Source organism: Gossypium hirsutum, chromosome A10 (genome assembly GCF_007990345.1).
Source record: "Gossypium hirsutum isolate 1008001.06 chromosome A10, Gossypium_hirsutum_v2.1, whole genome shotgun sequence".
In the NCBI taxonomy this organism is placed as follows: domain Eukaryota; kingdom Viridiplantae; phylum Streptophyta; class Magnoliopsida; order Malvales; family Malvaceae; genus Gossypium; species Gossypium hirsutum.
Window position 1 is genome coordinate 69,134,631 of NC_053433.1, and position 72,089 is coordinate 69,206,719.

General features: G+C 34.6%; 5 protein-coding genes and 2 long non-coding RNA genes across 10 annotated transcripts in view; 2 read left to right on the forward strand and 5 right to left on the reverse strand.

Annotated features, from left to right (window-relative positions):
• LOC107943193 (uncharacterized) overlaps positions 1–3,175 on the forward strand; it is a 4,217-nt gene extending 1,042 nt beyond the window's left edge. The window contains exons 3-8 of the mRNA XM_016876938.2: positions 1–134; positions 302–370; positions 940–1,074; positions 1,297–1,482; positions 1,627–2,093; positions 2,170–3,175. The exon at positions 1–134 is cut by the window's left edge and continues 31 nt beyond it. Coding sequence (XP_016732427.2) covers positions 1–134; positions 302–370; positions 940–1,074; positions 1,297–1,482; positions 1,627–2,093; positions 2,170–2,787 — 1,609 coding nt within the window. The 3' untranslated portion in view covers positions 2,788–3,175. The remainder of the gene's footprint in view (positions 135–301; positions 371–939; positions 1,075–1,296; positions 1,483–1,626; positions 2,094–2,169) is intronic.
• On the reverse strand, positions 2,918–5,312 carry LOC107943194 (cytochrome P450 CYP749A22). The gene is made up of 5 exons (XM_016876939.2): positions 4,774–5,312; positions 4,450–4,673; positions 4,176–4,377; positions 3,680–4,058; positions 2,918–3,598 (listed from the first exon to the last, which is right to left on the reverse strand). The coding sequence occupies exons 3-5, from the start codon at positions 4,310–4,312 to the stop codon at positions 3,158–3,160; spliced, it is 957 nt and encodes a 318-aa protein (XP_016732428.1). The 5' UTR covers positions 4,313–4,377; positions 4,450–4,673; positions 4,774–5,312; the 3' UTR covers positions 2,918–3,157.
• A 10,147-nt stretch (positions 5,313–15,459) lies between these two features.
• On the reverse strand, positions 15,460–20,202 carry LOC107943190 (prostatic spermine-binding protein-like). The gene is made up of 3 exons (XM_016876934.1): positions 20,018–20,202; positions 16,440–16,587; positions 15,460–15,714 (listed from the first exon to the last, which is right to left on the reverse strand). Exons 1-3 carry the CDS (start codon positions 20,200–20,202, stop codon positions 15,460–15,462), a joined length of 588 nt encoding a protein of 195 aa, XP_016732423.1.
• Positions 20,203–26,549: 6,347 nt separating this feature from the next.
• On the reverse strand, positions 26,550–27,152 carry LOC107943191 (uncharacterized). The gene has a single exon (XM_016876936.1). The coding sequence runs from the start codon at positions 27,150–27,152 to the stop codon at positions 26,550–26,552; it is 603 nt and encodes a 200-aa protein (XP_016732425.1).
• A 2,101-nt stretch (positions 27,153–29,253) lies between these two features.
• On the reverse strand, positions 29,254–32,547 carry LOC107943188 (uncharacterized). 4 transcript variants are annotated; one of them, XR_005903642.1, is made up of 4 exons: positions 32,330–32,547; positions 31,787–31,888; positions 31,259–31,517; positions 29,254–31,028 (listed from the first exon to the last, which is right to left on the reverse strand). It is a non-coding gene; the product is annotated as an uncharacterized lncRNA (long non-coding RNA). The 4 variants fall into 4 exon arrangements; XR_005903641.1 differs by having other exon boundaries at positions 29,254–30,670; positions 30,768–31,028; positions 31,259–31,888; positions 32,330–32,544; XR_005903639.1 differs by having other exon boundaries at positions 31,259–31,888; positions 32,330–32,546.
• Positions 32,548–33,197: 650 nt separating this feature from the next.
• Positions 33,198–35,858, forward strand: LOC121208531 (uncharacterized). The gene is made up of 3 exons (XR_005903643.1): positions 33,198–33,259; positions 34,385–34,462; positions 35,432–35,858. It is a non-coding gene; the product is annotated as an uncharacterized lncRNA (long non-coding RNA).
• A 2,810-nt stretch (positions 35,859–38,668) lies between these two features.
• Positions 38,669–44,749, reverse strand: LOC107944444 (cytochrome P450 CYP749A22). Its single transcript, XM_041079403.1, has 5 exons — positions 44,381–44,749; positions 40,218–40,440; positions 39,913–40,145; positions 39,438–39,816; positions 38,669–39,360 (listed from the first exon to the last, which is right to left on the reverse strand). The coding sequence occupies exons 3-5, from the start codon at positions 40,140–40,142 to the stop codon at positions 38,920–38,922; spliced, it is 1,050 nt and encodes a 349-aa protein (XP_040935337.1). The 5' UTR covers positions 40,143–40,145; positions 40,218–40,440; positions 44,381–44,749; the 3' UTR covers positions 38,669–38,919.
• Positions 44,750–72,089: the final 27,340 nt, after the last annotated feature.

Genomic DNA, 72,089 nt, shown 5'->3' on the forward strand with positions numbered 1-72,089 from the left:
AAACGACCCCGAGGCTTACTTGAAAAGGTTTGATGGAAGCAAAGAGCCTTGGTATCCTGAAAATTATGGAACCTGTGCTCATTTCTTTCACATGCTATTTGGTGTTGTCTTTTATGGATTGCCTTCATTGCAAAGTATGTTTCTTCACATTTATATTTTTCACAAAATGAATATTACTAATACTTTTCACCAGAAAAAATATTCAACCCAAGTTTAAGAAAAATTTATTTGCAAAAATTTTATCACAATTTTATAAATATAATTTTAATATTAGTATATATGAATTTATTTGAGTTTGCAGACATTAGGTCTACGAAAGTGATCAGTGGCTTCCAAGCTGATGAAGAGAAGGGTAGAAACAACAATCATGGTAAGCATCATTGTAATTTGGGAAAGGTTTAACCATCATCGTTTTCTAAAAAGAAGAAAGTGAAACACAAGGCAAATAATGTTAATTATTTTTATTTTTAATAATTTTATATGATTTTTTATTAAATTCCATTAAAATTATGTTGAACATTTTATTTCCTTGAAAAATATTGTCAACAACTTCTTGATCTAATTAAATTTTATGTGATATAATTTAAATTGGAAAATTTAAAGAAGAGTAAAATATTGCCACATATAAAATTGAAAAAAGAGGGTGTGCACAATAAAGTTTCAATAAAAGTTTCAAAAAAATATTTTTACAATATTTATTTTTCTTTAAAATTTTCATTTTAAATCATATTACATAAGATCTGATGTGTAATTTAACAGTTAAAATAATTATTTTAATAATAAAAGGACCTAAATCATATAACCTCAATAATTTAGGAAAATTGTAATTAGAGAGTTTGAAGATTAACTCTAGAGAGGGGTATGAGTTTGATTAACCTTTGTGTATGACCATAAAATTGTCTTTTAATGCTTCCTTTGTCTTAATGTTGTAATCTTTAGAAGATAAAGGTGAATCAAAAGACGAGGAAGAGGAAAAATACAATCTCAAGCAACGCTATGTTCCACCCAATTATGCCTCAATTATCCTCTCTCTTGAGTTTTTCCTGAATTTGCTGCTAATAGTTTTGGGACATGGTTAGTACCCTTTTTTTCCCCTTAATTGTTCTTATATTTCTTTTAAAACTACTTTACACATTTGATTGAGTTTTAGATATGAGTATATTTAAATTTTTAAGAAATTTCATGGTGAAGGGTAGGCAAGTCCTTGACCCAAATCGAATATTGAATTTAAGGCTTTTGTTAAGAAAAATTTTAGAATTCATGTAGGCTACACATATTGAATTTGAGATGATGCAGGGTTTCACAGAATAAAGAAAATCATAATAAAGAAAGAGAGACACACAGTTGCACTGCAAGTCATGAATGAATTAGTGAAGACAGCTTGTCCATACAAATTTAGTGAAAGAGAGACTGACATTCATTTTGACCCTCGCATTACGGGGGAGGCTCAAGGTGAGGAGGCTGAGACCGATAAGAGGAAAGGTACGTGTCTCCAACAACACCAACATGCAAACCTTGGCCAAAAATCCCTATCAGCTGGAACCCAACACAATGAGGGTTGGATTTGATGTAGTTAAGTGTATTGGCTCTTTGTCCATGCATATTGATGTTGTAAACCCATAACAGGTTGCTCCATCAAGGAAGGGACAGTCACAGTAGCACCAATGGAGAGCTTTCTTAAAGAATACAGGATAATAGGGTCGGTGGATTCTAAGAGCTCAAAGTACTCGGTGAAAATGGCATTTGAAAAGAACGTAATTCATAAACAAAAAGAGACAGAGACGCCTTTCTTGATAGCAGCAAAGATGGGAATCACAGAAATGGTGGAAAGTATTTTAGAAAAGTTCCCTGTTTCTATTCAGGACTTGGATGCTGATGGCCAAAACGTGTTGCTTTTAGCAGTGGAGAATAGGCAAACGCATACTTTTCAGTTCCTAATCAACAGAGAAACCCCGTTGCATGAAAGCATTTTCCGAAAGTGGGATCATCAAGGGAACAATGCATTGCACCTTGCTGCCAAATATGGAGAATATCGTCCTTGGCTCATTCCAGGATCTGCTTTACAAATGCAATGGGAGCTCAAGTGGTATAAGGTATATGTCGTAGAGCTCTATTTTTGAATTGTCTTTTGCTTTCCTTTTTTTAATCTTAGTTCCATCGGTATTGCAGTTTGTCAAGCGATCCATTTCAAAGCATTTGCCTATTCATTACAAGTACAACAAGAAGAATCAAACCCCAAAGCAAATCTTCACGGAGACACACAAATTGCTTGTCAAAGACGGCAGCGCATGGCTCACGAAAACCTCCGAATCTTGCTCACTTGTAGCGGCATTGATAGCCACAGTAGCATTTGCAACATCAGCAACTATCCCAGGTGGAGTTAAGGAAACCTCTGGCACACCAGTTCTCGCGGATGAGCCCGCATTCTCCGTGTTTTGCATTGCATCCTTAATAGCCCTTTGCTTCTCCGTGACAGCCCTGGTATTTTTCCTAGCAATCCTGACTTCCCGATTCGAAGAGAAAGATTTTGCTTGTAAATTGCCTTGGAGACTCATTATCGGCCTAACAGCATTGTTCACTTCAATAACTGCAATACTAGTCTCATTTTGTGCAGGCCATTTCTTCGAACTTAAAGATAGGCTAAAGTTTGCAGCTTTACCGATTTACATAGTAACATGTTTGCCTGTTTCCTTCTTTGCACTTGCACAGTTGCCCCTCTACTTCGATCTTTTACGAGCAATCATCAAGGATATCCCACAGCGTAGTTATAAGGAGTTTACTCAATAACTAAATTGCTTAGCATTTTTCATGTTTATCATCAACTTCATTGGGTGTTTCTTAAGAGATATAGTATAATAAATTTTGATATGTATGCTACTGCTTTCTTGTAATGTTACCAAATTGAATTCAATACGAATAAACCGAACTTTTTGAAGTTTCCTAATATATTTAGAAATGTTTTCATATCAGATCTCCGGATCTAATAGAAGCATTTACAGATATTTTAGAGAAAATAAAGAACTCGAATAATTCTAGAACCTGACAACATTCACAGACACACAAACATGGGGAATTGGCAAACTGCATGGCACATTACTAAAATCTGACACTAGAGTTTACTTACTGATTACGGCGTTGCAGATCAACAGCGCATAGTTTAAGCATCATTAGACAGTGAATTGAGTATAACTTGAATCCCATGCTGTGGTTGAACTGTGATACGAGGTGTGGGTGAGTGAACATAGGCAGGGGAGAGAGAAATGGTGTATCTTTGTAGAATCATGGAAAGAGCAGTCTTTGTTTCATTGATTGCAAAGGTCATCCCGACACAAGCTCGAGGTCCCATTCCGAAAGGAATAAATGCAGCCGCATTGTACTTGGTAGCTTTCGCGATCCCTTCCTTGAACCTCTCCGGTTTGAAAACATGGGCATCATCTCCCCATAACTGAGGGTCATGGTGAAGTGCCATGTTTGGGATCCAAACATCTACTTTGGCAGGCAGGACTAGCTTTCCCACTTGAACTTGTCTTCTAGCTCTTCTTACCAACCCATTTATGGGAGCATACAATCGTAGAGTTTCATTAATGATCATACTCATCTGTTTGCAAAAGTTATATTTTAGTTACATTTAAATGAGAAACAATAATACAAGAACAATTAAGCTATCAGATTTGCTAACGATTTTGAGTTTGGCAAGGCCTTCGGAGTGTGGATTTTGGCTACCAAATATCTCCATCACCTCTCTTCTTGCTTTGTCTTGCCAATCACTATGGATAGCTAAAACCAGCACTGCCCAAGCAAGCAAGGCATTAACAGTTTCTTGTCCAGCAAAATAAAATGTTTTGCACTCATCAACTAAATCTTCCATTGAAATCTTGTTTTTTTTATCCGGATTATTAAACGCTTTTACTAATAATCCCAGAAAATCACTGCCGAAGCTCTCTGCTTCTCCACTCGCAACTTTGTTTTCTCTTTTCTTCACAATCTCTATCACCAAATCTTTTATTTCTCTAGCAAGTTTCTCTGACCCTACGTCATCGTCAGTTTTCCAAAACTTGCTGCAAAATCAAATCGATGTCAACAAACAGTAACTATTATGTTTATTCACGAGGCTCAAACTCGAGAACTTACATGTACTAATCTCTTTAACACTCAACCAACATAAACAAACATACCTGAGGATTGGAATCCTAGACTTGTTTGAATTGCGGCTCACAATATCTGCGAGCTTCTTCAACATGTAAAAAATCTTCTCTCCTTCCAAGTAACTGCTACCAAAAGCTGTTCTTGATATGACTTCTGAAGTCAACATTCTAAATTCTTGGAACACTTGTCTAGCATTGTTTCAACGCTGGCAATTACTGCTGGAGTCATGTTCTGCCGAAACCATCCTCCAATGTGTTAAATGTAACCAAGAATTAATAACTCAAATCACCCACAAGATTTTACCTTTAAGCTCTCCCCATGGAAAACATAGTTGGCCAACTTCCTCTGCTTCGCCCATTTTTCTCCTTCAGTTGTAACAAGCCCATCCCCCACTAGCCTGCTAATATAGATCGGGGGTTCCCTTTTCGGAAAAGTTTGTTCACTATTTTTAAGAACCTCTTTTATTAGTTCTGGGTCAGTAGTCACCACCTGAGCTTGAACACCGTCCCAAGAAAGATAGTTCTTCCCTAATCAACTCAATTTAAAAAAAAAACCAATTATTTCTGGAAACTAGAAGTTAGAATCATAGTGAAAAAAAATGCATTCAATTTGTTGTTTGTCACTCACCGTATAAGTTGATCCAGGAGTAAACATGAGGGAAAACTCTGGGAAGTATGTCATGTGTCAGCCCCATAGGTTTGCTTAATGCTTCACTTCTCATTTTGTTAATTTGTTTGTTGCATCCATGGATAAACTTGTAAGGAGGCCCTTGAAGTCCCTGTGAATTCAAGAAGTGTTCTATACGGAGAGGCACCCACCAGTAGTCATACAGAACTTTGAGTAAAACTATGAGTGAGTAAATCAGGAATGAGCTTGCCAAAAGGATTAAAAGCTTCACCCTCACATCCATCATTTCCTTTTGATCTTGAAAATGAATTCAGATCGAGTCTTCTATAAATAGAGGATTGGGTTAAGTTGTTTTCACAACCCAGCTCTAATTTGTAAGGATATTCAGGTGTATATGAACGATGGATCACTGACGTATCTTGCCTGTCTTTTTGTGAATCACGAAAACTACTGAGAAATCATAGAAAAAAATTTATACTTATTTTGTGGATATCTCGTGTTATTGAAAAAGAACACACCTCATACAACGTAATGATGTTGTCTTTTACACGCAATGATTTTCATATTTTAAAATAGCTCTTTTACCGGTAAATTACTAATAAAAGCCTCGTTTTTTTTAAATTTATCGAAATGGGCCAGGTCAGAAATTATTAATCGGAATAGGCCAGTTTACAAAACGCGTCCACGTCAGCGCATTGTCAGGGGAAAAAGCAAGAAAACGCTTCCTCAAGGAAGCGCTTTGCCTACGTGGACAGAAAACGCTTCCTTGAGGGCGCTCTTTCTGTCCACGTAGGCAAAGCGCTTCCTTGAGGAAGCGTTTTCCCCGTGTTTTTATTAGGGTTTTTTGCAATTAGGGTTAAGGTTTTGAGAATTTTAGGTTATTAAATTTTAGGGTTTTAAGGAAAAAAATTAAATAAATTAAGGTTTAGTGTTTGTTAATTAAATTAATTACTAATTTTAAAAAAAATAGATTATGGTTTAGTGTTTATGGTTTTTAAGGAAAAAATCAAATAAATTAGGATTTAGGATTACTTGAGTAAATTAATTATAAATTTTTAAAAAAATTAGATTAGGATTTTAGGGTTTAGGGTTTAGGGTATTTAAGAAGAAAAACTCAAAATTCTCAAAACCCTAACCTTAATTGCAGAAAACCCTAATAAAAACACAGGGAAAACGCTTCCTCAAGGAAGCGCTTTGCCTACGTGGACAGAAAGCGCGCCCTCAAGGAAGCGTTTTCTATCCACATAGGCAAAGCGCTTCCTTGAGGAAGCGTTTTCCTGCATTTTCCCCTGACAACGCGCTGACGTGGACGCGTTTCGTAAAAATTGGGCCATTCCGGTTAATAATTTCTGACCTGACCCATTTCGGTAAATTTAAAAAAAATGGGGCTTTTATTGGTAATTTGCCCCTCTTTTACTTGTATATTAAAAATAATAATAAATTACCAAAATGGTATCCCAAAATAGTATGGTGTGAATGGCACCAACTTTATTTTTTTACTCCAATCAACAGGGGTGAGCGTTCGATCGAATCAAATGAAAAAATTTCGAGTTAATCGAGTTTACGAATCATATTTTATCATCCTAATTTGATTTGAAATTTTTTAGAATCGAGTCAAGTGAGATGGAAATCGAATTGAATCGAATATATTTATTTGAGTTAAATTTTAAAAAATAATTTTGGGTCCTTATAACCACTTTCACCTATTGTAATAAAATTTATCCACCTTAATCAAATTTTTTATTCACTTTCATCACCTCATAATTAATTTATTTATTAAACTTTTATATACGGGTTAACTTATTTGCTTGCTTAGTAGTTTCAATTATCTTCAGATTCTTGTCCTTATGTATTTTAAAATTAAAAAATATATTAAATGTAAAAATGTAATTCTTTTAATAAAAGTTATTTTAAAGATAAAATGTGAAATTGTTACCAATATAAAATTTTAACACGAATATTTTATGGCATAATTAATAATTCAATTTTAATATAAATATTCAATATGACTAAATAATATAAATAATATAAAATGTGAAATTTAATTTAATAATATAAATAGTAGATATAAATAAAATTATTACTATTTATGTTTAGTAATTTTTTTTGGATAATTTTGATTTTTTATTTGAGAGTAGGGTGAGAAGTAAAAGTTTAGAGAGAAATTAAAAAGTTTTGGGGAATAAAAGTTTGAGGGAAAGTATATAGGAAGAGTAAAATTTTGGAGGGAAAATATTAAAAAAAATTGGAGGGGGGAGGGTTTGGGGTAGATGGGAAGTGGAATGGGAAGGGAGTAAAAGTTTTAGGGAGAAAATGGGAGGGAGTAAAAATTTTGGGGGAAAATAAAAAGTTTTGAGGTTTTTGGAAGTAAAATTTTGAGAAAAAGTAAATGAGAGAGTAAAATATTGGTGGGAAATAGATTTTGGGTAGATTGGGGGGTTGGGATGGGAGGGGAGTAAAATTTTTGGGGAGAAAGTGAGGAGCAGTAAAAGTTTTGAGAGAAAAGTAAAAAGGTTTGAGAATTGGGGGTAAAAATGTAAAATATTATAGTTTGATATTCGAATTATTCAAATTATTCGAGTTATTCGAGTTATTCAAATTCGAAAACTCAACTCGATTCGAACTCGAAATTCGAAAAAAATTCGAGTTGACTCAAATAACTCGATTAACTCGAATAACTCGATTCGTTTAACTCTAAATTCGAATTTTTTTTATTTTTTCGAGTCGAATTGAGTTTTGCTCACCCCTACCAATCAATAGTCCGTTATGCAAAAAAAATTTTAAGGGCGGAGGGAACCTGACAGGCGGCACCGGTGTAGGCACCCTAATAAGTGGTATCACTTTGCACCGAAGACTACACAGTCACGAGGTTTTACGGCCTGAACTGGCCAATTCAGGCCTTACGGGTGTTAAAAATGTTTTCTTTATAAGAGAGCCATGGTCCCCTCAACAAGAAAAAAGAAAAAAATAGAAGTAGCAGCTAAGGAAAAGAAAGGGAAGAGGCAGCAAAAAAGAGAAGAGAATAAGGGTTTTGAAAAGTTAACTGTTATTTTTGTAATTTTATTTTGGTTAGGTTAGGGTTTTAAAAGGAGGAGGCAACATATTTTAATACCTGTTGAGAGGACCATGGCTCTCTTATAAAGAAAACATTTGAATACCCGTGAGGATTTAATTGGCCAGTTCAAGCCTTCAAACCGTGTGACTATATGGTCTTTGACGCAAAGTGGTGCCACCTGTCAGGGTGTCTCTACCGGTGTCGCCTGTTAGGTTCCCTCCCCCCTTAATTTTTTTTCCATAACAGACTAATAATTTGAGTCAAAAAATCAAGGGTGGTGCCGTCTTTCCACCACCCACACCATATCATTCTCGTAAATAATGGGAGTGGGATACCATTTTAGCAATTTTTTTATTTTTGTATTATACAAGTAAAAAGGCCAATATTATTAATAATTATATACATTATTAAAATAAAAAATATAAACTAAATTATTTTTCATGGTGTTGTCATCACTTTTGAGTTTATGTCAAATTAATTTATGACACCAACTTAATTAAATACATTATTGATATATACAACTGATGAAAGTAAAAGACATGCATAATAAAATTAGAATGTACAAAAATATTAAAATAAAACTTTAATTAAGTGGTAAATTGAAGGTTTTTCCAATGTAATTGGAGTAGATTCAAATATCACTATATGCATATTTTTATTGATTTTTTAAAGTGAAAAGACAAAAATACCTTCAAATAATATTACTTATTTTAATCATGGAAGAACATTTATGTAATTTCTTAATTGAGTTGGTGTTTGATTTAACACAAATTCAGTTAGAAATTTAAATAATATTTATATACAACTTATGAAAATAATAAAGTATGCTTTTATTTTAGAATATTTTAATTTTAATTTCTTAATTGAGTTGGTGTTCGATTTAACACAAACTCAGTAAGACCCTGTCTGGGACAGTGCCATTGATATATGATTACATGTAAGACCACGTCTGGGACGCTGACATTGTACGATATATGTGATTATCAGAGTGTCCTATCTAATTCCGAATGGTTCATCGAACAATGATAAGTTGTGATCGAATGTGTAAAACGAGCTAAAATGACCAGGTATGAGTTTGCTTATTAGCTACTTGAAATAAGGTAAGTAAGTTACTTATTATTTGTTACAAAACATGTATGATGTAAATGGAGAATGTATGTGAATATGGAAAGTGTATTCGGCCTTTATAATATGAAATGTGAATGTTTTTGAAATGATTCTTGAATATGTGTATATAAGATTAGGTAATGTGAAATTTTATATGCAAGTATATGTTATATATGTAATTATGATCTTGAAAATAAATGTGAATATGATAGCATAAATTAGTTTGGTTAAGTTGAGTTGATGTTAACATTGAGTTATTTATTTGCTTATGACTTACTAAGCTATGATAACTTATTGTATGTGTTTGTTTGCATTGTTTATTAGATTTTGGAGTCAAGTTACAAGCTCAGGAGTCATTGTCAAAGTCTATCACACTATCAACTGCCTTCAGTATTTTTTAAGTTGAATTTTCAAACTTATGGCATGTATAGGCTAAATTATAGTTTGAAATGTTGGATTTTGGTTTTGTATAATTTAAGCCATGCGAAAATGGCTTAACTTCTATGCTTGAATTTGGTTTTGATTGATTATGGTTTAAGTTCATTTTAGTTATCATGCTATATGCCATGGATGAATGATATTTGTGATATGTGTTTTTGTGCATTGAAGTTGGTTGGTGATTTTTGGATGTGTGCATTTGGTTGATTTGGATGTGATATATGGATAGATAAATATGTATGTGAATTCGGTTGATATGCTTAATTAAGGTTTTATTATGTGATTTGGTATTAAGGAATATTTGGTTATATCCAAACATGGTTGGAGTTCATTTTGATATGCATGTTATATGGTATGATTCATCTTTATGAATGGTTTATATTATTACCAAATTGTTAAGAAGCAAGTTGGTTTTGAGTTGTATTTTGGTAAATGTATAATATAAGTATTTAACAGGATTTGGTGTATATATATACATACGAATATGATGTAATAAGTTTGATATGACATAAAACTTAGTAAAATGTATACTTAAATACTTAGTCAAATATATGGTCTTTGAATTAATTAAAAATGTAATCTTTGTTATAGTGCTTAATAGGTAATATTCACATGTTTATATTCAGTTATGGTATGTTAAAATGTTAGACAAGGTATGTTTTATATATATGTGTGTGTGTGTGTGTGTGTTAATTTAGATATTTGAAATGTATAGACTTGTAAAGTAATTGAATAAAGTTGAAAGTGAATAATTGTTAAACATATTTGTAATCGACTAAATGCATTGAAAAATAACCAAATGAATAGTGACTTGTGCATTAGTAAATCATGAAAATTATATGAGTTTTAATTTGATGTATAAATGTTCTACTTGATAGTAGACGAATGTCGAGTAGTGTATAGGTTAGTCCTTAAATTGTGAATATAAATTGATTGAATATGTAGTAAGGTACAAGTGCCGAATATGATATGGTCCAATTGATATGATTATATGTACATGGTTTTGTGAGTTTTATTTATGTTTGATTTTTAGTATGCGATTGAAGTGTATTGTAGTTTGTACGTTTTGCACATTCTATAAGTTGCATTAAAGTTATATTCAGCTATATGGTAATAATGATTAAATCAGTTACTTATGGTAATAGTTGATTGGTTTAAAAGTTTGTGCAAGTGCATGCATATGATTGTTCGAAATTTGTGTCTTGCCTGGTAATACCTCGTAACCCCATTTCAGCGACGGATATGGGTTAGGGGTGTTACATTATGTGATTAACTTGCTTAATTAAGTGTTTGTGTTTAGGTAACCTCATCCAAAATTTATGGAAAGTATGACTATGTATGCTTGTTTTGATAAATATAAATGGTAAGTTTATTTTTCATTATACGAACTTACTAAGCATAAAATGCTTACTCTATTTAATTTTCCCTGTTTTATAGTGCTCAAAGCTCCTGAAGGTTGGAAGTTGGTCGGAGCAGTCATCATACTATCTACTATCTCATTTTGGTATAAATAGAAATCTCATTTTGGTATAATGGCATGAATAAGCTTATTTGGCCAATGATGGCTTGTAATTGTTGTTTTGTAGTCTAGCCATTGGAGTGGCTAGTGGTAGTCTAAGTTGGCTATTTTTGAAGTAACATTTTGGTAATCACATAAGTGTTTATTATGTGTTAGTTGTTGGAATTATGTTAGCATATAAGTTTATGTTAAAAGTAAGTTTATATCCATTGATGCATGATATAATACCACATGATTGATGGCAAATTTTATGTGGATATAATGTTGGATTAGGGGACATATGCTTGGGAGTTTTGGTGCAGGAAAATGGTAAGTTTTGGGTGACAAATGAGGCTAGGAAATGGCCTTATTTTGTCCACACGTGCTTGTGTCTTGGCCGTGTGTGACACATAGCCTGTCCCATGGGCATGCGGTCCGACCGTGAGTTCCCTGCATCTTAAAAGTGAGAAATAGAATGCTCAGAATTGGGCACACGGCAGAGACACGGGCGTGTGTCTCAACCGTGTGGTTGACACGGCCTTGGACACAGTCGTGTGAAAACTGCACCTAAATTTCGAAAATAAAATTAGACACTACCTAGCACACGGGCGTGTGACTTGGTTGTGTGACTTCAATTTCCTCATGCTTTAAATTCAGAAAGTTACACGGGTTAGGGACACGGGCATGTGTAGTACACGGCCTGACCACACGGGCATGTCCCTAGACCACACGGGCGTGTGAGCCTTGCAACTTTGGAAAATTTTTGAAATGTCATGAAAAATTTTATGAGTTTCTGTTTAAGTCCCGACTTGATTCTAATGCTCGTATTAGACCTCGAGTGTCAAATTAAAGGACATTTTGAATGATCTCAGTAAATTAATAGTAATTTATAAGAATTATCTGTAAAATGTTTTGAAAGTTCCGATAATGCTCTGAAACCTTATTCCGACGACAGATACGGGTTAGGGTGTTACAACCTTGACCATCAATGAAAAACACCATGACCGAAAGCTTCTCACCCCTTTCTTATAGCTATTCGGTTTTGGAAAGTTAATTTAAGAAGATGACCACTTTTGGTTAGTTTATTTTAGTTTTAATTATTAACTTACCATTTTAACCTTTTAGATTCACATAATTTACAATAAAAGCTATCCATGCATATCCACTAATTTTAAATGTGGTATATTTACCATATAAATCCAGTAATTTTCCTTGCTAAAGCTATTTAATCCACTTAACTAATAGAACTCAACTTTTGTACCTTTATCAATTTCGTCCTTTTTACCTAATAACCATTTAAACTTCAAAATTTCTTAACAAAAATTTAATACTACCTTAAATTAACCCTATAGAAATTAAATAATTAATTAAATAATAAATCACTCGTTAGAGTCGTGGTCTTAAAACTACTACTTTCGACACCACTAAAAATGAACTGTTATAAAAAACATGAACTGACTAGTAAAGCGTCCAATAGAGAACGAATTAGGGTTTCTTGGATGGAAAGAAACTATCCTTGGACCATAAGAAAATGCCCCAACCAGATCTGGAAAAGCAAAACACAAAACAAATTTGTTAGAAGTGATTTTAAAGACAAAAGCAAACTGTTTTGTGCAAGAATGTTTGAAACAACAAGAAAAGATTAAAACTCCTAATTTTGATATGTTTCCTAATGAAACAAGATAGAAGAACGTCTCTCTTGAAGTAATTTTAACCTAGAACCAAAGTCAATAAAATCAGTAAGTGAAAACAGTAAGAATTAAATTAAAATAAACAATAAATGATAAATTAATGCTAAAAAAAAGAATATAACATCCTAAGAAGCCTTAGAAACATTAAGAATCCACAACTCCTTTCAATGGCTCTGGTTCCTCCTCCAAGAAAGAGATCTTGGTAAGAAAAAGCTTGGAGATAATCCTCACAACCTAAAAGATTGTTAAAACAACTTTTAAAAGAAACTCAATGACAATTTTTGAAGAAAGACTCAAAAATAATTCCTATTAACTTAAAAAAACGAAAATTAATTGTTCATCTATAAGGGTGGGCATCCATGCTACCTATAGGCCCCAAAATAAGTTTTCCTAACCCTAAAAGAATAATTAACATGACAATTCATCAAATAAAAAAAACAAAATAATTTTAAGTGTGGACTTTTAATGGGAATTCAACCAAAGGAATTAAACGAGTTCATTAGGCTGAATTCTTATATGATGATCTACCTATTAAAATTAAATTAGGCCTATAGTTTAAATAGTTTACAATTTGGGCCACTTTGATAATTTGGCCTGATATTCAATTAAATTACTTTCCAAACTTCAGGATAGACTTATAGACATCTTAATAGCCCATTTTTTCAAGAACTTGATCTTGTGATCCGTTTGCTCTCGAAATTGGCTTATTCAAGCTCGTACATGAAATCCAATACGCCTTGGTTACAAGATTCGATTTCTTGGACCAAGATTTGAAATCTTGATTTTCTTGGTTCTTGAAATTATCTAAAATACCAAAATTAGACTAAGATTTCGGTTTCTTGATTTTCTTTAAAACAAGAAATTGAATCTTGATTTTCTTTTTTGGTCGTGTGTGCATCTAGTGCCTTGATAATGAAGTCTTGGATGGTCTTATTCAATCTTGCTTGGATTTGTTTAGCCTTCGACCTTGTTATTAGGCCTTGAGGAAATTTGAGCCCATAATGTTCATGAGCCTATTTTTGGATTGAGACTCACATCATATTCCCTCTCGCTGGCTTATTTTCCTATTAAAGGAACATAATTTGCATAACTTAGACACACAGTAAATTAATATAAAAAATCAAATTGTTAAGTTGTAGGAGTCGTGTGTATTTCTTTCAACAATCCTCTACTTATTTTTTGGGTATTGTTAATCCAATTCCTGACTGATATTGAAATGAGTCGATGAGTGAAATTTGTTATTTATTATGATGGTCAAATCTATAGTACAAAGGTTGGGTGATATCTGTAGGAGCACAGTCCATGGAATTGGTGTTCAATCATACCATTCAATTGCGTGAGCTATGGCCAAAAATTAGGAGGAAAGTCGGAGGATCAACCTGGAGAAGAATTTTGAGGTTGCAATGTTAGATATCTTGCTTCCATTGACCTATTATAAGTATGACCTATTTGATTTGAATGACGAGGTCCAGCTTGAGACGGTTATATCATCGTTCATTTCAAGGGAAAATGCTATAATGGACTTATACGTCGAGTTTGCCAAGGTTGATGCATCTGGCCCATCTTCGGCCACCATTGCATTTAGTGTTGGAACTGGAGCTGAAGCAGAAAGTCCTACTACACCATTGTACGGTGGGTTCACTAGCGTGTTACAAAGCTACTACTACGATGTCCTCGAAACATCTATTGGTAGACACTTGTCGGTTTTTGGCACAAATCTAAACTTCGACAGCCATACCAGTCGTAGTATGAGCATAATCCTAATCTCAATATTCGGGTTCGACTTTCAATCAGTACATTCAATTTCAACTTCTGTGCTACTCAATTTCATGAGCTGGAAGCACTTATACCAGGGGTTCATCAACGTATACATGACTTACTCCAAAATGATGCAGATTTTAGCCGGCACATGGGTTATAAAAGAACCAATGACTTACTCCTTTCGACAGGGATTGACAAGGGTACATTGAACCTCTTTGCTTGAAAGGGACAATAAAAGTGCAGGTGAAGAAGAAGATATGGCCATGGAAGAAGATGTAGATAAGGAAGAAGATACAAGTGAGGAACAAGGGACAACGAATGCAGTTAATGAGGAGGAATCAACATTAGTTGTTAATTGTCATTGTTCAGGATGGTAATTAGAGGATTCTATCGGTTGTGTCTACAATAACTTCTAGAGAAACGACAGACGACTGAGATTTCTTCTTGAGCTAATTACGCTGTCGCATTTGCCCGTAGCCTGACATATATGTCATATCTGATAGGGGAACCGAAACCCTGTCAACAATTGAGTGGCATGGTAGCTTTTGGATCACGCCCATCATAGGTACTGCTTACAACATGTCGGATCCAACTACCACACAAAATAGCTATCGAAAAGTCAGTGAGATGCGGTCATTGACATGGGTATGTAATTGACACAACCTGCACCTTTCACTTGTTGTTTGCATTCATGGGTATGTTTTTCTCGAAATAATATAAGCTTGTCCAACATCGATTCCATAAAATGTTGAACAACTTGGGCGCCATCAATAGCTACGATGTTGTATACCTCGCCAACATACGCTTTGAATAGTGGATCTAATCATATGACAGAGATTTACAGTATAAGCACATGACGTCCAACTTAGTCAAGTGTATCAATTCCGTACTAAAAGGGATGCATTACTTGTCGATAACCTCTGTTGTGAAAGAAACATACTTCCACCTGGTTGCGTTGTTTCCAAATAGGGCGGTGACATACGTTGGACAGATAATAGGCGACCATAATTGGCGTGAAGATGTAATGAAAGAAATCAGACGAAATATGGTGAAAATGAACACTGTATATGGTCAATTTATGGTTTCTTTATTTATGTCATATATGTTTACATCGTAATAGTAATAAAAAGAATACATCAATTGTGCCGTAGGGAAGAATGTGTACCACAAGACAGTGGATGACGCTCGCGAGGAGGATTTTTGTGCACAATCGGAGATGCGGGCTTAAAAACTTTATCGTTGTCGTTGTCCTTATCATCATCACTTTCACCTCCATCCTCTTGCTCATTTTCGTCTCCATTATCATCATTGTGTTCGTCTTGGTCTTGGTTTTGTTCTTCTTGTTTGTCTTCATATTCATCTTCGTCTTCGCCTTTGTCTCTATCGTCTTCCTACATGCTCAAGTGTGGTGTCGTCCTAGTCTCCCTTCGTGTATTCTCTACTCCACTGGTAGACGATTGCGCCAATGACCCACCTCGATAAAATAATGATGTGGACGGTGTTTGTGTTACTATTGATATGTAACCATAAGGTGCCATAAAACCCGGATATGTCGACATTGACCCGGGCATCAACATTGACATTGACATTTGTATAGGTGTTATCATCGATGACGATGCATGCATCGGTATCTGGCCCGACATTAGGGTCGACATCGACGTTGGCATCGGGGTGTAAAATACAGGGGACATTGGTACCCCGAAATATGTACCTACAAAAATAAAAGAATCGGGCATGTGCGACAATGTTGCGTAGTACAGTGAATGTGGCGTTAGTGAAATGAACAGGAATAAGTAGAGAGAATTGATCGGGATATTATGTAGACATAGGCAACACTTCTTTAGGCAGAGCCAATAACGAACTCACTATGCAATCGCGTCTGGCCCTACGCTATTGCTGGGGTGGTCTTCGTTGCCTTTTCTGACAATTTTGCTTACTCCTCACCTACACCGGTAGCAGGTACGGCTTGCCGGCAACTTTGAACAACAACAAGTACTCCAAACAAGCTGCCGTGTCCCTTGAGAAAAATGGTTCGCGAATAGGTAAAAATTTTATCTTACGATCCTAAGCCTCAATGTAGTCCTTGTGCATCTCTCGCCAATCCTCGTCATTTTACCCTCGCATGTCCATCTTGTGCAGCTCCTTCAACTCTCGCAATGCCGGTGGAATTTATTGTCGATACCCAAACTGCCGTATCTCCCAATTCAATTTGTGTATTTCCACTATCGCTTACACTGTCAATGGCACCTTCACGTACCACATCTCTTGATTAACCATGTAATACCCCATACCCGTAACCCACGCTAGAGCGGAATACGAGGCATTACTTAACTTGATCTCATGCACACAAACGTTCCCCAAGTCATCAAGACTTGGTCCAATTTAGAACTTTTTCAATTTCTACTTTAAACTTCTTATTATGGGCTTACGAACCCCAAATCAACCATTGAGAACTATTCGGGATCAACCCAGGTCCTTAAACCATCTATAGAAATTTTGACTTTGAAATAGGGCACACGCCCATGCAGAAGGGCAACATGCCTGTGGAGCCATTTCAACATGGTCGTGTTGATGGTCTATGTGGCTCACACGGCCTAAGCAATACAGGGACACACCCGTTCCCTCCACCTATGTGGAATTAATTCTAAATGCACACCCACAGGGGTTTTCACACGGCCTGGCATACACCCTTGTCCCTGGTCTGTGTCCCTTACACGGCCATGACACGCCCGTGTCCTAGCCCGTGTGCAAAAACATGGACATTCTGTCAGCATTCCCAAAATGTCACACGGTCAAGGTACACGCCTGTGTGCTAGGCCGTGTCTATCACACGACTGAGACACTCTGCCTGTGTGTTTACTACCATGCATACTAACTTGAAAATTTTATGTGCAGGGGACACACGGCCAGACCACACGCCTATAGGGCAGACCGTATGTCACACACGGCCTAGACACACGGGCGTGTGTCTACCCGTGTGGACAATATAAGGCTATTTACCAAGCCTCTTTACCACCCTTACTTACATAACCTACACATTAGCAACCAAATCAGCCATAATAAACCACATTCCATCTATGCATTTTACTCATCTATGAAAATAACATCTTTGTATATAAATCAAAATGAATGTTAGCCATCATTCAAGGCTTAATACAAAAATGAGGACTTATCCCAAGCCAACACATTTGGCCAAATTAATAATAACACAAAACACAAGTCTAGTTCCCTATACATGCTATATTCAAAAATATAAATCAAACTATACCGAATGCTTTGATTGATAGTGTGATCGATATCTCTGATTCCCGTTGATCCTTGAGCTAGATAGGCGGCACTATAAGAAAATGGAAAAGGAGAGAGAGTAAGAATAAAGCTTAGTAAGTTGCACATAAATAAATATACAACATAACTTTACCATTCATCAACAAGTATCGTAAATACACAAGTGGCATAAGCAAAACTTAATCATCTTCAAAACACCTCATATAACATATATTGAGCTTACAATTCATACATACCTTATAAGTACCTGTGCCACTCACAACACGGTTATACTTTCCTTGTTAACTTGGAATCATACTTTCATCGTTGAACCATTTGGAACACTATCAAATATTCATTAAACCTCAAACATGGGGTAAAGTGCCGATGCCATGTCCCAGACATGGTCATACACTGACACATCTCATAGCCGATGCATGTCCCAGACATGTCTTACACTAACACTCATCTCAATGCCGATGCCATGTCCCAAACATGGTTTTACACTAGCTCTTATAATGTGGCAGATGCATGCCCCAGACATGTCTTACACTAGCTCACAATGACCCATATATTATGGCATGAATATCCGATTTATTTCCTAGGTTCAAACGGGAACTCTATTATCTCTATTACCATTATGCCTTTCAATTCCACAATCAAGAAATTCATGCTATATTAAATTCAGGTACAATTTAATACATACATTAACATTGTAGTTGTATTATTTACATACAACTTACCTCGGATTACAAAATGTGACGACTAGTCGATTTAGTCGATTTGCTTAGCTTTCTCCCGGTCTAGGTTCAGATTCGGTATTTCTTGATCTATAATAGCAAAATGTACTTATTTAGTCACTAATTAAAACTAGGCAATCGAAAATTTATATCTTTGGTAAAATGACCATTTTGCCCCTAGACTTTGACAAAATAACCATTTTGCCCCTAGGCTCGAAAATTGATTTTTATCAAATTTATTCATATATTAAGCCTAGAAAAACCTTTTTACTCTTACAGGAACTTCAAATTCCCACTATTTCACATACTTAACATCTATTTTCAACTTATGCAATATAGTCCTTTTAAGTGTTTTCATGCTAACACATTTCACAAAAGTTGTTTATAAGACACCCAAGACGCATTTTCTTCCATAAAAACTCAGCAAAAATTACAAATACTTTCATAACAAAACCCTACACTCTTAATCATTTTGCAAAATAATACCCTCATTTGAAAGCTCATGCTTTAAGGGTCTCAAAAATGCAAAAATCATCAACAAGGGGTAGGAAAATTACTTACTTGTGAGTCAACTAAGTAGCTGAAATTTCAAGCTTCAAAAATCTTCTCTTTGCTGATATTTTCGGTTGAGAAGGAAGAATAGGTGAAAAAGATGAAGACTAGGCACTTAGGGTATTATTTTATCACATAATATGACATCACTTACCTAACATTTTGACCATTCACTCTTCTTTGTCTCATGGCCAGCCAAGCTCTTTTAAAAGGGTCTAATTTCCCTTTAAATACCCCTAAATTTTATTCTCTAGCTATTTGACACCTTTAGCTATCAAATTAGGACTTTTGCATTTTATGCGATTTAGTCCTTTTTCGCAATTAGGCTCACAAACGTTAAAATTACTCCACCAAATTTTTCATGCACTCTTAAAAACTTTCTATACATCTAAATAATTATAAAAAAGTTTATTCGACTTCGTATTTGTGGTCCTGAGACTACTATTCCAACTAGCCCATCCGAGCCATTACAGACCAACACTTTTGGCGGGATGCAAGATATGATATCAGTGTCGGCGCATGACATCTATTCAAATTGAAACGCACAGTAGTAAATTTTGTTAGTATGAAATTTTATTTTACAAATCATTGTGTATTTAATATAGGTTTGAAATAATAAGTAACTAACATTGGCTTCCGAGCGTTGATCTAACAGCAACCTAATATCTTCCAGCTCCTCGAATAGTCCTACGTAACTCGGTCCATAGTTCCACGTATAAAAGCGATATGTTAGTTCAAACATATAATGAATAAAAAAATTTACTGTAGAAACTACGTATTTATTAATAAATGGTTTTTACCTTGTCACTAATGGAAACATGTATGGGTTGTTCACTTGGGGACGTAGAAATGGTAGCCGCCACCAGGCCTAAGACTGCAGCAAGAGTAGGCAACCACCGATTGACATCTTATCCGATTTCGTGGCCCAACACAACTTCTGATATAATGTGGCCAACACGGCTGATCCTCAACTCAGTTGTCCACATTCTTTAAAGTCTACTAGTTGTAGTAGCCACCTTATGTGTACCAAATTTTGAGATTTATTGAGCATTAGAATGCTCCCGATTGACTGAAGGATGAATGCTTTGGTATATTGTATTTTGTCGACCTCGGTCGCATTTGCAGGAAGCTTATTTACATTTTTGCCATCAAATTCACCGATATCCAGCCACCATCAAACTTGTTCGGGACTTTCCCTAATAATGTCGTGCAGAGATCCTCTTTACCAGAAACGATCGCTGCTCTCCCGTGATGACTAACCCATCCACCAGCAGACCGAGTTGTAACACCATGTCCTCCAGTATGATTGTACACTTGCCGCATGGAAAATGGTTGTTTATATTAATATTAATTATTAAAATATTAAAAATAATTTATTAATAAAATTTTAATATATTAATATTTTAAATTGTCAATAATTTCAAAATTATCTGTTTTAGTCACTGAACCATTAAAGTGACTAACAAAAGATGACTCGTCACTTTTTTTAATTAATATAATAATAATTTTAATTTTAAAATTTTGATTAAATTAACCTTGTTTTTATATAAAAATTATAATTTTTTAAAAAAAATTAAGAATATATAAATACATAAAAATTAATATATATAATTTAATTTATACATAAAAATAAATAAATAATTTTCGAAATATTCTTAAAAAATTGCTTCGAAGCTTAATTATTTATTATTCAAATTTTATTTTTGAAAATTATAAAAAATGATAATTTATTTTTGAAAATTACAAAAAAATTTAAATGATAAGTACGTGAAACTTGAATAATTAAAAGTCATAATTTTTTTAAAAAAATATGTTTGTTTAGAATTTTAAGTATTTATAAACTTTTATGAATTTTTAAAAAGATTTTATGGTATTTTCTTTTGAATTTCTTTTTTCTTTTTATGAAATTTTTTATATTTTTAAGAGATTTATGTTATTTCCAAGAAAATATCATAAATTTCATAAAATCTAAAATTTTGTGAGAACAAAACACATTTTTAATTTTTTTCTGTTTGAACATTTTTATTTTTATTTTTTTAGAAAAAAAACCCTTTTAAGCAAATGAAACAAGTGACTTCAACCCTGCAGGGCTGGGACATTTACAAACTCTCCTTTATGACTTCAACCGCTTCTCCCTACTTTGTCTTTTTATAAAAATGTGTTTGTTTGGGCTGGGACATCTACAAACTCTCCTTTATTACTTCAACTGCTTCTCCCCTCTATTATTGATTACTTTGTCTTTTTATAAAAATGTGTTTGCTTGAAATTCTAGGTTTTTATAAAAAGAAAAAAATTCATAAAATTTTATAAAAACTTAAAAATCTAAATAAACATATTTTTTTTAAAAAATTATGATTTTTTAATTATTCAAGTTTCACATCTATATCATTTAATTTTTTTATAATTTTCAAAATAAATAATTGTTTTTTATAATTTTGCAAGTTTTAGTTTTTCGGGATTTTTAATGATTTTGTTTTTGTCTTTTTATTAGGTGCCGTCAAGAGGTTCGCTTTTCAAGGTAAGTACGCCTACAAATTACAATAAGCCAAAATATCAACTATTAAAAATTTGATTACGTAGAAGCACGTTTTCAAAAATAATTAAAAATTTGCTGTGAAAGTGTTATTATTATTTTTTTATTCTTTGGCTACATAGTCATTAACATATTGAGTATTAAAATATTAAAAAATAATTTATTATTAAAATTTAATATATTAATATTTCGAATAAAAACATTTTAAACTACAAATAGTTAGTAAATTTATTCATGGACTCGTTATCCTGAAATTAGGCTCGTTTAAAATATAAACTCGTGCTTGAACATTTAAGGCCCGAGCTTAACCTATTTTTTAAGTTTATAATGTTTTATATTATATTATTATTGTATATTATATAATTCATAACACATGAAAATTAAATTTATAGTAGTAATGTAAACATTAAAAAAATGTTAAAATAACTATACATAAAAATTTTAATAAATAAAAAATAAAAATATTAAATATTAAATTAATTTTTTTTTATTTTTTTCAAATTATATAAATAAGACTAAAATTGTTGTGAAATAATAAAGAAAGAATAAACTAAAATGTGATAGAAGAAAGAATGTAGAGAGAATATAGAAGAGAGAGTGTATCTTCTTTTTATATATATTATTTTTCATGAGTACATGAGCCCCATATATATAGGGGTTAAAAGTAACTTTCTAATTATTATAGGGCATGTAAATGGTCATGACCTTTTATCTCCCATATTAATGGGGTATAGGAAAAGTTTCATAATTTATGGGGTATATGAAGAGTTTTATAACTTATGGGGTTGATAATGACATCTACATAAATATTTCATAACACTCCCCATTGGATGTTCATTATCTAATTATGCCTCGTTAAAACCTTACTAAAAAAAACCCAGTAGGACAAAAACTTAGTGAAGGAAAAAAGAGTACATAATTATACGTTTGATATGCTACCTCATTAAAAACCTTACCTGGAAAACCCAGTGGGATAAAACCAAGGTTAAGGGAAAAAGAGTACAGCGCGTATTAACTCCCCCTAATGGCTACATCACTTGAGATCTCGAAGATGACGCATTCCAATGTAGTAAACAAGCTTCTGAAACACTGATGTAGGAAGCACCTTAGTGAATAAATCTGCTAAATTCTCACTTGAACTGATCTGCTTAACTTTTATCTCTTTAATCTTCTGGAGGTCATTAGTGAAGAAGAATTTTGGTGCAATGTGTTTTGTTCTGTCACCTTTGATGTATCCACTATCGAGCTGATCAGTGCATGCTGTGTTGTCTTCAAACAAGACAGTTGTAGCTTCCTTTCCAGATGATAAACCACAATTATTCCTTATATGCTGGATCATAGATCCTAGCCATACACATTCACGACTTGCTTCATGGATTGCTAAGATTTCTGCATGATTAGACGAGGTAGCTGCAATTGTTTGCTTCATTGAGCGCCAAGAGATTGTAGTACCTCCATATGTAAAAACATATCCAGTTTGTGATTTTCCATTCTGAGGATCTGGCATAAATCCTGCATCTGCAAAACCAATCAACTCTGTCTTTAATTTATTAGGGAAAAATAGACCCATATTCTTTGTGCCTTAGAGATAACGAAATATCTGTTTTACTCCAGTCCAATGTCTCCGAGTTGGGCATGAGCTAAATCTTGTTAGCAAATTTACAGAAAAAGATATATCAGGTCGGGTATCGCTAGCAAGATACATTAATGCCCCAATTGCACTGAGGTATGACATTTCAGGACCAAGAAAATCTTCCCTATCTTCCCGAGGATGGAAAGGGTCTTTACTTGGATCAAGTGATCTTACAACCATCGGGGTAGTTATTGGATGTACCTTATCCATATAAAATCTCTTTAGCACCTTTTCAATATACGTTGATTGATGCACAAGGATTCCTTCTTTTAGGTGTTCAATTTGTAACCCCAAACAAAATTTCGTTATTCCAAGGTCTTTCATTTCAAATTCTTTCTTCAAGCACTCAACAGTCTTTTGAATCTCTTCAAGAGTTCCAATGATATTCAAATCATCAACATATATTGCAATAATTACATATCCAGATCCAAACTTCTTAATAAAAATGCATAGGCAAATTGGATCATTCTTGTATCCTTCTTTCAACAAATACTCGCTTAGGCGATTATACCACATGCGTCCGAATTGTTTCAATCCATAAAGGGATTTGTGCAATTTGATCGAATAATGTTCTCTAGAACCTGAACTCACTGCTTTAGGCAGTTTAAATCCTTCAAGGAGTTTCATATAAATGTTAGTATCCAGTGGCCATACAAATAAGCTGTTACTACATCCATTAGGCATAAATCAAGCCCTTCTCTTATAGCCAGACTTATCAAAAATCTAAATGTAGTTGCATCCACCACAGGAGAATATGTCTCCTCATAATCAATTCCAGGTCTTTGTGAGAATCCTTGTGCAACCAAACGTGCTTTATACCTTACAATTTCACTCTTTTCATTTCTTTTACGCACAAAAACCCATTTATATCCTACTGGTTTCACACCTGTAGGTATACGGACTACAGGTCCAAACACTTCTCTTTTCGCTAGCGATTTCAATTCATTTTCAATTGCTTCTTTCCATTTTTTCCAATCATCTCTTTGTTTACATTCCTCAATCGATTTTGGTTCATAATCCTCTTTATTATTTATAACATCTAGTGCTACATTACATGCAAAAATATCATCGACGTCGATTTGATTTCGGTTCCATTTTATACCGGACATGACATAATCAATAAAGATCTCTTCATTGTCAGGTACCTGATTTTCTTCTGAAACTATTCTTCCAGTTATGTCTATAGTCTCTTCAGGAGATCCCGGTATAATCATTTTTTCTTTGATTTCACCATCATTAATCTTTGCTCCTTTCTTTTTTCGAGGATTCTTATCTTTGGAACCAACTTCAGGCGTGTATTAGACTCAGTAGCAACTAGATTTTGTCTTTCTGGGACATCAAGTTTTATTGGAGCATTCACAGCTGGTATATGTGACTTAGTCACTTTCTTTGGGTCAGAAAATGCGTCTAGCAATTCATTAGCTAAACTTTGTAAATGAATAATCTTTTGAACTTCTAAATCACATTGCTTAGTTCAAGGATCAAGATGAGCTAATGACAACTCTTTCCAACTAATTTTCTTATCCAGCTGTTTGATTTCTCCCCCTAATATTGGAAAAATTGACTCTTCAAAATGACAATCTGAAAAACGAGCCGTAAATAGATTCCCTGTAGATGGTTCTAGATATTTAATTATGGATAGGGATTCAAATCCAACATATATACCGAACCTTATTTGAGGTCCCATCTTAGTTCTATGTGGTGGAGCAATTGGAACATATACGGCACATCCAAATGTTCTTAGATGGGAAATATTTGGTTCCTGACCATGAACTATTTGTAAGGGGGAGACTTTATGATAACTTATTGGCCTGATGCGAATTAATGCAGCTGCATGTAAAATTGCATGCCTCCAAGCAGTGATTGGGAGTTTTGACTTCATAAGTAATGGCCTTGCTATCAATTGAAGTCGTTTTATTAAAGAATCTGCTAGACCATTTTGTGTGTAAGTATGAGCTACGGGATGTTCAACACTTATTCCAATGGACATGCAATAGTTATTAAAAGACTGAGAAGTAAATTCACCAGCATTATCAAGACGGATGGTCTTAATAGGAAAATCTGGGAAATGGGCTCGTAATCGAATCAATTGAGCAAGCAATCTCGCAAATGCCAGGTTGCGAGTTGATAACAAAGATACATGAGACCATCTACTCGATGCATTGATTAAAACCATAAAGTACCTAAATGGTCCACATGGGGGATGTATAGACCCACATATATCCCCTTGAATTCGCTTAAGAAAAGTAAGTGGTTCGTTATTTATCTTAGCTGGTGATGGTTGGATTATTAATTTCCCAGTGAACATGCAGCACATGTAATGTTTTGAAGAATCTGTTGGCTCTTCAATGAATGTCCACATGAATTTTCAATTATTTTTCACATCATTATTGAACCGGGATGGCCTAACCAGTCATGCCAAAGAACAAAGTCATTAGTAAACTTCTGGTTTACTATAGCATGTGTTTCTACAGAACTGATCTTTGTGTAGTACAAACCAGTAAAGAATGCAGGCAATTTCTCAACAATTTGTTTATTGCCTTGAGCAATACTCGTAATTTGAAGGAATTCACAATTTCCTTCGTTTAAAGTCTAAATATGATATCCATTTTGGTGAATATCTTTAAAACTCAATAAATTTCTTTGAGACTTAGGAGAGTATAATGCATTAATAATTTCAATTTTTATTCCCCTTGGTAATAAAATAATTGCTCTTCCAGAGCCTTCTATAATAGTTGTACTACCAGATATAGTGCTCACACTTTCTTCTTTCATTATTAAATGAGAAAAATATCTCTTGTCTTTCAATATGGTGTGAGTAGTTGCACTGTCTGCTAGACATATATTTTCACCATTCATAGCTGATTACCTTTGCGAGATAATGTTCTTTAAAGAAACAAAATAACCACAAAATGTCACACATAATGGTGAAAACAGGTATTCAAAGTTCAAATTACTAAAAGGTCTATAAAACAAAATTATCACATAAAACATAGCACTAGTAAAGGTCATAACATCATTATTAAAGTTGCTAAATGAAACATAGAATAGTAGAGGTTTATTTTACTATTTATCAAAATTTGTGGCCTTAATAATTTCCTTCAGGGGTAGAAAGAAAATCAGCCACTTCTAAGTGGGTTGCATTGCCATCATCAAAATCACCTTTGCCATCTTTATACATAAGATTGGTTTCTACTTTCTTTCCCTTCTATTTTATGGACTGCTGATAAAGATCAACTAGATGCTTTTGTGTGCGACACACATGAGACCAATGTCCTTTTTCTCCACAACGATAGCATACATTAGTTACATTTTCACCTTTTTCTTTCTCTTCCCTGTTACCATTTTTTCGATCCCACTTCTGGTAGGAATGTGAATTTTTAAAACGACCACCTCGACCATATCCATATCTATGTCCGCGGCCACGCCCTCGGCCACGACCACGGCCACGCACACTACTATTTGTATGGTGTGTTTCTTTTAATTCTTGCCCATTGTGTAAACTCACATTGCTTCAGGAAATGGAGCAGAGCCAGTTGGGCATAATTCATGGTTTTTCATTAGCAGCTCATTGTTTTGCTCCGCCACTAGGAGACAAGAAATTAATTCATAGTATTTATGGAAGCCTTTTTCACGATATTGTGTCTGCAGGACAACATTATTTGCATGGAAAGTTGAGTATGTTTTTTCTAACATTTCTGCATCAACAATCTTCTCTCCACATAAATTCAATTGTGAAGTGATTCTGAACATGGCCGAGTTATAATCACTAACAGACTTAAAGTCTTGCAATCTTAAATTCAGCCACTCATAACGAGCTTTAGGCAAAATCACAGTTTTCTGGTGGTCATATCTTTCCTTTAGATTGGCCCAAAGAATTTGAGGGTCCTTAACAGTCAAATATTCGGTCTTTAGACCTTCATGAAGGTGATGGCGAAGGAAAATCATGGCCTTGGCCTTATCTTGTGTACTTTCTTTATTTCCCTCCTTAATAGTCTCACCAAGACCCTTTGCATCTAAGTGAATTTCAACATCTAGTACCCATGATAAATAGTTATTTCCAGTGATGTCCAGAGCCACAAATTTGAGTTTTGTAAGATTTGACATTATAAAACTATAAGACAAAATATACAAGTCAATAATGTAAAATAAAGCATGTTAATATGCAAATGAAATAACACATATGCAAATGAAATAGATCAACTTGTTACCCTTACTTCACCTAAGCGTCCTTCGACAATCTTTAAGGAAAAATTTGTTGGCTTTGATTTCTTGTATTAGAGACCCATGCTGATAACGTGTTGTGAAATAATAAAGAAAGAATAAACTAAAATGTGATAGAAGAAAGAATGTAGAGAGAATATAGAAGAGAGAGTGTATCTTCTTTTTATATATATTATTTTTCATGAGTACATGAGCCCCATATATATAGGGGTTAAAAGTAACTCTCTAATTATTATAGGGCATGTAAAGGGTCATGACCTTTTATCTCCCATATTAATGGGGTATAGGAAAAGTCTCATAATTTATGGGGTATAGGAAAAGTTTTATAACTTATGGGGTTGATAATGACATCCACATAAATATTTCATAACAAAAATGAGTTTGAGTTAATTATTTACAAAATATAAATGTATTTAAGTAAAATTTTAAGTACTTATTTCAAGTAAAGCCAAATTTGAGCAAACACAAAAAGTGTTAATATATACCTAGGTCAGACTTAAATTGCATTGGTATTTTTCCTAGCAATCCAGAGTTCCCGATTGGAAGAGAAAGATTTTGCTTGTAAATTGCCCTAGAGACTCATTATCGACCTAACAGCATTGTTCACTTCAATAACTGCAAGACTAGTCTCATTTTGTGCAGGCCATTTCTTCGGACTTAGAGATAGACTAAAGTTTGCAGCTTTATCGATTTACATAGTAACATGTTTGCCTGTTTCCTTCTTTGCACTTGCACTGTTGCCCCTCAACTTCGATCTTTTATGGGCTATCATCGAGGATATCCCACAATGTAGTTGTTATAGCCCAATTTAGCCTGGGGCCCGTTGACTAAAAAACAAACAAAACTCAAACCCAATACAAACCCCAAACCAATCTAAAACCCTAAGCCCAATCCTATGGCTCAAAAACCTTAACACTTTCAGCCAAAAAAACCCTAGCCTTGCCTTTGTGCCGCAGCCAATAACCTCGGATCCTCCAACGCCGCACGCCCGTCCCACGTTGTCGCCCCGCAACGTGCGCCTTCTACCACGCCACGTCAGTGGTATGCCTACACATGCACCTACAAACATGAAGAAAATAGGTTGTAAAAAAGGCTATAAAAGCCTTTGAAAATCAATTGTAAAGGGACTTTTTTTACGATTTGAATACAAAAGATACACAAAAACAAACACAAACAGAGATCAAAAGCAACAGTTTTTGTTAAAGGTGATTTTCACTTGGTTTTCCTTCCTTCATTTTTCTTTCAGTTTTGTTATTTTTTTTCATTTTGATATACGAAATAAAAAAGGGAAAGAAAGGAACGTTTACCTGGCCCTTCTCGTTCATGGTCGGAGTTCTCCTCCTTTGGCGAAATCGGCCATTGTTTGCGCGCTGTCGGCCACCATATGGTGGTGGTTTGGTGGCTGCACATTTTTGGGTTGGAACCCTAGCAGAGAGGGTTAAAAACTTATATACGTTTGGTTGGCTGTAATGGAATAGGGTTGTAATTGAATAGAGCTATAATGGAATAGAGCTGTAATAAGTAATTCAACTGTTTGGTTGAATGGAATGGAATAGAACTGTAATAGTATTCTTGTGTTTGGTTGAATGGAATGATGTTATAATAGCATAAGAAAAAAAACTAAAATGACCAGAATACCCTTAGTAGAATTTTTTGTTAAGGTAGATGATTATTGTTATTGTTATTTAATTTTAATAACATTACTGTTAAATATATTTTATTAAAAAAATAATTTAACCATATTTTAACATAATAATTATTAAATATAATTTAATAAAATAAAATATAATTTAATAACATTCTTAATATAATTATTATTATATGAATTAAAAAATCATAATATATAATACTGTAAAAATAATATATAATTTACTTTATTATTTTTAAACTGCAGTACATATTTAATGTGCTAAAATATCATTATTGAAACAAATAATTTAATTATAAACAAAATATCAAAAGAATAAATAACTTGAGAATTATATTTCACATCCAAACATAATATTCATATATTAACAAAAAGTTACATGATTTCATTAGTTTATATGTCATAATTCGTATGTTATAAAATTTTACAACATCAAAAAGTTACAACATTGTAATCACATTCTATCATATCATTATACCATCAAAAAGCTACATAAGTATGCATATTGTGTTATTATTCAGAAAATCAGTGTTAATTCCTTGAGAGCGACCACCTCTTGTTCAACTTCTTGAGTTTCTAATCTGCTACACTAAAACCGTACGTTGATTGATTTGATTTTCTATGTTCTGAAAATGGTTCTCCATGTTTGCCTGCAAACGTTGAGCTGTATTAGCGAAAGGCTCAACTAAATCTTCAAGAGATTTACCTGGCTTAGAAGAAGATGGTTGTGAGGAAGCATGCAAGCTCAGTTCATAGCCAATGTCAGGAAAATTTAATAAATTCAACCTCAAAATTTACACAAATGTCGCAAGATAAATTTATTAAATTAGGACCCAATTGATAGAATGTATAAACAATAAGGGCTAAATTTGTTATTAGACCAATCAAAATCATGTATAATCCATGAAAACATTAACTCCGTGATTAATTGTCCTTAATTTCTAACCTTCGAAATTGATAAGAAATAAATTGCTTTGATTTTCTTAGAAGGACCAATTTGCTCAATTCGAAATTGAGAGGAATTGAAGAGTTCTTTTTACCATATATTTTTAATGTCTATCTAGTTATAATAGTTATCAGGTAAAGGCAACTCAAATAGATTTAAGCATATATTTGACCCCATAATCTCTTAAAACAATTAACAGATAGATAAATGCGAAGTAGATTTAGACAAAAGACAATTTAAAAGCATAACAGCCTAGAGATAAACAATCTTTTAGGGGCAAAACCTGTTTTAGAAATTATAAAAACTCATCAATCCAAAACATGTGGATCATCTGACCACTTTCATTACTAGACCTTATTGTTGTTAAACTACTTGGCAGTTACATAAAGATGTATATATAAACTTCTATATATGATCAACTTTTCTGGGGGTTAATCATCCAATAAAAGCAAACATGGTCACCTTGCAGACTATACATATCTACCTACCACGTCTTTGTTTCCAATTAATACCAGCATTGTACTATTCATTAAAGGGACTATCTCTCACCTTCTAGTTATATATTCATCAAATTTTCATTGCTTTATATCCAAAAGAGTTTCAAGCCTAAGGCTTCATTTGGATGGGCGATTGACTGGAGTGCGGTGCATTTAACTTACTTTTTGTCTCACGCTACAGTATTGCTACAGTACTTAATCTTACCGCCACCGCTGTTTTTACACTAACCGCAGCTAAACGCACCGCCAATCTAAACTCACCTTAAATCTTCCCTCTTTTTCCTTTCATCTCAGAGTTCTTTCCTATTAACTTTAGAGCAAAGAAAGATGGTCAGCGCTAAGAAGCCTATCAAGTTAGTAAGAAAATGGAAAAAAAATGGCTGCAATCAGGAGAAAGAGGATCACACCATCAAGTGCCACCTCAGACACTGGCGCAAACAGTTGCAACACGTTGACAACAGTTGAGCAGGGCGATTTTGTTGTATACAGTGTGGATCAAAAACACTTTGTGCTTCCATTGGAATATCTCAAGAATGAAATAGTCATGGAACTATTTAACTTGGCTGAAGAAAAGCCTGGTCTATCAAGCAATAAAGCTTTCATCTGCATGTATTTATAAGAAACTCGATGCCTTTGGAAGGATTCCTGTTAAATAATGAGCCACCTTTCTGCATGTAACCCAATAAAGTTGGTCAGTAAAACTAAGCTTGTAAAAGAAAAGGAGAGCTACACATAAAATTACGCTACATAAAATTACATGACTGAAGAGAAGTCAATAGTAATATGGCAAATTATAATGATATATTTAGGCAGCCCTCTGTGACAGTTTCAGTACTAGATAAGTAACTGCTACTTGAAGAACCACTCATACTTATCCCAACATAAAAAAATTACTGACTTGGAGTTCAATCTTGTAAGCCCGGCGTTGCTCAAGCGTAGCAGTATCTGACAATTCAAAATTCATTTCTAGATGCAACTCACAATCAGGGACAACTCCATTTTCTACAATCGAGGTTGAAAGTCTCTCCGATGAAGTGTCACTCTCAAAGCTTCTAGACAAGTCAGAATTACTACTTCAGCTCTTGATCCATCCAAGCTCCCATTGACTTAATGATGCCAACTAAGCACTGCACTGATTAATGCCGGAGAAAAATATCCTAGGAAAGAGTATTCCAATTTCAGCTTTCAACCCTGACCTAAATTTTGTTAACAAGTTCATAAAAACAGAACACTGAAGCTAGAAAACTGACATTACTGACTTGTAGATCCAACTAAAGTACTAGAATTTATAGTACAATAATAGAAAATCGAAGGCATCTTGTACTTGGAAGAGGATGCAGATACATATATATCTATTTCCAACTCCATTTATACTTGAAGGAGCTATCTATACTGCCCGCTAGCAGAATTTCTAGTTCCATTTGACCTTTTAGTGTCTGGACTTCAATTTGTGTCTGCTCCAAAGCACTATAATGTATATTTCTTAATAAATTTTCGTTTGTTGCACCATATCTCCAAATCTGAAATACTGTAAAATAAAATAATGAAAATTAAGTTATTATCAGTAAGAAATTTGGGAATAAAACTCTGATTTAAAGAATGACAAATATTGCAAAAGGGATATGCGTGGGTATTACAGACAATATAAATTCATCAAAATTTGAGTTATCTCCTCCATTAATTAGTTTATTTTTGTCGTCTCCAGCAGCAAAATCGAAATAATAAAACAAGGATTAAAAAGAAGATGATTACAATTGACTCCCTGCAATTCAATTCTAGTCCGTAGGTTTCCTATAAGAGAAAACGAAACATCATCTCCCCCCGAAGACAGAGATTTGGGAGTTGAGTTGTAGCTTATTTTTTTAGAAATTTTAAAGAAAACCCATCACCAAAACCCTTCTAAAACAAAATTTGATTATTGAAGAACAGAAACCAAACGAAATTAAACTTAAAAGAAAAATCTGCTAACCTGAAAGTGTATTGTTGTAATAAAAGACGCAATTTTGAACGCATTTGCAGAGAAAGTCTGAAGGAGATTTTGGGAAGAATTTTCTTCATTTCTATTCAGCGATGGTTGGAATAGTCATTCCAAGCTTTCAGCGCTGAATCCCTATTACGCGTTTGAGGGAATAGAAACGCTTTAAGTAATGCGGCCGAATGAAGAAACGGTGAACCAAACAAAAGCATTACTAGTCATCAAAAAATAAGGAGGGAATGGAATAGCCATTCCCTCCAACCAAACATTTACACCATGTTTGGTTGGGAGTAATGGCTAATCCATTACACCCCGATTCGGTGGCCCCACCTAATACGCCGTTTGGTTCACCGTTTACCGAATCGGAGGTTTTGCTATTCCTTACCTATTCCCTCAGCAGCTGTAATAGGGATTCCTGGGTTTTAGTTTGTAATGGATTCATCGTTTTCTTCTTTAATTTTGAGACCAAAATAGCCTGCCTTCTTCTCCCAAAAAATTTCCCATCGATTTCATATCCTCAAATCAAGCCAAATCGATTCACCTTCACGTTTTCACATCTTCTTCCAGCCAAATCGATTCGCCTTCATCTTCTTCCGGCCAAAGGTATGCTGACAGCCAAAGGGCTTCACCATTCTTCCAGTTCTTGCAGCGACTGAGAAACAGTAGCGGGAAGGGAGGTAATCTTTTTTTGCCCTCATCAAGCTTCATCCTCTCCGACGTTTCCCTTCCATTGATTGCAGAGGTAATCTTTTTACTTCTCTTCTTCATTGATTTTTCCCTCTTACGTTTGGGAACTTAAAATCGATTTTTGCCCTCAGCTCCATCTTCTCATACGTTTTTGCTCTTCATTTTATCAGGACCTAAAAATTTCATCACTTTCACATATTTGACCTTCCAGCACCGCCGCCTGCGCCTCTACTACCAGTGAGAATACCTTGTCTCCTTTCCTTTAATTTCTACGCTTCAGATGTTTATCTATGTTTCCCGATTATCCTAAATTTTTGTGTTTTTAATTTATTTAGTTTAAAATTTCGATTTAGTGCATTCCATTGTTTGAAATTGAGTTAGAATTGTCTTCTAAAGGCTGAGACTGATCTAATTAGCTTTTCATCACCTGATCAAAAGAGCAAAATTCTCTGAGGGACAAGGTTTTAGTAACATAAAAGGAGAAAGAATGTTAAAAGTCCTGGCATGCATAGTCATATATCATTTAAGTTTCATCTTAGGCCCTAAAGAATGTTAGGTCCTCTAACATGCTAAACTATTTCCATTTGATCAACTAGCATAGATGAATATGCAAAGAAGCTTTCTTCTTTTATGCTAAATTATTTCCATTTGTCACCATGTGCATGGTTTATGCTAATATCTTTTATCTTTTAAGTATAATTTAAATCTAGGGCCTTAACGTAAGGTAAAGTGCCCTATTATTTGAGTAGTTTTGTTGCTGCTTCTGTTGTCATTTAAAAATATGATTTCCAAAGGCAAGTATTAATATGACCATGGTCCTCTCCTGCTATTGAATTGAAGAAATAAAAGAAAAAGGAAAGTTTGACTTATGAGGACAGAGCAGGGTAGATTCTTAGAGTAACCTTTGGGTATATGCTCATGAGGATTTGTGTTGAAATATTGCATTCTTTAAGTTTTTTGTTTTGTTTCTCCCATAGAGCTCTCTAATTGAATGATAGCTTGGCTTTGGCTGCAAAATGAATCAAGCTATGGATAGGCACGTTTAATATTAAAGAGGTTTGCACAAAAAGCAAATCCTATCAAGTCTATTTCATTTACTGTTAAACTAATTAAATACTATATCAAAGGGATCTTAAATTTCACCAATCTTCAGCCTTAGCGCATGAGAGTTTTGTTACTTTAAGTCAATGACAAGGTGTCCCTATATAGACAGATAAACTAATATAGGGCAGCAAAAGAAGAAAAACAAAATGTAATTGACTATAAAACCTGTTTAGATCTCCTTGGATGTCTCCTCTTTTTCAAATGCAGCTAAAATTTATTGTCAATATTTACATCATCTTCCTCTTTTATATTTTGCAGATAGAGCCAATCCCAAGAGGAAATCTGCCTCCTGGTTTTGATCCTATTGAAGGTTGCAAGCTTATCAGAAAGGAAAAGGTATTATTTTCAAGATTTTCCCTTTTCTTTTTTTTTCCTTTATTAAGCTGAGTGTGCACTACAATTTTAAAGCACAAGTTTGAATGAATTGCTTCTATTTTTCTTGTTTGTATTCATGTTACTTTGGTTATCCTTTGTTTTTCTTATCCTTTGTTATATTGTATCATAATTCAACATTATGTCATTTACGTCGATTCAATATATGCCTTACATGTTCATTGTAAGACAAAATCTGTTCCCCGTTTACTATTTGGTTTTGTTTGAAACATATTTGTACCATGGGGTTGCGACGAAGATTCTATTTTCGTGTTTAAACCGTTTGCAACAATGTTTTCATTAGAGCAAGTTTTCATGTCTGCTGATAGAGAACAATTTGTAATGCTTTCACTTGATGACTTGTTTACACCGTTGCTCGTACAAATCGTATATCGGTTTTATCTTATCATCTAGTATAGGTTTCAGCTTCTTCTATTGCAACTTTCAGTTGCATGACCTTAGTCTAGGCCTATAGGGTTCTCACTTTTGTGGCATATTAGGCATGTTTTTTCAATAGGCTATTAATTTTCGAACTCGGATGAAGTTGGAAGCTATGAAGCTTTCTACATGTTCACTATGACACTGCACTATGGTCAGTTAGAACCCAATTCTGCTTCTTTGCTTGCTTTATATGCAGCTTGAAATCGCAATCAAGTTTTTGTCGTAAAGTTGCACCATGTTCATTCTTGTAGAATCAAACCTCTGTTCAATAGGCCTAGATAATTATCCTTTGTTGCAATATTAGTGTCTTAAGGTTTGGGTATATGCTATCTGGTTTGCTTATCCCATGCAAAAACATGGTCTTATTACATTTCGCAGCATGGGATTCACATTCTGTTGCTTGTTCATGGATTATACTACCTATTTTTCAACCCGATTCTTATCATTTTTGTTCTTGCATCAATAATCAAATCAGTCTGTTAACATGCTCAGAACCCTTTCAATGCCACACTATGGGGTTGAAATTGATGCAGATGCAGATGCAGTCCTGAAAATCGTGAAGATGCCCGAGTCTGAAAGACTCAAGATAGCTACAGCAGCAAGGAGAAGAGATAGCAGATTTTCGGAGCAAAGATTTTACGATGATCTCAAAGCCGCAATCCGACCAATTATATGCGGTTCTTCCTAGTTATAGGATTGCATTAGAAGATCACACTGACATAGAAAACAATAGTTATACTTGTTCTTGTTTATTGGGGTTCTTCACCCTTTCGATCCAATCATTAGAAAAAGCTTAGTTTAGATTTGTCAACAAAATAGATATACTCTTAATTTTGATTTGAAAACATACTTGAAGGAATTGAGGATCATGTTTGGTTCATTGGATTGCTCATTCAATTACTGCCCTATTTTAAGATCATCATTTTATAATTTTTTTTAAATAGAGTAATTAAAAAGTAAATTTACTAATAATTTAATAATCTTGACCGTAATTTACTTTATATTTAAAAATATTGTTTATAACATAAAGTATTGTTTAATATTAAAAACAATGGACTAATGTTAGAAAATGGTTTCAAAGGCACAAAATCAATATTATTATCGTACTAATATTGCAAACAATATTTAAATTTCTCTAAATTAAATGAAAAAATTAATATAAGAATATTGATTATTAAGAATTTTATTAAATTATATATTTTAATTAAAATATATTTAATAATAATTATGTTAAAATATGATTAAATTATTTATTATTGATATTAATAATCTTATTAAAATTTAATAACAATAACAATAATCATTTACCTAAACAAATTTCTGCTAAGGGTATTCTAGTCATTTTAGTTTTTTCCATTATGCTATTACACCTCTATTACATTCAACCAAACACAGGATTACTATTACGCCTCTATTCCATTACATTCAACCAAACAGTTGATTTGCTATTACACCTCTATTCCATTACACCTCTAATCCAATACAGCGAACCAAACGTGCTCTTAAGGTTTTCAAAAAAAAAAAAGGTTCTTTAATGTTTTAAAAAAGAAGTCAAAGTGAAGGCTTCATTTGTTTTTATTTTATTTTCAAAAGCAGTGTCTGGGGAAGAAGAAAAAGCAGTCTGTACGTTGAATATAGGCTGGAATCGCGCATGTTCCTTTTAAATGGATAATTTACGCAGCCAGTCCCTCCTTATTTGCACCACCCTTGATTTGACCCTATTTTATTTCTTTCATTTTTGCCCTGAATTTTGTGCATCGTTCCAATTTAGTCCGAGCATGAGTGTTGTTTTTTGGGGTTGGGAACATTTTCATTTCTAGCCCTTATACATTCGCATGCATTGCGCTTTAGTCCCTATTTCAATTTCAATGGTTTTTTTATTTGTTAATTGTCTCTCTTAGTTTGCTTTTATTTCAATTAAGTTGTTTTCTCATTTTAATTTGTATAGTTCATTATTTCTTTAAATTCATTTGGGCATTCATCTTTTATTTTTTTATACATACATTTTGAATTACTTTGATGAATTACGTTTTGTTTAGACTATAAAATTATTATTTTTAAAATTTCTTTTACATAATATTATTTTAAAATTTTGTATGATATTACATTTAAATAGCTCTTATTTGTTATTATACATATACAATTTATGATAAAATTAGCTCTATTCTATATACATTATTGTTTTCATATTATTTTATGTAAATATTTTCTTTTATATTTATTGTATATATATATATTTTCTTTTAAATTTATTATGCATAATTTGTTTTTTAAGGATCCTATTTTTAATTATTATTTTGGGTATTTTTAAATACTTTCACATATTAGTATTTCTGTATATATATTATTTACCTTATTTTTTCATTTTCATATATATATATTGTTAGCCAAATCAACTTGTTTTATTTGAGATTATGTTATATATTATTTATTTTGAATTTCTTCTTGCATATTATATATTTTAAATAATCATTCATATACTATTAATTTTTATATGCATATAAGTTATCTTGAATCCTAGTATGTGTATCCTTCTGTACATTTTAATAGTCTTTAGATCGATTATATCGCATTGACTCCTAGTTTTTATATTGTTTTGCACATCATGTGTCGCTATCAGTAGTCAGGTTTGGTGCATGTAATCATGTTTTATTTCTTGGTATTGCATCATGATTATGATTCCCATATTCTCTAAATGTCGATTATCTTTTATCTCCAAACAAATCAAACAAGTATATTTTGACTCGGTTTTTATAATTGTTAACTTGAGCCCCCCTCAATATAAGGAAATATTTCGAATTTGGGGAGTTTGAGAGATCGTGCCCAATCGTGTTGGGTTTCAATTTTTCATTCAACTAAAATACGGAATATCCTTTTGAAATTACATCTATGTTTTCTTAAATTAAAACTAGGCAATATTTCGTATTTGGAGAGCTTGAGAGATCATGCCCAATCGTGCTGGGTTTCAATTTTTCATTCGACTAAAATACAGAATATCCTTTTGAAATTTCATCCATGTTTTCTTAAATTAAAATGAGGCAATGTTTTGTATTTGGAAATTCGGTAAATCGTGCCCAATCGTGCTAGGTTTCGGTTTATCGTTTGGCCGAATAGCCAAATATCCTTTTTTAGTTTTAAGTGCATGTGTTTTGGAAATCCTGAGATTGATCTTGTGTCGAGGGTTCGAAATATTATATCCAATCGTGCTGGATATGATATTTTATTCCTTCTAAACAAGAGAATCTCGACATCCAATTCATGTTATCTAAGCACTTTCAAATGAATTATATTTTAAAATCTCTTTCAAATTTTTGACTTTAGGACGTTAACTGATCAATACGGTACCAATTTTGGGCGTTGCGAGGGTGATAATCCTTCCTCGCGCGTAACTAACTCGCAAATCCGTTTTCTAATTTTTCGTAGATCAAAAACGTTGTTTTAATAAATCAAAATACTTTATTAAAATGATCGATCACAAGGTGACCCGATCACACCTAAACAAAAAGGATTGGTGACGACTCCATATCTCGTTTTAAAGTCGATCTCCGTTTTTCAAAATAAAAATAGTTTCGACAATAGTTATAAGGAGTTTACTCAATAACTAAATTGCTTAGTATTTTTCGTGTTTATCATCAACTTCATTGGGTGTTTCTTAAGAGATATAGTATAATAAATTTTGATATGTATGCTACTGCTTTCTTGTAATGTTACCAAATTGAATTAATACGATTAAACTAAACTTCTTGAAGTCTCCTAATATATTTGGATATGTTCTCATATCAGATCTCCGGATCTAATAGAAGCATTTACATATATTTTAGAGAAAATAAAGAACTCGAATAATTCTACAACCTAACATTCAACATGCGAACATAGGGAATTGGCAAAGTGCATGGCAGGTCAAACTGAACAAACATTACTAGAGTCCGACACTAGAGTTTACTTATTGATTACGGCGTTACAGATCAACAGCGCCTAGTTTAAGCATCATTAGACAGTGAGTTCAGTACAACTTGAATCCCATGTTGTGGTTGAACTGTGATACGAGGTGTGGGTGAGTGAACATAGGCAGGGGAGAGAGAAATGGTGTATCTTTGTAGAATCATGGAAAGAGCAGTCTTTGTTTCATTGATTGCAAAGGTCATCCCGACACAAGCTCGAGGTCCCATTCCGAAAGGAATAAATGCAGCAGCATTGTACCTGGTAGCTTTTGCGATCCCTTCCTCGAACCTCTCCGGTTTGAAAACATGGGCATCGTCTCCCCATAACTGAGGGTCATGGTGAAGTGCCATGTTTGGGATCAAAACTTCTACTTTAGCAGGCAAAACTAGCTTTCCCACTTGAACTTGTCTTGTAGCTCTTCTTAACAACCCGTTTAAGGGAGTATACAATCGTAGAGTTTCATTAATGATCATGCTCATCTGTTTGCAAAAGTTATATTTCAGTTTCATTTAAATGAGAAACAACAATACAGGTACAGTTAAGCCAATTTGCTTACGATTTTGAGTTTGGCAAGGCCTTCGAAGTGTGGATATTGGCTACCGAATATCTCCATCACCTCTCTTCTTGCTTTGTCTTGCCAATCTCTATGGATAGCTAAAACCAGCACTGCCCAAGCAAGCGAGGCATTAACAGTTTCTTGTCCGGCAAAATAAAATGTTTTGCACTCATCAACCAAATCTTCCATTGAAATCTTGTTTTTTTCATCTGGATTATTAAACGCTTTTACTAATAATCCCAGAAAATCACAGCCGAAGCTCTCTGCTCCTCCACTCGCAACTTTGTTTTCTCTTTTCTTCACAATCTCTATCACCAAATCTTGTATTTCTCTAGCAAGTTTTTCTGACTCTATGTCATCGTCAGTTTTCCAAAACTTGCTGCAAAATCAAATCGATGCCATCAAACAGTAACAAGGTTCAAATTCAAGACCTGTACTAATCTCCTTAACACCCAACCAACATAAACAAACATACCTGAGGATTGGAATCCTAGACTTGTTTGTATTGCGGCTCACAATATCTGCGAGCTTCTGCAACATGTAAAAGATCTTCTCTCCTTCCAAGTAACTGCTACCAAAAGCTGTTCTTGATATGACTTCTGAAGTCAACAATCTAAATCCTTGGAACGCTTCGATCTCTTCTCCTTCTTTCTCTTGCCACTTGTCTAGCATTGTTTCAACGCTGGCAATTACTGCTGGAGTCATGTTCTGCCGAAACCATCCTCCAATGTGTTAAATGTAACCAAGAATTAATAACTCAAATCACCCACAAGATTTTACCTTTAAACTCTCCCCATGGAAAACATAGTTGGCCAACTTCCTCTTCTTCGCCCATTTTTCTCCTTCAGTTGTAACAAGCCCATTCCCCAATAGCCTGCCAACATAAATAGGGGGTCCCTTTTCGGAAAAGTTTGTTCACTATTTTTAAGAACCTCTTTCATTAGTTCTGGGTCAGTAGTCACCACCTGAGCTTGAGCACCGTCCCAAGAAAGATAGTTCTTTCCTAATCAACTCAATTGAAAACAAGAAAAGAAAAAACCAAGAGCACGTTTGGTTCGCTGTATTGGATTAGAGGTGTAATGGAATAGAGGTGTAATAGCAAATCAACTGTTTGGTTGAATGTAATGGAATAGAGGCGTAATAGTAATCCTGTGTTTGGTTGAATGTAATAGAGGTGTAATAGCATAATGGAAAAAACTAAAATGACTAGAATACCCTTAGCAGAAATTTGTTTAGGTAAATGATTATTGTTATTGTTATTAAATTTTAATAAGATTATTAATATCAATAATAAATAATTTAATCATATTTTAACATAATTATTATTAAATATATTTTAATTAAAATATATAATTTAATAAAATTCTTAATAATCAATATTCTTATATTAATTTTTTCATTTAATTTAGAGAAATTTAAATATTGTTTGCAATATTAGTACGATAATAATATTGATTTTGTGCCTTTGAAACCATCCATTGTTTTTAATATTAAACAATACTTTATGTTATAAACAATATTTTTAAATATAAAGTAAATTACGGTCAAGATTATTAAATTATTAGTAAATTTACTTTTTAATTACTCTATTTAAAAAAATTATAAAATGATGATCTTAAAATAGGGCAGTAATTGAATGAGCAATCCAATGAACCAAACATGATCCTCAATTCCTTCAAGTATGTTTTCAAATCAAAATTAAGAGTATATCTATTTTGTTGACAAATCTAAACTAAGCTTTTTCTAATGATTGGATCGAAAGGGTGAAGAACCCCAATAAACAAGAACAAGTATAACTATTGTTTTCTATGTCAGTGTGATCTTCTAATGCAATCCTATAACTAGGAAGAACCGCATATAATTGGTCGGATTGCGGCTTTGAGATCATCGTAAAATCTTTGCTCCGAAAATCTGCTATCTCTTCTCCTTGCTGCTGTAGCTATCTTGAGTCTTTCAGACTCGGGCATCTTCACGATTTTCAGGACTGCATCTGCATCTGCATCTGCATCTGCATCAATTTCAACCCCATAGTGTGGCATTGAAAGGGTTCTGAGCATGTTAACAGACTGATTTGATTATTGATGCAAGAACAAAAATGATAAGAATCGGGTTGAAAAATAGGTAGTATAATCCATGAACAAGCAACAGAATGTGAATCCCATGCTGCGAAATGTAATAAGACCATGTTTTTGCATGGGATAAGCAAACCAGATAGCATAAACCCAAACCTTAAGACACTAATATTGCAACAAAGGATAATTATCTAGGCCTATTGAACAGAGGTTTGATTCTACAAGAATGAACATGGTGCAACTTTACGACAAAAACTTGATTGCGATTTCAAGCTGCATATAAAGCAAGCAAAGAAGCAGAATTGGGTTCTAACTGACCATAGTGCAGTGTCATAGTGAACATGTAGAAAGCTTCATAGCTTCCAACTTCATCCGAGTTCGAAAATTAACAGCCTATTGAAAAAACATGCCTAATATGCCACAAAAGTGAGAACCATATAGGCCTAGACTAAGGTCATGCAACTGAAATTTGCAATAGAAGAAGCTGAAACCTATACTAGATGATAAGATAAAACCGATATACGATTTGTACGAGCAACGGTGTAAACAAGTCATCAAGTGAAAGCATTACAAATTGTTCTCTATCAGCAGACATGAAAACTTGCTCTAATGAAAACATTGTTGCAAACGGTTTAAACACGAAAATAGAATCTTCGTCGCAACCCCATGGTACAAATATGTTTCAAACAAAACCAAATAGTAAACGGGGAACAGATTTTGTCTTACAATGAACATGTAAGGCATATATTGAATCGACGTAAATGACATAATGTTGAATTATGATACAATATAACAAAGGATAAGAAAAACAAAGGATAACCAAAGTAACATGAATACAAACAAGAAAAATAGAAGCAATTCATTCAAACTTGTGCTTTAAAATTGTAGTGCACACTCAGCTTAATAAAGGAAAAAAAAGAAAAGGGAAAATCTTGAAAATAATACCTTTTCCTTTCTGATAAGCTTGCAACCTTCAATAGGATCAAAACCAGGAGGCAGATTTCCTCTTGGGATTGGCTCTATCTGCAAAATATAAAAGAGGAAGATGATGTAAATATTGACAATAAATTTTAGCTGCATTTGAAAAAGAGGAGACATCCAAGGAGATCTAAACAGGTTTTATAGTCAATTACATTTTGTTTTTCTTCTTTTGCTGCCCTATATTAGTTTATCTGTCTATATAGGGACACCTTGTCATTGACTTAAAGTAACAAAACTCTCATGCGCTAAGGCTGAAGATTGGTGAAATTTAAGATCCCTTTGATATAGTATTTAATTAGTTTAACAGTAAATGAAATAGACTTGATAGGATTTGCTTTTTGTGCAAACCTCTTTAATATTAAACGTGCCTATCCATAGCTTGATTCATTTTGCAGCCAAAGCCAAGCTATCATTCAATTAGAGAGCTCTATGGGAGAAACAAAACAAAAAACTTAAAGAATGCAATATTTCAACACAAATCCTCATGAGCATATACCCAAAGGTTACTCTAAGAATCTGCCCTGCTCTGCCTCATAAGTCAAACTTTCCTTTTTCTTTTATTTCTTCAATTCAATAGCAGGAGAGGACCATGGTCATATTAATACTTGCCTTTGGAAATCATATTTTTAAATGACAACAGAAGCAGCAACAAAACTACTCAAATAATAGGGCACTTTACCTTACGTTAAGGCCCTAGATTTAAATTATACTTAAAAGATAAAAGATATTAGCATAAACCATGCACATGGTGACAAATGGAAATAATTTAGCATAAAAGAAGAAAGCTTCTTTGCATATTCATCTATGCTAGTTGATCAAATGGAAATAGTTTAGCATGTTAGAGGACCTAACATTCTTTAGGGCCTAAGATGAAACTTAAATGATATATGACTATGCATGCCAGTACTTTTAACATTCTTTCTCCTTTTATGTTACTAAAACCTTGTCCCTCAGAGAATTTTGCTCTTTTGATCAGGTGATGAAAAGCTAATTAGATCAGTCTCAGCCTTTAGAAGACAATTCTAACTCAATTTCAAACAATGGAATGCACTAAATCGAAATTTTAAACTAAATAAATTAAAAACACAAAAATTTAGGATAATCGGGAAACATAGATAAACATCTGAAGCGTAGAAATTAAAGGAAAGGAGACAAGGTATTCTCACTGGTAGTAGAGGCGCAGGCGGCGGTGCTGGAAGGTCAAATATGTGAAAGTGATGAAATTTTTGGGTCCTGATAAAATGAAGACCAAAAACGTATGAGAAGATGGAGCTGAGGGCAAAAATCGATTTTAAGTTCCCAAACGTAAGAGGGAAAAATCAATGAAGAAGAGAAGTAAAAAGATTACCTCTGCAATCAATGGAAGGGAAACGTCGGAGAGGATGAAGCTTGATGAGGGCAAAAAAAGATTACCTCCCTTCCCGCTACTGTTTCTCAGTCGCTGCAAGAACTGGAAGAATGGTGAAGCCCTTTGGCTGTCAGCATACCTTTGGCCGGAAGAAGATGAAGGCGAATCGATTTGGCTGGAAGAAGATGTGAAAACGTGAAGGTGAATCGATTTGGCTTGATTTGAGGATATGAAATCGATGGGAAATTTTTTGGGAGAAGAAGGCAGGCTATTTTGGTCTCAAAATTAAAGAAGAAAACGATGAATCCATTACAAACTAAAACCCAGGAATCCCTATTACAGCTGCTGAGGGAATAGGTAAGGAATAGCAAAACCTCCGATTCGGTAAACGGTGAACCAAACGACGTATTGGGTGGGGCCACCGAATCGGGGTGTAATGGATTAGCCATTACTCCCAACCAAACATGGTGCAATTATTTCTGGAAACTAGAAGCTAGAATCATAGAGAAAAAAAAGCATTTGATTTGATGTTTGTCACTCACCGTATAAGTTGATCCAGGAGTAATAATGAGGGAAAACTCTGGGAAGTATGTCATGTGTCAGCCCCATAGGTTTGCTTAATGCTTCACTTCTCATTTTGTTGATTTGTTTGTTGCATCCATGGATGAACTTGTAAGGAGGCCCTCTAAGTCCTTGTGAATTCAAGAAGTGTTGTATACGGAGAGGCACCCACCAGTAGTCATACAGGACTTTGAGTAAAACTATGAGCGAGTAAATCAAGAGCGAGGTTGCCAAAAGGATTAAAAGCTTCACCCTCACATCCATCGTTTCCTTTTGATCTTGAAAATGAATTCAGATCGAGGCTCCTATAAATGGAGGATTGATTGGGTTAAGTTGTTTTCACGATGGACCACTCACGTATCTTGCCTGTATTTTTGTGGATAAGGAAAACAATTGAGAAATCACAGAAAAAAATTAGTACTTATTTGCCCTTATACTATTTCTATACACAAATTCTCATTTTCTTTTTATTAATTTGTTACTTAGATATCTCGTGTTTTCTATTAAAAAACAACACACCACATAAAAAGATACATGTATAAAAAAATAAAAAATAAAAACACTTAAAATTTTGACTCATCTTTTGTTTTTCTTTTACTCGTAATGATGTTTCAACATTCATTACTGTTTTTAATAATAATAAAAAAAAGGACCTATCATGACCATATAAAATTTTAGATATTAAACTAATGATAAATTTTAAAATATTGAATTAAGAATTTATGTATAGTATAAGTGACAAAATAAGTATTAAGTGTGGAAACTATTTTTATGAATAAAATTAGCTCCACAATATTTACAAAATTGAGGAGAATTTATATTTAAACACAAAATTAGAATTTTATTAAGAAAAGATGAGTGGGATTTACATTATTATTTTTTAAGTGTAATTAGACAGAATATGTCGAATTTAAAATTTATTTAGGGTTTTAGATTAATTTTTTCGATAATTAGGGAAATAAGTTGATTCTGGAGAGAGAAATAGAAAACATGTCCAATATGACGTTTTTTCGTCTTTTTCCTGATGATAAAATTATTTCCAACAATTAAAAGCGGCTAATTTATTTGCTATATAAACCTGAGTCATTTCCTTTCTTTTACGTTTAAATTTTATGCTCCTAATTCTCTCAATTCATCTATTCTCTAAACTCTTTCAACTATTTAGTTATCATTTTTTCATTCAATTTCTCTCAAAATCTTATTGTTTTAATTTTATATTTCGTAATTTCTTTGTTTTTAATTGATTTTTATAATGACAATTTCACTTATTCGTTTGGATGACAAATACATTCTCTGCGTCTAATTGCAAATGGTAAGAAAATATTATTAAAATTTTTAATTTTAATTAAGTTCATTATTAATTGTTAACATTATTAATTTTATAATTTTTTTATGTTTATATAATCAGACTGAAGATATAATTTTAGAGACATACATATACAATTTAACTATGAGTGCATTATGTTTTATTGAACAACACTTGCAAGAGGCGAGATTTTTGCATGTGTCTCGTATGCTCAAGGGGACTAAATTGGATCCTACACCTAGCAGTGCTTCGATGAAAAGATGGAGACCCGAAACACACGCATTGCATCTTCTGTGCGGTGAGTGTACAATTACACTCGATGACATAGCTTTACAACTCGGTTTGCCGGTGGATGGGTAGTAGTTGTTGGCGAGCAATTTGTGAGCAATTATTAGAAAACATGCCAAACAAGTTTTTTGGTAGCCAAATAGAGATGAAATTGTTGGAAGAAAATTTCAATTATATCGATAACTTTGCGAGTGTTATTGAAAGATAACAATTCTCCTGAGCATTCATCCTGAGGTTAATCAGGGGTCTTCTAATGCTTGATAAATCTCAAAATCTAGTACATTTAAGGTGGCTATTACAACTCGTCGACTTGAAAGAAGCGAAGTGACTCAATTAAGGATCAACGGTGACCTCTTCGAATTACATATTTATGCGCGAGTCAATTATCACATCGGATTTGGTGACCTCTTCGAATTACATGGCATGTTTAAACATCACGGCAAGTCATATTTACTATTTGAGGAGGAAAAGAGTAAACAACATCGTCGTAGGAGGCCAAGACGACCCTCTACATGAATCTTAGGTCGAGAGTACATGCTTTGATGGAGTCATCATCAACTCCAACCCATACGAGGCACTAAGGCTGCACCACATCCCGATCAGTATTGTTCATATTATTCTAGTGCTTTCACTAACCCATTTTTTTTACACAAACACAACATTATGAACCACCATACCATGTATTAACATCTTTTGCAGGTTTATTTTTTGTACCACCTCCATCCCTAACACCATATAGAGCGTCAATGCCAACAACAACACCGATATATCTTCGATCTTTGACAATTCCAACATTTTATCCGCAACTGGGTTATGCCACACCATACACTTATTTTTCGATGGTGTTGCAAACACCCTCAGGATCATTATTCTACCGAGGTGGCCTATCTTCGCAACCACCTATTACTACAACTAACAATATATGATGGCAACCTAGGACGACACCACACTCAACCATGGAAGAACGAGATGAAAATGAATATGAAGCTCGAGGTGAAGATAAAGATGAAGAAGATGATGAGTCGGAACCCCAACTATAAAGAAATCCTCCTTGCAACTGACACCCACTAGGTTGTGGCACGCATTTGACCTGACGAAGCTTATTGTTTTTTTTTATTCAAAATTTGTCATGTAAATCATCATTTATTTGTTAACTTTTAATTTGTATTGTAGTATTTTCCCATCCATAATGTACTTATTCCAATTATATAAAAAAGTTATTATATTGTATTTTACATCAATAATATATTTATTTACAAATTAAGAAAAAAATTAAAATTGTATTCTATTGTATTTTTCATATAAATAGTATATACTTATTTATTTACAGTCTATGAAGAAAATGAAAAAAAATTATTTATATTGTTGTATTCTACTGTATTTTACATAAATAATATATCAATATTTACAATTTACAAAAAATGAGAAGTAATGAAAAAAATGAACAAATTGTCTATATAAAAAAAGAATAAATGTGCTAATTAGGTCTTGTCCTCAATCTTTCCTCCAAGTATGGACATGTCGGCTTAGTATGCTCTAGGTTCCTACAATAACTACATAACCTCAATTGGTTTATCCTCTCCCGAATATCCATATTGTTATGTATCCGAGTAGAATTCGATCGATCATTTGGCTTGCAACGCAACGAAACATTTAGTATCAACTCGAACAGAGTGCTCAATATAGGCGACAACATACTTTCATTTGGGACTGGTGATAACTCATATTTTCATACTTTATATCTGTGTTTTAGTTTGTAAACTTCGTCAGCATAGTTCATGCAATCCAATCAATTAAAATCCATTTTTTTCCAAATTAGACCTCAAAATTAAATTTTGTTTTGAGCTAAATAATAAAATAAAAATCTGATTATGACACTCACATACTTAAATTACTCATTTACAGCCCTATTTTCCAATATCTGACTCAACCTCTAGAAGAACTCTTCTCACCATATATATACCCTCAGTTCCCTTTAATACTTGACAAGTGTCAAATGTGTCCAGATTTTGTCTTAATAAATGACCTACAAGATCCGAGAGAAGCATATATGAAAATCATGTACAAATGATGTTTGATCAGTCAATCCGGTTGGTTCCTAACCAGATCATGTTACAAAACTCATTTGCACTATGCTCAGGTAACTAGGCGTACTATACCTTTAGTGGTGATTCTCACTCGTCTCACTCTTCCCTTTTCATACTATTTTCCTTAATAGCAAGATAACCTGATATAAAACCTTTAAATACATCTACGATGGATACAATATGCCAATTCTAATTCACCATAAGAATGTTAATTGGTGGATTATACCACGCCAAATGGATAACTTCACAACTACACACCTTATTCTCGGATACACCAGACTTGGTGTGTGACACGCCATTCAATTGCGGCTTGTATTTTGGGTCCCTTATAAAAAATTATACATATATTGGGTTGTGGCATAACATGCCTTCTCAAGTTAGTCAAGAAGAAATCTCAATCATCAACGAATTCTCATGTTATTGCAAAAGCTATTGGAAGGATTTCTCGATTGCCACCTTCTGCAACAACCAACAATAACATATGCTCATATCTTTCATACATGAATATGCTGTCAATTTGGACTAATAACTTACAATACTGAAATGATGCAATGCATTCCTTGAATGTTCAAAAAAAATTATGGAAAACTCTTTTCCTTAAGACCAATCGATCGCCATAATATGCAAGTTCCATTTGCAGATCGGTTACGACACCTAGGACGTACTGATTCAATACCTGACACCATTCCCACAAATCATTTTTCGATTTATCTCACCCGCTATGCATATTTTCCATAGCCTTCTGTTTTGCAACTTATGCCTTGTAGTACGACACGGTGTAATCATACTGACTATGGATATTGATAATCAAAACTGGTACAGGAATCCTAGGACTCCCTTTCACCATAGGTAAAATAATGTCAAAGATCATGTCAGAATCTAATTTGGATTGATCCTATTACATAGCTGCAACAACACAAGTATGTAGAGCATTATATTTCTTAATTGTCTAGAACCTTATCTATTTTCTCACAAATTCCATGATTTTCCATGGACATTTGCTGTTACATATTGCACACTTGACTTCAAAATTTTCTAATTGGGATTTTGTAACATGAAAGTTCACCCTATGCTTTATGTTATATACCACTTCACTGCAACAAAAAAAACATCTTTCGAGGAAAACTCTATTCCAACTTGTAAATCCTCAACATTTAACGAAGAACTTGCATGGTTTGGTCTTCAACTCTTTTGCCACCTTAGTTGAAAATGCAGGCATTTTCTTCCCTCCCATTTTCAACCTTATCCTTAACTTGTGAAAAATTTTTAGAACCTAGGAATCTTGGGATAATTTTAAAACATCCTATCCTATGTTTTCTTAAATTCCCCCCTCGTTTGCCTATATAAAAAGGGGTTTTGCTCCCCCTACTCCATTAACTCTCTCAGCCACCATCCATTACAAAATAAAAAATTCTCTTTTAAATTTTTTTGTTGAGTGTTGAAATTTTTAGACAAAAAAATTTATTTGTGTTTGTGTTTAAGGGAGATAGTGTGATGGTTTTAAGGTGTGTTTGGGTTTACGATGATGTAGTGGCACTTGAAGACTTACACATTTCATCTACCATGTGGGGATCGAACCATCACCTTAGAAGCCCATCGCATTGCAACTTGGACTCCAAGTTAAAGTGGTTATACAGTCATGGGTTGAACTATAACTAAGGCTCTCAGTTGACAGTGGTTATGCGACCACAGGTTCAAGTATAACTCGGGCCCCAATTGGCGGTGGTTATACTGTCAAGGGTTTGAGTTTGATGCCGTCAGATGAAGCTGCGTTATAAACCCCATACATAAGTTTGATGTCATAATCATAGAGAAAAATAAATGGGCTTTCTAGTAAAATCAACTTATTCTTTTTCTCCATCTCCACCAAAGGTAGTACCATTAACCTCCCTGATACTATAACCTATTATAGAGTTGGGGGCAAGAAGACTTCAAAGGAGAGGAGTGACTGTGACGGTGGAGAAAAGCTAAAACATGACTTGGGACGACAACGATTGCTGTGGTTAAAGAACTCATTAATAACTATAACCGTTGTTGTCCCTACTTGAGTTTCAGCTTTTTCTTTACCATCATTATCACTCCTCCCCCTGAAAGTCTTCTTTCCCCTAACTTTTTTATAGGTTACGGACAATGGTGTTTAGAAGAAAAAGAATAAGTTGATTATATTAGAAATCTCCTTTGTTTATCCCTGTGGTTGTGGTCTCAAACTTATGTATGAGGTTTATAATGAATCCTCTTCCAGTATCATGAAATTTGAATCCATGATCGCATAACCATTGTCAACTGGGCTCCCAAGTTATACTCCAACCCGTGACTGTATAACCACCTTCAACTAGGAGCCCTAGTTATATTTCAACTCGTGACCATATAACCACTATGAATTGGGAGCCAGAGTTGCAATTCTATGGGCTTCTAAGGTGATGATTCCATTTCAACATGACATATGAAATGTGTGGGTCTCCGAGCGTTATCCTATAACTGTGAACTCAAATATACGGTAAAACTATCACTATGTCTACCTCAAACACAAACACAAATAAATCTCTTCCCAAATTTCCAACACCTAACAAAAAAAATGGAAAAAGAAAAAAAGAACGCATCTTGCTAGAAGCCCTCCTAAACAAATGACTTCAACCTTGCAAGGTCGGGACCTATAAACACTCCAAACTTATCACTTCAACCATCTCTCCCCTCTATTATTTATTATTTATTCTTTTATTCTTTTTTTTAATCCTGTCATGTCTTTTTTCCGTCCAACCACCACCACATACAAATGCACATACCATGTATGTATCTATAATATATCTATTATATATAATATATGAACTCTTTATATATACTAGAAATCTTATCATACATGTATATACATGGAAACCATAAATTTAAAATATAAATGTGTTTAAAGATAATATATAATATACAATGAAATAAGATTTATGGGTTGAGACTAATTACTAATTAATAAAAATACATTAAATATGTATAATATTAAAATTAAATAGGTATTATATTAAATTTTATAAAAATGAATAAGTCAAAACATTATTTAATTCGAGGAGGTTCGTTTTTCAAGCACGCCACAAATTATAATAAGTCAAACCATTACTATCTATTAAAAATTTTGATTCTCTAGAACCACATTTTCGAAAATGAAAAAAAAAAGGTGAAGATTTGTTAAGAAATGTTTTTATTTTTCTATTCTTTGGTTATATAATCATCAAATATTAATTATTAAATCATTTATTAATAATTTTTAATATTTTAAATAAAAGTATTTAATAATATATAAACCATATCAGTTATAATCTAAGAATAAGTTTTTATTTTGATTGCATAACGTAAAAAGAATTACCATTTAGTTGTTTATGTTTTTAAAATTGTATTTTTTAATCACCCAATTATTAAAGTGACTAAACATGTCACTTTTTCTAATTGATATAATAATAAATTTAAATTTAAATTATATATTTTTATTAAATTAAATCTTTTTGTATAAAAATGATAATTTTAAAAAAATTTAAAATATATAAATACATAAAAATTAATATATATAAAATTTAATTTATACATAAAATAAATAAAAATAGGAAAAAAGTTTAAAGATCTATAAAACTATAAATGCATAAAAAAATTCGAAATATTCATCAAGAATTGCTTCGAAGCATAATTATTTGCTATTCAATTTTTGAAGAAAGAAAATTGAGGAAGAATATGAGAATCAAATAGCAAGGAATTTTACGGAGTTAAAGAACCCTTATTTTCATTTTCCAATTAAAATTTGCTTACTACCTCTTCTTCCCTTGTACTACAATTAAATTATCATTTTAGTATTATGTACTATTTATTTATCGGTTTGACTTTTTATTTTGTATAACTTATTATTTCAACCCAAATTTTTATTAAAAAAATTAATTGACTAATGGTACACTTGTCAAAAAATTATTAAAAATAAATTAAAATAAAAAATTTTAAAAATACAAAAAAATTATTAAAAATCTCAAAAAAAAAACTTATAAAATTATAAAAAAATAATAATTTATTTTCAAAACTTATAAAAAAATGTTTTTGAAATGATAAGTATGCGAAACTTGAATAATTTAAAAATCATAGTTTTTCTTAAAAAAAAATTTGTTTGTTTGAAATTTTAAGTTTTTTATAAATTTTATGAAAAATTTTAAAAGACTTATGGTATTTTCTTTTGAATTTTTATTTTTTCATTTTCTGAAAATTTTTATATTTTTTAAAAAATACCATAAAATTCTTAAAAGTTTTCATTAAATACAAACACATTTTAAATTCTTTGTTTAGAAAAAAGCCCTCCCAAACAAATGATTGCAACCTTGCAGGGCTGGAACCTCAACAAACTCCCATTTATCACTTCTACCGTCTCTTTCCGTGCCTTTTTATCCCTTCAACCACCACCACCACCACCACCACCACATATACATGTATGTATAATATATCTATTATATAAGACATAAAACTCTCTATACATAACAGCACACGTACATAAGGATAAACTGTTCGAATGTTTTTATTATACTAATTATATAATGGATATGATATAACGATAGGAAAATATAATCATATTATGGAACAAGATAAATTAAATGTAAACCAACTTGAACTTCAAACTTAAGATTTGTTATTCAATGGTGAGAATCGGAAGAAATATAATCACTATATTCAATTTTTTGTAAATGAATCCAATAATTCATTCATACAAATGTTGTTGCACTGTTAAGAGGTTCGTTTTTCGAGGTAAATATGCCCGTAAATTACAATAACCAAAACATTACATATTAAAAATTTGATTATCTAGAAGCACATTTTTCACAAATACTTGTCGCGATGTCGCTCTTTGTTTGTGTATTAATTTGATTGAAATGTGAGATATACTCTACAAATTTTCATATTGACTCGTATTTTCACAATGCCTTCTTTGTTGAGCCTGCCACGAGCCTATCTTGAACTTTGCAAGATATTAATTGAGTCCAAACAGTGCTTGAACTTTGAAACCGGAAGACTTCTAGTCTTCAACTTGGGCATTGCCAAATCAAAACTGACTCGAGTTTGCTTTCCACAAATGCAGTGTTTTGTCTTTCCAAATCATGCACCTAAAAGAGAACTTCTCTTATTCAAAACGGTCATACCTTTTTGTAACACCCTCGCCTATATTCGACGCTAGGATAGGGTTTGTGGTGCTATCTGACTTAAACCCAACCAACTGTATAAAACTAGGCCGCGAATTCTCAAACGATTTAAAAACTTCTATTTTCACAAGCAGTCTGTCTCATATAAGGGCTTACGAGGCCCAAAACGTACATTCAGGGTGGTTCAGAACCCAACCGAGAACTCATGAAAAACCTAGAAAATTTCATGCATCAAGGCTCCACATGCCCGTGTGGGTATAGAGCACACGATCGTGTGCTAGGGACACGCCCATGTCCCGAACTCATGTCTGAAAACCTGGGCATTCTGTCAAAATCACATGGCCCAAGAACATGCCCATGTCCTATAACCGTGTTCTTCCCACGGTCAAGACACATGGCCGTGTCTCTTGTCCGTGTACTACTAGCATGCATACTGACTTTATGACACGGCCCGGGCACACGCCCATGTGGCCTACCCGTGTACTAAAATGACTTTAAAGTTTTAAGTGCAGGGGACGCACGACCATAACACACGCCCATGGGCGTGAGCCGTGTGTCACACATGGCCTAGACACACGCCCGTGTGTCTTACCCGTGTTGACAAACTAGGCTATTTCCCAAGCCATTTTGTCACCCATTTTGCACAACCTACACAAAATCATGTCAATATACAAATTTTATCACAATGGACACTAATTCATCCATAGAAAGAACATTATATGCATTCATCAAAATGAATAATAGCCATTATTCTAGGCTTGATACAAAGTGAAGGGCCTTTGACTTATGCCAAAAACACATGAATAATTATCTTAATACAACATCCTAGTCTAGCCCTATACATGCCACCTTAAAAAATATAAATCAAACTATACCAAGTACTGTGGCTGATAGTGTGATCGATATCTCTGACTTTATGGGATCCTTAAGCTAGCCTGGCGATACTGAAAGAAGAAGGAAAAGAAAAAGAGTAAGCATAAAGCTTAGTAAGTTGCATATAAATAAATATACAACAACAATCTCACCCTTTGCCATCATGCTTATAGCTCAAAGGTAAATGTAACTTAACTTACTTATTATCATCTACTTGAGTCTCATTTTCTAAATTAAGCTTGTTACTCATGCTTATCATATAGGTACCTGTAACACTCACAACATGATCATCCTTTCTTTATCAAAATTGAACTATAACTTTCACCATTGAACCGTTTGGAATACTACTGGATGTTCCATGAACCTTCAACATGGGATAAATTGTCGATGCCATGTCCCAGACATGTTCTTACACTGGCTCTCATATATGCGTGCTGATGCATGTCCCAGACATGTCTTACACTACACAACTCTTAGCTGATGCGTGTCCCAGACACGTCTTACACTGGCTATCTTTGTCGAGGCTGATGCATGTCCCAGACATGTCTTACTTTGGCACTCATCTTTGTGCCTATGCCATGTCTCAGACATGGTCTTACACTAGCTCTCATAATGTGCCTGGAGCATGTCCCAGACATGTCTTACACTGGCGTACACACTGGCGCACAAATCACCCAATGTCTTGGCACAAATATCCAGTTCATATCCTAAGGTTTCAACGGGATATTTCTACTATCTCAAATATTACAAGGTATTCTCAATTTATAACTTAACAACTTGTACATTATCAATTCAATGACAATATGAATACAAGTATTAACAGTGTAGTTGTATCATTTACATACAACTTACCTTAGATTACAAAAAGTGCTTGACTAGACGGCTTAATCGGATTGCTTGGCTTTGCCTCGGTCTAGGCTCAGTTTTGGAAAATCTTGATCTATATTAACAATATATATCCATTTAGTCACTAAACACAATTAAGCATTCATAAATTCACAACTTTGGTAAAATGACCATTTTGCCCCTAGGTCTTGGCAAAATGACCATTTTACCCCTATGCCTGAAAATCGATTTTTATAGAATTTCTTTGTAATTCAAGCCTAGGTAAACTCTTTTTACTACTAGAGCAATCCCAAATTCTCACTATATCACACACTTATTACTTAATTTGCAACTTATACAAACTAGTCCCTTTAGGTGTGCTAACACCCTTCATAAAAGTTGTTTAAAACACAACTAAGACTCATATTCCTCCATAAAAACTCAGCAAACATTACAAATATTTTCATGGAAAAACCCTAAACTTCCACCATGTTGCAAAATAGACCTCTCATTAGAAAGCCTATGCTTTAAGGAGTCCAAAAATGTAAAAATCATTAATAGAAACTTTCAATATCACTTACTTGAGAGGCTTAATGTTGCTGAAATTTTTGAAGCTTCAAAACCCTCCTATGGCTGGTAAAAATTGGTGAAAGAGAAGAAGAAATAAAGAAGAAATGGCCTTTGTTTTGTTTAATATAAAACTAGTCAAAATTGATGACCTCACCCTCACCTAATTTTTGACTTTCTCTCCAATTTGTCTCCCTATGGCTGGCCAAGCCAATACTCAAGGGTCTAATTTCTCTTTAAAGGCCCCAAATTTTAGTTCTCTAGATAATTGACACATTTGGGTACTAAAATGCAACTTTTTCCTTTTATGCAATTTAGTTTTTTTTCGCAATTGGGCTTGAAAATATTAAAATTAACTCACCAAATTTCTCATGCTCTAATATAATCATACCATAACCTCATAAAAATAATAAAAATAATTTTCTATCTTCGGACTTATGGTCCCAAGACCACTGTTTCGACTAGGCCCTAAATCGGGTTGTTACACTTTTTCCCTCCTATGACCAAATTGCCTCTGCTTCAAATGAGTTGACTTTGACTTCTTAACAGACAAGGGACTTGTTGCTTTACCAGTCACCGTTGAATCTTGTAGATCATAAAGATTGTCAGTCTTTCGACCTTTCATCAGATCGAGAGTCCCACGAGACACATTAATGCCGTTTGATTCGATGTTAATTCTACAACCCTTCGAGTCTAACATACTCATGAAGATGAGATTTTCCTTAAATCAGGTACATACTTGACATCTGACACTGCCCTGATTGTCCCGTCGTGCATCCTGATCTAAACGATACCTACACCAATTGTCTTACTAGATGAATTGTTCCCTATACGCACAACTCCACCTTCAACTGAACTGTATGTAGAGAACCAGTCCTTATTGGGATACATATGGAAAGAACACCCCGAGTCCAGGATTTATTCAGACGTAAAAATAGACCTTTCGGTTGTAGGCACCAACAACTAATCATCACCCTTGTCGTCGACCAAATTAGCATAAACTAATTCTTCCTCGTTGCTCTCAATAGCCTTCTTATTTCTCAATTTGTAACAATCTGCCTTAACATGACCTAACTTATTGTAGTAGCGACATCTCTTGTCTCGATTCCTTGATGCTACAAAACTGAGGCTTGCTTATCTAACTTTTTGTCCGAACCAAACTTATTGTCGAGTTTGTCTTTGCTCAACAAGTGACCCTTCACATCCTTGAATGGGAGTTTATTTTTGGCATAAATTAGAATCTCCCTAAAAGACTTATATGAAGGGGGTAAAAAGTAAAATAATAGTATAGCTTGATCTTCATCATTAATCTAAACTTCAACATTCTTTAAACCATTCAAAAGAGTAATAAATTGACTAATGTGACCTCTAAGGTGTTCATCTTTGTCTATACAAAATGTGTATAACTGCTATTTCAAAACCAATCAGTTAGCCAGATACTTTGTCGCGTAAAGGGTTTCTAAGCTTTTTCATAAGGCGGATGTTGTTTTCTCCATCAACACCTCTTACAATACACTATTTGTGAGGTACAACTGGATTGTAAACAGGACCTCATCAAGTTCTTTCCATTCTAACTAATCTAGATTATCAAGTGCGTTCTTGGTAACGACCTTTTTCAGATCGTTCTGAACTAGAATTACCTTCATTCGAACTTTTCAATGTTGAACCTTGTTGCTTCCATATCTAAATGCATCGAATGCAAAAATCAAACCAAGCTCTGATACTAATTAGTTAGGGATAAACCTATGTAAGTAACGAACAAAAAAAATAGTGAAGAAATTGAAAAGATCGAACACAAATTCTTCATAGAAAACCCCGCCGAAGAGGATAAAAAACCACAAGCAAAGATAATTTCATTAAATTGGAAAAAACAAAAAGTACAAAGATGGAGATAAAAATAAAACCCCGAAACCCAAAAATAAGAACCCTCAAAACTTAAACACAAAATTCCCTGAAAGCTTGTAAAAGATAATACTTAAATGTGTTATGGATTAATCTTTCTATGGTAGAAAATGACCTATTTATAGGCTAAATTCGTAGGTTAAATAATCTTAAAAAAAAATCTATACTAATCAGAGTTCGTCTGGACAAATAATCAGAATTTGACTGAAAGAAAAAAATCAAGAAAATTGCATGACACATCGTGATGTCATTTCTACTTCCCTGTATTGTCGTCGCATCGTCATGATGTTGCATGGCTCCTCGTCGCGACATTGCTATTTGTTTGTGTATTAATTTGACCGAAATGTAAGGCATACTCCAAACCAAAAATAAGTGATGTGATCCAAATTAAGGCACAAGCATATAGTGATGTCGCGACGAGGAGCCATGCAACGTCATGATGATGTGATGAAGATACAGGGAAGTAGAAATGATGTCACAATGTGTCATGTAATTTTCTTGATTTTCTTCTTTCAGTCAACTTTTAATTATTTGTCCAGTCGAAATCGTCGTCGCATCATCATGACATTGCATGGCTCCTCGTCGCGACATCGCTATTTGTTTGTGTTTTAATTTGACTGAAATGCAAGGCATACTCGAAACCAAAAATAAGTGATGTGATCCAAATTGACCCTAAATCTACTAACATATTATAGAAAACTTCTATCATGAAATATGTTCAAAATGTTACAATCTGTTTATCTTCTCACCGATAGAAAAGGTAATTGATGTGAAATATTGGACGCTATAAACGACATTTGCATCCAAGCCCATACTTGTAGGAGGGCACGACAATTGTTAAATTGCTTTATTTTCTGGTTGATCATATTATTAAACACTCAATAGAGGAATGCTAATATTGTGGACCCTTGCTTGTATGTGTCAACATAAGCAAGGTCCTCTAGCAGCGATAGATGTATTAAGTGGCAGTGACTTAAATACCTATATATTGTAAGCAATCTACCAATCATGTATAATATGTACTATAATGTACCCAACCCAGCCTAAATATTAGACCCGAATCCGAAAGATTACATTAGCCACCGAAATGGCCTAATAAGGTTATCAGAGTTATAAAAACAATTATTTTAAACCATTTGTTTAGTTTAGTAGAAAACTTAGTTAAATACCGATTTATTATTCATCAAAATTTTTGTTTATAATTTACCAATGGAAAACTAATATTTATTTGATTTTAAATGAAAATCAGGGTTCATGCATACTAATTAATAATAAAAACATTATATCTTAAAAATTTAAATTGCCATGCAAAAATAAAAGCAAACCAAAATCCTAAGTATCATGCCATATTTCGGAATAAAATAATATTACAATTTACCAATGGATTGGGGTGTGTACTCATGCAAGAATGTAAGGTTATAGCTTACGTTTTGAGATAACTAAAACCACATGAGAAAAACTACCCGACACACGAATTAGAGTTGGTCGCCATCGTGTTCGCGTTGAAAATTTGGAGACACCATTTGTATGGCGAGAAATGTCGAGTATTTACCGACTATAAAAGTCTCAAGTATTTGATGACTTAAAAGGAGTTGAATCTATGGCAACGAAGGTGGCTAGAGTTGAGAAAAGATTATGAGTTGGTGATTGATTATCACTCAGGCAAGGTGAACATGGTCGCCGATGCCTTGAGTAGAAAATCATTATTTGCGTTAAGAGCAATGGACACCAAATTAGCCTTATTAGATAATGGTTTGGTTCTAGCAGAGTTGAGAGTTAGGCCGATGTTTCTACAAGAGATCTGTGAAGCTCAGAAAGGTGATAAGGATTTTCAAGTTAAGATGACTCAGTGTGGGTCAGGGGTTGAATTAGACTTTCGGATTGGCACTAATGGGTGTATAATGTTCAAAGATGGAGTTTGGTACCTTAGGACAGCGAACTTATCCAGAAGATTTTACAAGAGGCACATAGTGGTTGCTTGTCTATCCACCCGGGTAGTGTGAAATTGTACAACGATCTGTAGAAAATGTATTAGTGGTTGGGAATAAAAAGAGACATTTCAGAGTTTGTCTCTAAGTGCCTAGAGTGTCAACAAGTGAAGGCTGAACATCAAGTACCTTCGGGTCTACTTCAGCCTATCACGGTCTCCGAGTGGAGGTGGGATCTGATTACTATGGATTTTGTGACGGGTTTGCCGGTAACCCCGAAGAAAAAATATGTTGTTTAGGTTATTGTGGATCGGTTAACAAAGTTGACACATTTTTTTATCAATGCGTACCGACTACTCCCTTGACAAACTGGCTGACTTGTCCCTTTTCGAGATTGTGAGGCTTCATGGAGTGCCTCTGTCGATTATTTCAGATAGAGACCCGAGGTTTACCTTGAGGTTTCGGAAGAAGTTACAAGAGGCATTGGGAACTAAACTTAATTTTAGCACGGCATTTCACCCACAAACCGATGATCAGTCAGAAAGAGTAATTCAGATTTTAGAAGCGCAGTGTTGTGTTCTCCAGTTTCAAGGTTGTTGGGAAAGGTATTTACCATTGGTTGAATTCGCTTACAACAATAGTTATTAGTCAAGTGTGAAGATGGCGCATTGTGAGGCTTTATATGGACAAAATTTTCGAATGCCTTTATGTTGGACTGAGCTTAGAGAAAGTCAAATTCACGAGGTCGATTTAGTCAAAGAGACTGAAGAGAAAGTTAAAGTGATTTGCAACTACTTGAAGGCCGCATCGGATAGACAGAAATCCTATGTGGATTTTAAACGGAAAGAGATCGAATTTCAAGTCAGTGATCAAGTGTTCTTGAAAGTATCCCCGTGGAGGAAAGTCCTCAGAATTGGTAGAAGAGGCAAGTTGAGTCCTTGTTTCATAGGACCTTATGAGGTTACCGAGAGAGTAGGGCCTGTGGCCTATCGACTGGCTTTGCCATCAGAGTTAGAAAAGATTCACGACATGTTTCGTGTATCCATGTTACGTCGTTATAGATCAGACCCTTCGCATGCGATTGCGCCAACAGAGGTCAAAATCCATCTGGACATGACTCATGGCGAAGAGCCGATCAAGGTTTTGGCTTAGGAAGTCAAACAGTTGAGGAATAAAAGTATAGCACTCGTGAAAGTTTTCTGGCATTGGCATGGAGTCAAGGAAGCCACATGGGAACCCGGGGAGACCATGAGAGATTAATACCCAAACTTATTCGCCGGTAAGATTTTCGGGGATTAAAATCCCTTAAGGGGAGAATTATAACAGCCCAATTTTGAGTCTAGTCAGAACAGTGGTTTCGAGACCACTAATCTGAGCTCGAAGAAAATATTTTATTATTATTTTATTATTATAACATGTTTATATTAGTGCATGAAAAATTTGGTGAAGTAATTTTAGCGTTTATGAGCTTAAAATTACGAAAATTGACTAAATCGTATAAAGTGAAAAAGTTCTATTTTGATAGCTAAGGGTGTCAAATAGCTAGATGACCTAAATTGGAGATCTTTAAAGGGCAATTAGACCCTTTGGAATAGCATGACCGATAATAGGGACAAGGAAATAGAAAAGTCAAAGAAATTAGGTAGGTTGGTGATTTAAGTGAATAGATTAAGTAAAATAAAAGATTACCTTCATCTTCTTTACTCTTTTTTTATTCCCACCGAAATACCAGCCATTAGAGGTGCTTGGAAAGCTTGAAAGTTTCAGCAACTTATCCCTCTCTCAAGTAAGTGACTTTGATAGTTTTCTCGATGAGTTTTACATTTTTGGACCGCTTGAAGCATGAGCTTTCAAATGAGGGGACCATTTTGCAAAATGGTTAAAATTTTAGGGTTTTACCATGAGAGTGTTCATGTAATCTTCTAAAATTTTATGAAAGAATAAGAGTATTTGATGTGTAATAAATAACTTTTTTGAAGAAGTTTTCATGGAAACCTTAACTAAGGACCATTTTGCATAAGTTGTAAAATAAGTGAGAAATGTGTGAAATAGTGGAAATTTTGGATTTCTATAAGAGTAAAAAGGGTTCGGCTAGGCGTATGATATGAAAAAATTTGATAAAAATCAATTTTCAAGCATAGAGGTAAAATGGTCATTTTGTGAAAGTTTAGGGGCAAAATAGTGATTTTGCCGAATATTGAATTTTCAAGTGTCTAAATTAAGGTGCTGACAAAATAAGTTAATTTTATTATTATAGATCAAGAAATTCAATATTCGAACTTAGACTGGGGGAAGGCCAAGTAAGTAGATTAGACCGACTAATCACCATATTTTGTAATTCGAGGTAAGTTGTATGTAAATAATACAACTACATTGTTATTATATGTTTTTGGATTGCTATAGCATGAATTGCTAGATTGTGGAATTTAAAACGCATGATGATAATTGAGATAGTAGAATCTCTCGGTTGAACCATAGGGAATAAATCTAGTATTCATGCCACGACGTATGGGTTATTGTGAGCCAGTGTAAGACCATGTCTGGGACATGGCATCAATATTTAGATGAGAGCTAGTGTAAGGGATGTCTGGGACATGCATTGGCCTTGATACGTAAGTTAGTGTAAGACATGTTTGGGACATGCATTGGCTACGAGATGTGTCAGTGTAAAACCATGTCTGGGACATGCATCGGCATGGATATGTGAGAGCTATTGTAAGACCATGTCTGGGATATGGCATCGGCCTCGATAATGATAGTCAGTGTAAGACCTTTTCTGGGACATGGCATCAACTTGAGATATGAGCCAGTGTAAGACCATGTCTGGGACATGGCATCAGTATTCTACCCCATGTTTGAGGCTTATTGATTATCGGGTAGTGTTTCAAATGATTCAACGGTGAGAGTTATGGTTTAAGTTAATGAGAGAAGTATAACCTTATTGTGAGTGGTACAGGTACCGAATTAGTATGTATGAGTGCAAACTCAAAATATGCTATATGATTTGTAATGGATAGTGATGAGTAAGTTTTGCGTATGCCTTCTCTTGTATTATGAGCATGTTGATGAATGGTAAAATTGTTGTTAGATTTATTTGCATGCAACTTACAAAGGTCTGTGCTTACTTCCTCTTCTTTCCATTTTCTTATAGTGCCACCTAAATAGCTCGAGGACCAACGGACATCAGAGCCAACGATCACACTATCAGTCGAAGCACTCGGTATAGTTAGATTACTTGTTTTGTGTATGGCATGTATAGGGCTTAGCCTCTAATGTTTTGTGCCATTAGGAATTGGCCAAATGTGTTGGCTTGGGTTAAAACCCCTTTATTTCGTATAAAGCCTTAAATGAGGGTAATATTCATTTTGTGATATATTTATATATATAAAAGATGTTATTTTCATGGATGAGTGTATTGCGTATATGAAATGTTGTCTATTGTGGCTGTTTTAGTTATGTAGATCATTATTGTATTGTTATTGATTGATTTTGTGTAGGTTATGTGAGTAAGGGTGACAAAAAGGCTTGGTAGATAGCCTTATTTTTGCCCACACGGTATGCCCCACGGGCGTGCGATCTAGTCGTGTGTCCCCTACATGTAATATTTGCAAGTCAGTATACATGGTAGTAAACACACGGGCAGAGACACGGCTGTGTGTCTCAGCCGTGTGAAGGACATGTCCTAGCACACGGGCGTGTCCCATGGCCATGTGACCCTTAAGAATTGTTGACGTCAGAAATAGAATGTCGAAGTTTTTGTACACGGGCTAAAACACGTCCGTGTCATGATCGTGTGAGGGACACGGGCCATGGTCACGAGCGTGTGCCAGGCCATGTGAAAACCCCTGTAGGTTCGAAATTGAAATTAATTCCACATGAGTAAAGGACACGGGCGTGTCCCTGTGTGCTTAGGTTGTGTGAGCCGCACGGGCCAACAACATGACCATATCGAATCGATCACACAGGTGTGTTGCCCCTCCCATACGGGCGTGTGCCTCTGTGTCTAGTGTTATTTGTCAGAGTTTGTTGAATGACCCAAATTGGTCCCGATTGGTTCTTAACTGAATGTTTGGAACTCGTAGGCCATATTGAAGAAGTTTAGACAAATTTTTGACAAAGTTTTAAATTCACCAGGTCTTGATGATTCTGAAACGTAGGAATGTATGTGTTTAAGGTAGGTAACACCTCGTATTCTATCCCGGTGTGATTTACGGGTGTAGGGTGTTACATTTAATGGTATCAGAGTATGGTTTAGTTAGTTCTAGGACTAACCTAGTGTGAGTACGAGTCTAACTGTACATGTCATAATTGTATATTGATAGTGTGACGACTCCTGACAAGATAAATTGTGTTTTACTCATATAGTAAATGGATGCTGACGTAGCTACTGCAGATGATGTAGAGAGCAATGCGCTGGCTCCTCCTGAAAGGACCGCACTAGTAAATAGCGAGCCCGTGACAATGACTCAGGGCGGAGGATCTAAAGAAGCTTATCTCCAAATGATGGATGCCTGGTAGTTAGAGTTTATTCGGGTGAATCCGAATACTCCACCTCTCCCGGCTCCTCCGATTCCTCAGTATGCTCCTGTAGCTCCGCAAAGAGTAGATGTAGTTAGGAGTGAGAGACCGCCAGTAGATAAGATAGGAAAGCAAGGGGTTGAAGAATTTCGTGCCGAGATTGATGATGACCCGGAGAGAGTAGAATTTTGGTTAGAAAATACCATTAGGGTATTTGATGAATTATCTTGGACGCCTGAGGAATGCATAAAGTGCGCAGTGTCACTCCTACGAGACTCGACCTACCAATGGTGGAATACTCTCATGTCCGTTGTACCGAGAGAGAGGATAACATATGAATTCTTCCAAGAAGAGTTTCGAAAGAAGTATATCAGTCAAAGGTTTATAGATCAGAAGAGGAAGGAATTTCTAGAATTGAAACAGGGGCAAAGGACCGGAGTATGAGCGTGAATTCGTGAGGCTCAGCAAATATGCTAGGGAGTGCGTGTCTATCGAAGCTATCATGTGCAAGAGATTTAAGGACAGATTGAATGAAGATATCCAATTGTTGGTTGGCATATTAGAATTGAGGGAATTCGTGGTGCTAGTGGAGAGAGCATGAAAGGTCGATGAGTTGGCCAAAGAGAAGAGAAAAGCTGACATGGAGTCCCGAGACTCAAGGAAAAGACAAATGGGGAAATCACAGTAGACCTCATCTTAAATATCAAAAGAGTTTCCTACCGGATCGAACGCATCAATGGGATTCTCGAATAAGAGCAAGAATAAGCAGCATACGATGTCTAAAGCCCAAACCACTTCTGTTGCGAGTATTGGTAGTGCTCAATCAAATAGGCAGGAGTGTTCACAATGTGGTAGGCGTCATTTCAGCGAATATCGAGTGAATGAAAGAGGTTGCTTCAAATGCGGATCTTTGGACCACTTCATTTGAGATTGCCTTGAACTAGATAAGAAAGAGAAAAAAGCAAGATATGAGGGCAAGTAGTGCTCTGGCGAAAGGTAGACACAGAAGAACCTAGGCAGTGGGGCTAGTAATAGAGGTAACCTTAGAGATCCAGCTGTGAGGTCTGAGGGTCAAGTGCCTGCAAGAACTTATGCCATTCAGCGCTCGTGAAGAGGCATTTTCACCAGATGTTATCACGGGTACTTTTTCTCTTCATGGTATTTCTGTTATTGCTTTGATTGATCTGAGGTCTGCCCATTTTTATGTGTGCTTAAAATTAGTACCCAGAATGAATATGTCTGTTGAGTCTACAGATTTGTGATAAAAGTGTCAAACCCGCTAGGCAAACATGTATTAGTTGACCAAGTATGTAGAAATTGCCCCTTGACAATTAAGGGTCATAGTTTTCCGACTAATCTCATGTTGTTTCCATTTGATGAGTTTGATGTAATCCTTGGAATGGATTGATTAACTTCTCATAGTGTTGTAGTGGACTGTGGGAGGAAATCGATTGAGTGGAAATGTGAAGATGGGCATGTTCTTCGGGTTGAACCAGAGGAACCAGATGACTCACCTGTAGTAATATCGTCTTTGACTGCCGAGAAATATTTGAGGAAAGGATATGAGGCTAATCTTGCTTTTGTGCTGAATACTCAAGTGTCCGAGTCGAAGATTCAATTAGTACCGGTGGTTTGTGAGTTTATGGATGTGTTTCCGGAAGAGTTGTTCGGAATACCTCCAACCAGAGAAATCGAGTTTGGTATCAAGTTAATACTTGGCACGGCTCTTATATCGATTGCCCCTTATAGATTGGCACCAACGGAATTAAAGGAGTTGAAAGTACAACTACAAGAGTTAACGGATAAGGGCTTCGCGAGACCGAGTTTTTCCCCGTGAGGTGCTCTTGTACTTTTTGTAAAAAAGAAAGATGGGTCGATGAGGTTATGTATCGACTATAGACAGCTCAACAAAGCAATTGTGAAAAACAAGTATCCTTTTCCAATGATCAATGACCTATTTGAACAATTGAAGGGAGCCACTATATTTTCTAAGATTGACCTGAGGTCAGGATATTACCAGTTAAGAGTTAAGGAGCAAGATGTACCAAAAACCGCATTTTGGATAAGGTACGGGCATTATGTGTTCCTCGTCATACCCTTTGGCTTCACGATCGCTCCAGCGGTTTTTATGGACATGATGAATCGCATTTTTTGACCATATCTGGATAAGTTCGTTGTCATTTTCATCGATGACATATTGATTTATCCACGTGATAAAAGTGAGCATGTGGAGCATTTGAGAATAGTTTTACAAACTTTGAAAGAGAAGCAGTTGTACCCCAAGTTCAGTAAGAGTGAATTCTAGCTTAAGGAGGTCGGATTTCTAAGACACATTGTGTCGGGTGATGGGATTAGAGTTGACCCAAGCATGATCTCGACTATTATCGAGTGGAAACCGCCGAGGAATGTGACAGAGGTTCGAAGCTTTTTGGGTTTGGCTGGATGCTATAGAAGATTTGTGAATGAATTCTCTATCATAGCAACTCCGATGACAAGATTATTGTAAAAAGAAGTCAAGTTCGAATGGACAGAAAAGTGCCAACAGAGTTTTGAGAAGTTAAAGGTTTTGTTGGCTGAAGCTCCAGTGTTAGTACAACCAGAATCGGGCAAAGAGTTTATGATATATAGTGACGCCTCCCTGAATGGATTGGGGTGTGTACTCATGCAAGAAGGTAAGGTTATATCTTACGTTTCGAGACAACTAAAACCACAAGAAAAAATCTACTCGACAAATGATTTAGAGTTGGCCGCCATTGTGTTCGCGTTGAAAATTTGGAGACACCATTTGTATGGCGAGAAATGTCGAGTATTTATCGACTATAAAAGTCTCAAGTATTTAATGACTCAAAAGGAGTTGAATCTATGGCAACGAAGGTGGCTAGAATTGATAAAGGATTATGAGTTGGTGATTGATTATCACCCGGGCAAGGTGAACGTGGTCATCGATGCCTTGAGTAGAAAATCATTATTTGCGTTAAGAGCAATGGACGCCCAATTAGCCTTATTAGATGATGATTCGTTTCTAGCAGAGTTGAGAGTTAGGTTGATGTTTCTACAAGTGATCTGTGAAGCTCAGAAAGTTAATAAGGATTTGCAAGCTAAGATGACTCAGTATGGGTCAGGGGTTGATCAGACTTTCAGATTGGCACTGATGGGTCTATAATGTTCAATGATAGAGTTTGTGTACCCATGGATAATGAACTTATTCAGAAGATTCTACGAGGGGCACATAGTGGTTGCTTGTCTATCCACTCGGGTAGTGTGAAAATGTACAACGACCTGTAGAAAATGTATTAGTGGTCGGGAATGAAAAGAGACATTTCAGAGTTTGTCTCTAAGTGCCTAGAGTGTCACCAAGTGAAGGCTAAACATCAAGTACCTTTGGATCTACTTCAGCCTATCACAGTCTCCGAGTGGAAGTTGGAACAGACTACTATGGATTTTGTGACAGGTTTGCCGGTAACCCCGAAGAAAAAAGATGCATAGGTTAACAAATTTGGCACATTTTATATCTGTGCGTATCGACTACTCCCTTGAGAAACTAGCTGACTTTTACGTTTCCAAGAGCGTGAGGCTTCATGGAGTGCCTCTGTCGATTATTTTAGATAGAGACCCGACGTTTAGCTCGAGGTTTTGGAATAAGTTACAAGAGGCATTGGGAACTAAACTAAATTTTAGCACGGCATTTCACCCACAAACCGACGATCAGTCAGAAAGAGTAATTCAGATTTTAAAAGCGTGGTGTTGTGTTCTCGAGTTTCAAGGTAGTTGGGAAAGGTACTTACCATTGGTTGAATTTGCTTACAATAATAGTTATCAATCAAGTGTGAAGATGGTGCCTTATGAGGCTTTATATGGACGAAATTTTTGAATGCCTTTATATTGGACTGAGCTGAGAGAAAGTTGGATTCACGGGGTCAATTTAGTCAAAGAGACTGAAGAGAAAGTTAAAGTGATTCGCGACTGTTTGAAGGCCGCCTCGGATAGGCCGAAATCCTATGCAGATTTGAAACAGAAAGAGATCGAATTTCAAGTCAGTGATCGAGTGTTCTTGAAAGTATCCTCGTGGAGGAAAGTCTTCAGATTTGGTAGAAGAGGCAAGTTGAGTCCTTGTTTCATAGGACCTTATGAGGTTACTGAGAGAGAAAGGCTTGTGGCCTATCGATTGGCTTTGCCATTAGAGTTAGAAAAGATTCATGACATGTTTCATGTATCCATGTTACGTCGATATAGATCGGACCCTTCGCGTGCGATTGTGCCAACAAAGGTCGAAATCTATCCAGACATGACTTATGGCGAAGAGCTGGTCAAGGTTTTGGCTTGGGAAGTCAAACAGTTGAGGAATAAAAGTATAACACTCGTGAAAGTTTTGTGGAATAGGCATGGAGTCGAGGAAGCCACATGGGAACCTGAGGAGACCATGAGAGATTAATACCCAAACTTATTCGCCGGTAAGATTTTCGGGGACCAAAATCCCTTAGGGGGAGAATTATAACAGCCCAATTTTGAGCCTAGTCAGAATAGTGGTTTCGAGACCACTAATCTAAGCTCGAAGAAAATATTTTATTATTATTTTAATATTATAACATGTTTATATTAGTGCATCAAAAATTTGGTGAAGTAATTTTAGCGTTTATGAGCTTAAAATTACGAAAAAGGACTAAATCGCATAAAGTGAAAAAGTCCTATTTTGATAGCTAAGGGTATCAAATAGCTAGAGGACCTAAATTGGAGGCCTTTAAAGGGCAATTAGAACCTTTGGAATAGCATGACCGACCATAGGGACAAGGAAATAGAAAAGTCAAAGAAATTAGGTGGGTTGGTGACTTAAGTGAATAGATTGAGTAAAATAAAAATTTACCTTCATCTTCTTTACTCTTTCTTTTTTTCCCACCAAAATATCAGCCATTAGAGGGGCTTGGGAAGCTTTAAATTTTCAGAAACTTTTCCCTCTCTCAAGTAAGTGATTTGGATAGTTTTCTTGATGATTTTTACATTTTTAGACCCCTTGAAGCATGAGATTTCAAATAAGGGGACCATTTTGCAAAATGGTTAATAGTTTAGGGTTTTACCATGAGAGTGTTCATGTAATCTTCTAAAATTTTATGAAAGAATAAGAGTATTAGATGTGTAATAAATAACTTTTGTGAAGAAGTTTTCATGGAAACCTTAACTAAGGACCATTTTGCATAAGTTGTAAAATAACTGATAAATGTGTGAAATAGTGGAAATTTTGGATTGCTATAAGAGTAAAAAGGGTTCGGCTAGGCTTATGATGTGAAGAAATTCGATAAAAATCAATTTTTGAGCATAGGGGTAAAATGGTCATTTTGTGAAAGTTTAGGGGCAAAATGACTATATTGAATTTTCGAGTGTCTAAATTAAGGTGCTGATAATTGAGATAGTAGAATCTCTCATTTAAACCATAGGGAATAAATCGGGTATTGATGCCATGATGTATAGGTTATTGTGAGCCAGTGTAAGACCATGTCTGGGACATGGCACCGGCATTTAGACGAGAGCTAGTGTAAGACATGTCTGGGACATGCATCAGACTCGAGACGTAAGCTAGTGTAAGACATGTCTGGGACATGCATTGGCTACATGATGTGTCAGTGTAAGACCATGTCTGGGACATTGCATCAGCATGGATATGTGAGAGCTCGTGTAAGACCATTTCTGGGACATGGCGTCGGCCTCGATGACGATAGTCAGTGTAAGACCTTGTCTGGGACATGGCATCGACTTGAGATATGAGCCAGTGTAAGACCATGTCTGGGACATGGCATCGGTATTCTACCCCATGTTTGAGGCTTATTAATTATCCGGTAGTGTTTCAAATGATTCAACGGTGAGAGTTATGGTTTAAGCTAATGAGAGAAGTATAACCTTGTTGTGAGTGGTATAGGTACAGGATTAGTATGTATGAGTGTGAGCTCAAAATATGCTATATGATTTTGTAATGGATAGTGATGAGTAAGTTGTGCGTATGCCTTCTTTTGTATTATGAGCATGTTGATAAATGGTAAAATTGTTGTTAGATTTATTTGCATGGAACTTACTAAGCTTTGTGCTTACTTCCTCTTCGTTCCATTTTCTTATAGTGCCACCTAAATAGTTCGAGGACTAACGGACATCAGAGCCAACAATCACACTATCAGTCGAAACACTCGGTATAGTTAGATTACTTGTTTTGTGTATGACATGTATAGGGCTTAGGCTCTAATGTTTTGTGTCATTAGGAATTGGCCAAATGTGTTGGCTTGGGTTAAACCCCTTTTATTTTGTATAAAGCCTTGAATAAGGGCCAATATTCATTTTGTGATATATGTACATAAAAGATGTTATTTTCATGGATGAGTGTATTGTGAATGTGAAATGTTGTCCATTGTGGTTGTTTTAGTTATGTGGATCATTCTTGTATTGGTATTGATTGATTTTGTGTAGGTTATGTGAGTAAGGGTGACAAAAAGGCTTGGTAGATGCCTTATTTTTGCCCATACGGATAGACACACGGGCGTGTGTCTAGGCTGTGTGTGACACACGGTATGCCCCACGGGCTTGCGATCTGGCCGTGCACGTAAAATTTGGAAGTCAATATGCATGGTAGTAAACACACGGGTAAAGACACGGCCATGTTTCTCAGCCGTGTGAAGGACACGGCCTAGCACACAGGTGTGTGCCATGGCCGTGTGACCCTTAAGAATTACTAATGTTAGAAACAGAATGTCCTGGTTTTTGCACACGGGCCAAGACACGGGTGTGTCATGGCTGTGTGAGGGACACGGGCTATGGACACGGGCATGTGCCAGGCCGTGTGAAAACCCCTGTAGGTTCGAAATTGAAATTAATTCTACATGGGTAAAGGACACGGGTGTGTCCCTGTGTGCTTAGACCGTGTAAGCCATTCGGGCCAATTGCACGACCATGTCGAATTGGTCACACGGGCGTGTACCCCTGTGTCTAGTGTTATTTTTCAGAGTTCGTTAAATGACCCGAATTGGTCCCGATTGGTTCTTAAATGTATGTTTGGAATCTCGTAGGCCATATTGAAGAAGTTTAGACAAAGTTTTAAATTGACCAAGTCTTGATGATTCTGAAACGTAGGAATGTATATGTTCAAGGTAGGTAACGCCCGTATTCCGTCCTGGTGTGAGGTACGGGTGTGGGGTGTTACAAAGAATCTCCAATCTCCTCATTTCAAAAATTATGTTGTATTTTATGTAAAATGAAAGGTCGTGAGCAATGACGATCGCAATGGAACAAATATTTATGTATTTTTATATTTTTTTTGAATTTTTTAGATAGGACCAAATTGAGATAATTGTAATTTATAGGATTAATTTTTTAAAATTATGACTAAATTGACACAATAGTTAAAAGTTGAGGGCTAAATTTATTATTTTGCCAATTTTTGAACTAACATCACACTTTTCCGTCAAACACTTAACAATACTTAAATAAGAAAAGAGTAAGCTACACCAATTGTCCCTAAATTTTATTTAAAATTACATTTCTGTCTCTCAACTTTCAAAAGTTACATAATCGTCACTAATGTTATCAAGTTGTTACATTTTTGTAATTCAATAGTTAACTTTGTTAAAAAAGTAACGTTGCACCTTAATTCAAAGGGTTAATAGTTAATTTTATCCCTTAGCTATAGTTAAAAAAAATCATTTTGATGTTTTTAAAATTTTTTTATAATAATTGTAAAAACATTTTAAAATATATATTATAAAATATTAGACTAAAAATTAATAGAAAATCTATAAAAATAATAAACAAAACTCATAATTTTTTTAGAAAAACATTTAAATATGTGTAAATCTAAAAATTTCTTAGAATTCAAACCAACAAAAATTTAAACTAACATCTCTTTTAGTTTTTTTATTGATTATCCATTTGTTTTATACGGTTAATGAAAGCATTCAATCACATCAATAACTTCATGTTGTTTTAGCTAGAAATTATTTTAAAAATTTTATCTTGTTTATTTTTTTTCTCAAAGCCCTAAAAGCTCTAACAAAATACATCTCAATGCAAAATTCGAATTCCATTATCAAATCGATTGTTGTTGCTCGAGTTTACAAGAAACAAAATCTAAGCTTGCAACATTGCTTTCATTTTTGAGAATAGTGAAAACTTCTACCATTAACAATTTATCTGAAAGATTTTCTTGGTAGTTATGAAAAAAAAAGGGAAAGAGATTAAGAACGAAGAGGGCAAGAGAGAAAAGCAAAATA

Bases quoted from the DNA above. Each gene is read 5' to 3' on its own strand.
- LOC107943190 (XM_016876934.1), bottom strand. From the start codon at position 20,202: ATGCGGCAAGTGTACAATCATACTGGAGGACATGGTGTTACAACTCGG. The intron at 16,588-20,017 runs GTAAATAAGCTT...TGGTTAATCAAG, and splicing joins GTGAATTTGATGGCAAAAAT to AGATGTGGTACGTGAAGGTG. The intron at 15,715-16,439 runs GTAAAATGACGA...TTGAGCATGTAG, and splicing joins CACAAGATGGACATGCGAGG to GAAGACGATAGAGACAAAGG.
- LOC107944444 (XM_041079403.1), bottom strand. From the start codon at position 40,142: ATGACTCCAGCAGTAATTGCCAGCGTTGAAACAATGCTAGACAAGTGG. The intron at 39,817-39,912 runs GTATGTTTGTTT...TTGATTTTGCAG, and splicing joins TCTAGGATTCCAATCCTCAG to CAAGTTTTGGAAAACTGACG. The intron at 39,361-39,437 runs GTAAGCAAATTG...TTTTGCAAACAG, and splicing joins GCCTTGCCAAACTCAAAATC to ATGAGCATGATCATTAATGA.
- LOC107943194 (XM_016876939.2), bottom strand. From the start codon at position 4,312: ATGTTGACTTCAGAAGTCATATCAAGAACAGCTTTTGGTAGCAGTTAC. The intron at 4,059-4,175 runs GTATGTTTGTTT...TTGATTTTGCAG, and splicing joins TCTAGGATTCCAATCCTCAG to CAAGTTTTGGAAAACTGACG. The intron at 3,599-3,679 runs GTTAGCAAATCT...TTTTGCAAACAG, and splicing joins GCCTTGCCAAACTCAAAATC to ATGAGTATGATCATTAATGA.
- LOC107943191 (XM_016876936.1), bottom strand. From the start codon at position 27,152: ATGTCAAATCTTACAAAACTCAAATTTGTGGCTCTGGACATCACTGGA.